The 60948-nt window shown below is 39.8% G+C and overlaps 3 protein-coding genes and 1 long non-coding RNA gene across 11 annotated transcripts; 2 read left to right on the top strand and 2 right to left on the bottom strand.

The window, feature by feature from the left end:
* Positions 1-2181: 2181 nt before the first annotated feature.
* On the top strand, positions 2182-7202 carry LOC110604449 (SH3 domain-containing protein 3). The gene is made up of 11 exons (XM_021742607.2): positions 2182-2295; positions 2379-2480; positions 3183-3305; positions 3967-4036; positions 4143-4288; positions 4682-4783; positions 4917-5114; positions 5201-5263; positions 5342-5446; positions 5916-5990; positions 6788-7202. The coding sequence occupies exons 2-11, from the start codon at positions 2421-2423 to the stop codon at positions 6905-6907; spliced, it is 1062 nt and encodes a 353-aa protein (XP_021598299.1). The 5' UTR covers positions 2182-2295; positions 2379-2420; the 3' UTR covers positions 6908-7202.
* A 533-nt stretch (positions 7203-7735) lies between these two features.
* On the bottom strand, positions 7736-14556 carry LOC110604651 (ABC transporter B family member 9). Of its 2 annotated transcripts, XM_021742910.2 has the most exons (12): positions 14191-14555; positions 13419-13473; positions 12156-12331; positions 11850-12071; positions 11514-11752; positions 10904-11429; positions 10508-10781; positions 9756-10416; positions 9443-9671; positions 9095-9361; positions 8753-9016; positions 7736-8610 (listed from the first exon to the last, which is right to left on the bottom strand). In XM_021742910.2, the coding sequence occupies exons 1-12, from the start codon at positions 14443-14445 to the stop codon at positions 7966-7968; spliced, it is 3813 nt and encodes a 1270-aa protein (XP_021598602.1). In that variant the 5' UTR covers positions 14446-14555; the 3' UTR covers positions 7736-7965. The 2 variants fall into 2 exon arrangements, with proteins under 2 accessions (XP_021598602.1, XP_043808706.1); XM_043952771.1 differs by having other exon boundaries at positions 8753-9361; positions 14191-14556.
* A 4200-nt stretch (positions 14557-18756) lies between these two features.
* Positions 18757-23546, top strand: LOC110604659. 7 transcript variants are annotated; one of them, XR_006349260.1, is made up of 6 exons: positions 18757-18909; positions 19027-19072; positions 19590-19687; positions 20423-21108; positions 21345-21418; positions 23255-23546. It is a non-coding gene; the product is annotated as an uncharacterized LOC110604659 (long non-coding RNA). The 7 variants fall into 7 exon arrangements; XR_006349261.1 differs by lacking the exon at positions 19590-19687 and having other exon boundaries at positions 20597-21108; XR_002486279.2 differs by lacking the exon at positions 19590-19687.
* A 1972-nt stretch (positions 23547-25518) lies between these two features.
* Positions 25519-27166, bottom strand: LOC110604652 (protein SRG1). Its single transcript, XM_021742912.2, has 4 exons — positions 26793-27166; positions 26434-26681; positions 26030-26354; positions 25519-25940 (listed from the first exon to the last, which is right to left on the bottom strand). Exons 1-4 carry the CDS (start codon positions 27087-27089, stop codon positions 25674-25676), a joined length of 1137 nt encoding a protein of 378 aa, XP_021598604.1. The 5' UTR covers positions 27090-27166; the 3' UTR covers positions 25519-25673.
* Positions 27167-60948: the final 33782 nt, after the last annotated feature.

The following is a 60948-nucleotide window of genomic DNA, read 5'->3' as shown; positions in this document are numbered from 1 at the left end:
GAAAATTAAAATTTCAATACCAAAATTTAGTTGGGTATTACAAAGGAGCCCACATAATCTCCTTGTGGTACTGTATAAATTCCCATTTTGAAGGGATAAGTTGCAGATTTAATACCGAAAATGGACCCTATGCTCATTAATTGGTTAACATGATTTGGATTATGCGCACCTTTAAAATGAAGATAAATAAATGGTTAAAAAAATCTAATTTGTTGTGAGCCATATTAAATATTGAATTTTAATTTAATTTATTTTTAAATTATTATTAAATAACTATTACTTATTAGAATTTCATGGCAATGTATGATATATGTTCTACTCAGTTGATTTAACTTTTTATTTATTTATTCATACTTTAATTATAAAGCTATGAATAAAATTAAATTAAAATATAAAATTTTAATATTTTTAATCCCATTATAAGCCTTATTTATTGAATAATTGTTCATCTAATTTAATTACATTTTTTAAAAAAAAAACATTTGTAATTTTATTATTACATTAAAGAAATCGTAATAAAAAGAGGTGGATTAACATATCAAACTCTCAAACCTGATTCAGAATGAAATTCGTTGTTACTAAATGAATAATCAGATTCGCTATTAACGATCCCATTTAAAAAATTTTACAATTATTAATAATCAAATTAAAAAATTATCTAACAGTAAAATCTGATAAATTAATTATTTGAACAATTTCTCGTATTGAGCTATGGAGGTGGTTATTTTATGCCGGCAATGCTTCATCGGCAAGGAAATAAAATATGGTGTCGGCAACTTGTGTGTAAAACATTAACACCCAAATGAGTTTGACCACTAATTGAATCGCCACACATGGTTTGATATTGAATTTTGAAGGCGAAGGCCACATTGAGCATTGTTTGAAGGAAATGGTAAAGGTCATTATCCACATATTTCATTTTCACAAGTTTGAATTCTTGGAACCAGATCAAACAAAATAGGGAAAAGTAAAAATAAAATATATGTGATTTGATGGATTTTTTTAATTTCAGATTTTGTGATTCATTATTGGTTTAATTGAATTTAAAATAAGATAAAATTATATTTTATATTATTAATTAGTTAAATATATAAATAAAATAATTTTTATTTATAAAAATAATGACTAGGACTTATTTTATTAAACTTATGATTACAAATTTAACATTGTTAATAAAACTATAGAAACAATAACTATAAATAACATTTTTTTAACAAAATTACAATAAATATATTAATTAATAATAATTTTATTATTCAGTTTCTGCAATTATCAAATAAAAACTTATTGAATTAATAACTAAAAATCAAGTTTTTTTTAAAATTATTAATAATAATTAGACCAATCTGAATATACATATGTTAAAGATAATTAAATTTTATCAGTTTAATTTAATTATTAATTTGAGAAATTTATATTTTAGTCTTTGAATATTATTATTATTAATAAGTTAGTCCCTATATTTTCAGAATTCTATTAAAATATTTTTAATTTTTATTTCCGTCAATAAAATAATACTTGTCATATTTTTCGTTAAAAATAGATAAAAAATAAGGAAAAAAATTTTTAAAATTCAAATTTATCTTCAAATAAAATACCTTATTTAGTAATTTGAATATTACTATCAGTTATTATATTTTTAAAAATTTATTAAAATATTTTTATCTTTTTTTATATGTATTAAAATATTTTTATTATTTTTTTCGTCAACGAAATAGTTTCTTTTTCTCTTTCTCCTTGAAAAAGAAAAAAAAAAAAGATAATGATGAAGGAGAAAAAAATGAAGAAGAAAAAAAGAAGAAAGAGAAGAATAAGAAGACGATGATGAAAAAGAAGAAAAAGAAAAAGAAAAAAATGAAGAAAAATCTCTTTCTCTTCAAAAGAAAACTTGAAAAAAAATAATAAAAAAAAACAGAAGAGGAAAAAGAATTAATGAAGGAAAAGAGGAAGAGGAAAAGGAAAAGGGAAAAAAAGAGTAATTTAACTTTTTGCTATATTTTTAACGAGAAATTATAAATCTTTCAATTAATTATAATAGAATAATGCATATATTTTTTGGGTATTTTTGTTTTAAAATTTTGAAAAAAAATTATTGTTCTTTTTCGGTTCGTCGGTTTAGGCCTCTATTCGATTAGCCCAATCAAAAACCACAACATGGGCCCATATCAAATAGCACATAAAGAAATTAAAAGGTTAAAAAAAAAAAAGAAAAAAAAATTATGACAAGGTCCGCTTTGCAATTGTAAGAGGAAGACGAGAAGCAGAGCTGCAGAAGAGCGGCTTCAGCTGGAGAATGTGAGTAGCCTCTGGATCTTATTTATATACACATCTCAGATCTAACCCTTCTCTGATTCAATGCATATGAAATCTACTTGAAGGTCCTAAATTTTGTTATCTTGGAGAGAGAACGAATCAGAAAAATGGATGCATTAAGGAGACAAGCCAGCAAGCTAAGAGAACAAGTAGCCAAGCAACAGCAAGTAAATTATATTTCTTACCCTTTTCTTTTCACTCTTTGATTTGCTTGTTTTGGCCTGTGCTTTTTGGATTATGTTTTGGTTCCTGGGAAAATGTGAGGAAAACGAGAGAAATTAGTGGAAAATTTTATTTTTCGCATGCTTTGGTTTTTGCTATTTTGGGTTTTCCAGTAATTGGATTCAACTTACATGTGTTACAAAATGGTTAAAACTTTTAAAGGAGAGTAGTTTAATTGTGATTTTGTACGCTTTTGGCCAAATATGGTAGCTCTACGTGGATCGAATTATCGAAACATGAACGTGGGCTGATGTTCTTTTAAAGTGCTGATACTTGTAATTTTTTTTCTATCTCAGAGGTATCAAATGTGAGATCCATTTCAGTGGCCTCACTCACTCTGTCTCTGTTGGAAATGGAATTTTACTGATTTTATCTTATTGACCGTATTCATTTCATGAATTAATACTGATTCCATGTTACTTGGATTCAGCATGCAGCATGTGAATCCACAAGTCAAAACACATACATTGCAAGTTTATCATTTAGAAGCTTAATATAATATGTTTAAGAGTTTAAAATATGTTTTGAGAGTGTTGAATGAATTGGTAACATCAGATACCATAATTTCTATATTATTTTTGCATACTTTTATATATTTTCATTGTAAAAAATACTAGCCTTTATTTAATTTAATAGTTTGGTTTCAGGCTGTGATAAAACAGTTCAGTGGGACTGGTTACGAAAGCTCAGATGTTATGGTTATTGATGAGGTTGAGTTGCAGAGACATCAACAGCTGGAGAAACTGTATAGGTTGACTCGTGCAGGGAAGGTAGGATAGTTTTGCTTTGTTGAAATTAAAGTTATTTGCCGTTATCAATTCCCAAACTAGCAGCTGTTTCTGCTTCAGACTTTATTATTTCACATGCTTTAATCACGTGTTATTAGAAATAAAGCTGATATTTCATTAGTAAAAATTAATATAAGGGGAAATACTTAGCTTTTGATAATTTTTCTTAAAAGAATGGAAACGCGGGTGACATTTGATGTTAATCATAAGTCATAATCTTTAAACATGCAGCTGATAAATCAATGCATATAGGAAATGCTTATCTTTGATAGTTTTGCTCAGAAGAATGGGAACACAGATGAGAGGATGCTTTGAGAAGGCTAACTGACCCCATTCCTAAACTTAACAATTGAGGTTGATGTTACTATTAAGATGGAGGGTGCATTGTGTTGCTTTTGTTGATTGAATTAGCTTTTACAAAAAAAAAAAGTATCTTAGAGAAAGGGGTAATCAGCTCTACATTTACAAGAATGATACCTTATTCTGCAGAATTTTGTCCAGTTGTCCTATCCTTGGTTCGCCATTTCCATGAAGTTCTTTTCTTCGCTTTCTAGGATATTGAATGCGTGTTAAGTTATTTCCTTTTTTTGCAAATTCTTACACTTGTGACCACTTTCTAATTTTATGATATTCTTTATTTCAGGATTTTCAGAAGGATATTGTTAAAGCAGCGGAAACATTTACAGCCATTGGGTACAAACATATTGAAGCAGGTGAGTATCAGTCAATATGTTGACCTTAGTTTATTACCATAAGGGAATATAAACTTGAGTATAATAAATTTGATGTGGGCTTCTTACGTACTCATTTTGGTGATAGGAACCAAATTGTCTGAGGATTGCTGCAGATATGGCACTGAGAATGTTAATGATAACATGCTAGCCAAGGCTGTGGCCATCTATGGTGATGCTCGGAAGCATGTGGAGAAAGAGCAAGAGGATTTGAATCGATTGTTATCTTCACAGGTTGACTTTTCCAACTGTACATAAATGGAAAGAATTTTGTCTCCTTAAGAGACAACTACTCTGCCACATTTAATCATTGTTTTCCAGTGGTTATGTTTTGGACATGTTTTCTCGACTCAATTGAGTCTGTCGCACACTGATCTGGCTTAGCACTAAGGATTGGTTTCCTTTGTTCAGCTTCCTCTTCTTCTCCTCCTCCTCCTTTTTTTTAAGTGGGAAAAGATGATGTAATGCCTCAATTAGGCTCATCTTCAAGCCTAGATAATAGCTTTGATCCTTAATTCTACTTTTGTTCGAGATTTTCTGTTGTGGTATAGAAACTACTTGTCATGACATTTGTTTGAACTTCAATCAAAGACAAGCCACAAAATCTTTTTAATTGTTGTCACCCAGGTTCTAGATCCCCTGCGAGCAATGATTACTGGTGCTCCTCTGGAAGATGCACGCCATCTTGCTCAACGTTATAGTCGGATGAGACAGGAAGCAGAGACACAGGTAATTAGAAAACTTGGCATCTCATATATTGGTACTATGCTATGTCATAAAATCCTTGTTCACTTTATGCTCGGTAGCTTTAGCATTTACCTAAGTAAACTCATAACTTTTATGGACTACTAAAAGCAAACAGGCAGCAGAGGTTTCCAGAAGACAAGCAAGAGTAAAGGAAATGCCAATTCCGGAAAATGTTGCAAAGCTGCAGGCAGCAGAAGCAAAGATGCGAGAACTAAAAGCAAACATGGCTGTTCTTGGTAAAGAAGCTGCAGCTGCTTTGGCTGCTGTTGAAGCACAACAGCAAAGATTGACTTTCCAGAGGCTTGTTGCAATGGTTTGGCATGCAGCTAGGATTTTCTAGTTCTGAAGCTTTTTAACTATTTTGGAAATTGATATTCATTTAAGTTCACATTTGTGAAGGTTGAAGGAGAAAAGAATTACCATCTGAGAATTGCTGCCATTCTCAGTGAGGTTGAAGCTGAGGTTAGTTTGATTTTCAGAGAAACTGTCATCCGTATGGAGAATATACTAGCTTATGTCTTAGGCTGGAATTTGTGACAGATGGTCTCAGAGAAACAGCGGAAAGAGTCTGCTCCTCCAGTGATTTCATCCCCTGTAATTCCATTGGAGAATGTCTCGGAGAAAACCATGTACTTCTTGGCTGAAGTAAGCTTCCAAGATCCAACAGCTAACTTTCAACTTTGAAGAATGGGTTTGCAAGTCTCTTCAGATGAAATTAGTTATTCTGCAACTTCTATATCAAAATACATGTAGCTTTAATCATATCGTCATGGGTCCCAGCTTGGGGTTGAGCTTTTGGAGTTCTAGCTTAAAATCTTGATCTAATGAGCTGTTTAACTAATGTAAAAGTCCCTGTGTATGGCAAATATCGGTATCACTGTGCTTATTGTTATTGAATGTTCAATCCCATTCTGACTACCGACCATGTTTATTGAACTGTTCATGACACAGATTTTCATAGGACAGGTTGGACATTTCTATGATTTCTGCTTTTGCAATGGGATTAATGCATGATTCTGGAATTTGTGAAGCTCTTTAAATAGTGAAATAATTTAGACTCTAAAATTTTTCAGCCACAGAACATAAATTGTAAAATCTTTGTTATCTCTTGCAGGCAACACATCCTTTCAATGCAGAAACGGAGAAGGAGCTGAGCTTGGCAGTGGGTGATTATGTTGTTGTGCGAAAGGTATTCTCTTTCACTTTTAGGTGCAAAATTTCGGATAGATAGACAGCATTTTCTTAACAAGTAGGTAGTTCTAGCTTAGGCAGTTGGCAATTGATATCTGGAAAAAATTTCAAATAGGCCCCTATACTTTTTATCAAAAGACCAAATAAACCAATTTTAATTTTTTGGCCATAGAAATCTACAATCTTTTCTTTTAAGTTCAAGCCTCCTTTGAACTTTTTATTTGATCTTTTTTCCATCTACTCTTGCAATAGGAGAAAGGCACAGTAAAATGGTGATATAGAATGATATTCCAAGAGTTAAGTGTCCCTTCGATGGTGGTTTGGCTTACAGCTCGTCATTGAAATATCCACACTTGTCCTTGGTTGGATCTTGTTTTCCACATTTGTCCCTGGCTTCCCTCACTTTCATGCTCATCCTTTACTGCTGATACTCGAGTCTGTCAACCATAACAGTCATCGAAACAACCCACCTTACCGCAAGAAACTCAACCAGCTTTATGACAAGAAACTCAACCAGACATAAGATTTGGTACTCGTGTGGCTCAGAACCACCTAAACAGAATAACAGATCACTACCCCTTTGTCTGGAAGAAAGTAGGGTGGCAAGAAAAGGAAGAAAAAAAATGGAGTAGAAAGTGAATTGAGAGATAAGTTTCTCCCTTGTTCGGGAATGAAGGAGTTGGGGTGGGGTTGGGGGGGGGGGGAGAGGAGAAATCATTAGGCATAATTGAAATTGACTTTACCGACATTTTAGTTGCTTATGGAATGTTTCTGAGACTTGATATATAATTCCAGGTGAGCCCAACTGGATGGTCAGAAGGAGAATGCAAAGGAAAATCTGGGTGGTTCCCTTCAGCATATGTGGAAAAGCGTGAGAGAATTCCCACCAGTAATGGGTCTTCTCAACTTTATTAATACCACTCGAGTTCTCAAGTAGTACTACACAACACTCTGGAACTTGAATATGCAAAAGAAAAAAGAAAGTATGAAGCTTGTTGCATTTTGTAACACCCTTGTGTTTCTGGCGCCTGTTACCTAATTTGAATGTATATCACTTCACTGAATGTTGGAATCCGAGTAAATTTTTTTTTTCTTTTAGAATCATACAGAATATGTTGTTCAGTAAAAGTTTTTCCATATTTATCATCAAATGTATTCTCTCTCAAGACATTTATTTATCCAAGGATAGGAAGTATTATTATTGTTGAAACTTTGCTGGACTTGTTTTCCTGGTTTGATGAACTTGCTATAAAAAGGTAGAAATGAGGTATCTTGTAGTGGGAACTTTGAAATTAAGAATTTTATAAAAATTTAATTTAATTTAATTTAATTTTTTTTTATTATTATTTTTTTTTATCATGGACGCACAAGAGATCCATCACGGGAAATCAAAAGCGATGGCAACATCAAACCAATAAGATAACAAACCCAAAGATTATGCTACTTTTACTTTTGGCGAACGATCAAATCTGACCTGTTTTAATAGCGGATGCAGATTGGATTGGATAGTATGATGATAGGTAAGCTTGTTAAACTTTAATGGGTTTTGGATTTTTTTAAGAAAAAACTCGGCTTCAGTTTGGATATCCAAAACCCAGATATTAATTGTATTTATAAGCATATTTATCAATTTGATTGGAAAATTATTAAAGGCATTTAAATATACATGTGAATTTATATAGAAAACTAAAATTTTATATTAATATATGGGCTTATAATATTGTGGATAATATTTTTTTTAATTTCAGATAATGTGTCGGTACAACATGTGCATGCAAGAATTTTTCCACAGTGCATAACTCTCTTTCATTTCTGTTTTCTCTCAAAATTTAGACTGTAAAATTTTTCAGCCACAGGACATAAAATGTAAAATCTTGGTTATCTCTTGGAGGCAACACATCCTTTCAGTGCAGAAACGGAGAAGGAGCTGAGCTTGGAAGCGGCTGATTTTGTCGTGCGAAAACTATTCTCTTTCACGTTGAGCTCATGTGAAGTGCAACCAAGGAAGCATAAGCTCCATTGGCGATATGCATTAAAGCTTCATGCTTCCCTTTCTCAGCAATCACCCCATTCTTCACCACAGCTATAATATCAGCCCCTTTAATGGTGGTGAGCCGATGAGCAACAACTACAGTGGTTCTGCTCACCATAACTTTATCTAATGCATCCTGTACTACACGCTCTGATTCTGCGTCTAATGCGCTTGTTGCCTCATCAAGCAAAAGAATTTTTGGATTCTTCACTATTGCCCTTGCAATTGCTATCCTCTGCTTTTGCCCACCAGATAATTGCGTTCCTCGTTCACCCACGGAGGTTTCATAGCCCTGTGGTAATGAACTAATGAAGTTGTGAGCATTTGCTGCTTTTGTTGCAGCAATTATCTCTTCCTCAGTAGTATCTCCTTGCTTGCCGTAAGCAATATTTGCTCGGATGGTTTCATTGAAGAGTATTGGTTCTTGGCCTACTAATCCCATTTGTTGTCTCAGCCAGCTTAGTTTGAATTGCTTGATTTCCACATTGTCTATAAATACACGACCAGAATCAGGATCATAAAATCTCTCTAGTAGGCCAATTACTGTTGATTTTCCACTGCCGCTCTCCCCCACCAAAGCAACTGTCTGCAGACGGATTCAAGCTGAGTCAATGAATCATAAGAGCAAACATCTTGCAGGCACAAAATGTTTCAGGTTTATGATATGGATTCCTTCATATTCATTATATGATTACGTAGATGTTCTGGTTTGAGTTAGTGACAAGTACCTTTCCAGAGGGGATACTAAGTGATAAGTCTCTGAAAATTTCAACATGGGGTCTCAATGGATATTTGAAACTGATATGTTCAAGCTCAATATCACCCCTTATATGTGCAAGTGTGGTGCCTGCATCACTACTCGAGTCAATTTTGGACTTTCTGTCAATAATGGAAAATATTGAAGCTGCTGAATCCTTGGCTTTGCTACTGTCTGGACTCATTGCACTGGATTGTGAAACCCCGACTGCTGCAATTGTCAACGAGAAGAAAACCTGGAGAAATTTTGAAGGTAAGTTGAAAACAAGGGAAAAAAAACCAGGAAAACAGTAAGAGGCCAATTCATATCTTACTTTGAAAACTTCTACAAATGTTGCTTTCCCATTTTGTACAAGAATAGATCCAATGTAGAAACAGAATGCATTTGTGCAATAGAGTATAAAGAACGAGAAGCCAAAACCTGCACCACTGACAAGTCCGAGCCGAACTCCTTTTTTTACAGGACCATCACATTTCTTTTGGTATAACTCCATCACTTTCTTCTCAGCACAAAATGATGCAACAGTTCTAATGCTTCCAACTGCATCATTTGCCACCTGACTTGCTTCTTCATACATCAGCTACAAAATTTTTACATTACCATTAGCAAACACAACATAAGTTCTTCTCAGATACTATAAAGTGCGCCAAGCAACACTAACATTAGCATCCGCGCTGAACCCCTTCATAAACTTTGCCTGAATGAACCCTTGAATCAGTAGCAAGGGTGAGATAGCAAGAATTATAAGTGCCAGAATCCAGTTAGCTGTGAAGGCTATAATCAATGCTGCTAGGATTGTTGTTACATTTTGGACGACTAGGGCCAAGGCATCACCAACAATACTCCTAACTGTTGAAGCATCGGTTGACAATCTTGCCCCAACTGCTCCACTGGAAAATGGTAAGGGATACAAAATTAAGCGTCTCAGAATTTGGAGAATATGATTGTGATTATTTCTTTTAATGCATACAAACCTGGAATTTGCAGGATCATCAAACCAGCTGATTTCTTGATGTACAACTCTTTCAAATGTCATGGAACGAATTCGTTGAATCAATTTAGCCCCTGCAATTCCAAAGAAGTAGTTCTGCACAGATAGAGATATTAAAGCAACGAATCCGATGCAAATATAGATCACTGCCCAGAACTTGGAATCTCTTTTCAGCTTCACTGGAGGCTCATAGAACACTTTAATGGCAGTTGATAGCACAATACCAAATACTGGGAAAATTGTCCCATGTACAGCTGCAGCAATAGTTCCAACCAAGAGAATTGGCAATTCAGGCTTGTTCAGGTAGGCAAGACGTTTCATGGGAACTTGAATTGTCTGCTGCTGCTTCTCTTCTGCAATGTTCTCCTCCTGCTCTTCTGTCTCGTGGATATTAACATCAGTAAGCAAACCTAAGCCTAAGGTATTAATAGTGAAAGAATGTCTGCTTCCTGATGAAGCTCTACTCAGAGATCTACTCAAAGATCTCCTCATTTTCTGGCTTCCTGACCTAGACATTGACTTCTCTATTTCTGAAGCTTCAGCATCTACTTGTTGAGAATGTTCTGATTCCTTGGCTCCTTCTTGCAGGTGAACTAGTTGAGAGTATGCTCCCTCCTGGTTTTGTATCAACTCCTCATGAGTTCCTATTGGAATTTGTACAAAGATAAGTGGAGTTGAAAGATTATCAAGTCATGTATTTATATATATATTTAGTAAGCTATATATATACATTACCTTTCTCCACGAGTTTGCCCAAATGCACTACGGCAATAATATCAGCATTCCGAACTGTGGTTAAACGGTGTGCAACGACGACAGTTGTCCTGTTGGTCATAACATTATCTAGTGCATTTTGGACAATTCTTTCAGACTCAGCATCTAATGCACTTGTTGCTTCATCAAGGAGGAGAATCTTTGGATTCTTCAAAATTGCCCTTGCTATAGCAATTCTTTGCTTTTGGCCTCCTGATAATTGAGTACCATGTTCTCCTACCATAGTCTTTAGCCCCTGGATATACAAATGCAGCCATCCTAGTTAAGCTCTTGAAGCACAAGAATGGTACATGGGACGTTCCTCCAAGAAGAAATATAGAGGAAAATGCACAAGAAACAAAAATTAAATGGGTATACCTCAGGCATTTGATTGATGAATTTGGAAGCATTAGCGAGTTCAATTGCAGTTTTAATCTCCTGATCAGTTGCATTTTCTTTGCCATATGCTATGTTCTCTTTTATGCTGGTTGCAAATAATATAGGTTCCTGACTCACTAGTCCTATCTGCTCTCTTATCCAACTAAGCCTCAACCTCTTCAAATCAACACCATCTATAAGCACTTCACCAGAATCAGGATCATAAAATCTCTCAACAAGGCTAATAACTGTTGACTTCCCACTTCCACTATGACCAACTAAAGCTGCAGTTTTGCCACTTGGAATATGCAGTGAAAATCCATTGAATATCTGAATATCAGGCCTAGCAGGGTATCTGAAGTACACATCCCTTAGTTCAATCTCCCCATTGATGTTCTCCAATACTGTCCCACTCGTGTCGTAGGAATCGATTGTGGGTACTCGATTGATGGTCTCAAACATCTTGTATGCTGCAGCTTGCCCTGCTGCGAATGCATTCAAGCATGGAGAAGTCTGACCCAGTGACCTATTCCAAGCAAGTGCATACAAATAAGATTTTGCAGTCTAAACAACAGTGAGTTTAAAAATTAGTTGGAAGGCAAGTTCTTACATTCCTCCTGTCATAATTGACATAATAACAGTGATAACTTGTCCACCATTGTAATTTTTACTCATGATTAATTTGGATCCATACCATACGGCCAAGGCATAAGTGCAGAATATAACAAGCAACATTGTTCCAATCCCTAAGCCTGAGGCCACTGCTTGTTGAACAGTTGCTTTATATGCTATCTCTATTTTTTCATTATAGTTCTTAATTGCATGTTTCTCCCCTGTGAAGGATGCAACCTTGCAGAAACACAAGACCATGTTATAGAACAGATAATGTCTGAAAGAAAATTTCCATATGAATTTGGTTTGAAAATCAGTCGTCTTTAAGACTTACTGTTCTAATGGCTCCAATGGTCTGTTCTACTACATTTCCTGCTTTTGCATAAGCAATTTGTCCACGGCTTGACATTTTTGACATGAGTATTGCCATGAATCCTCCAACAAGTACAAGAAGAGGAATGCAACTTAGTAGAACTAAAGCAAGAAGCCATCCTCTTGCAAAAGCAATTACAAATCCCCCTAAAAATGTTGACGCTAGTTGTATGAACTTCCCAACCTGTCGGAATGAGTTTGATTAAGAACGTAGACAGTGAAATGAATACCCTTGTGTTAAAAAACAAAGCCTGAGACGACACATTACCTTTTCACCCATTGCATCTTGAATGAGAACAGTGTCACCCGACATTCTTCCAATGACTTCGCCTGTCGTTGTTTCAGTATCAAAGAAGGCAATGTCCTGTCTCAGTATTGTTTTTAAGTAGAGACTTCGGATGCGAGCTGATTGTCTTTCTCCTGTTACCATCCAACTTGACACCTCTGCAACCATTTGATGGTTCAAAATTTTACATTCTACAATGTCTGAACGTACTGAGAACACTCACTGGCTACCAAATCCAAGCATCCGTGAAAAACTAGTGTTGGATGTCCCACAAAAATAAACAAAGAAAAACAACACATGCACCTTGTTAATAACCCATCTAAGGAAAAGCAAGGGTTAGCCATTCTGGTAGAGGTAACCCAAACCTCAATACATGCACCTTGTTAATATCATACACTCCCCGTCTCAAAAAATTTGAGCTTATTTCGGGATCAAAAAAGTATAGTGGGCACTGGGCAGTGCCCCAATGAGCCAAATTTAGATGGGTCTATGGATGCCTCGTAGAGCCAAGCCGAAAGGTCCAGGCTAGATACTAGATGGGCTACACATGCAAGTAAGAGACCACTGGACCTGTAAACTTAAGTTCGGTCTAGTTGCACTTAAGGAGGCAATTCCAAGATATCTGGTCAAGGCTAACTTCCGACTCTGAATCAAACTAGAATGAAATATGATCAAATTCAAAATCTGACTGGTCAAATGGTTCTGATTCATAAACTGAACTGTAATAGAACTAGGACTTGAACTAGTTTGCAATTTGCCTGATTTTAAGAAAATATTAATATTATGCATTTTAATGTATAAAATATTAATATTATTATAGTTTAAAAGATGTTGAACTGCTTTAGAACTCAAACCAAAGCTGAAGGAAAAATCAAATCCGGACTTAAATCATTTTGAACAATCACCTTTCCAACTGTAATTATTTTTGAACTAAAATTGTTTCGGACCAGGACTGTTTTGAACGGAAACCAATTCAAATGGTCAAGCCCTGAACCTGCAATTCCGACACAAAATCAGACCCATGGGCAGGTCTAGTTCCACGGTCTCTCTGATGAGAGAATTTAACAACAGGTTACTAAAACTATGCACAAATAGGAACTTTCACATTGTAAGATTACATATGGAGAGCATGCAGAATAGTATATTTTCACAATCTTAGCATTTGCCATGTTCATCCCAATGAGCTAAAATCATTGGTATCAGCTAACGACATTTACGAAAGAAGGAAAGGGAAATCTGCCTTACGTAGCAAGGAAGCGACGCCTGAACCAATGGCTAAGAAAACCATCCTTAGTGATATCTGCAGAATTGCACACAAGGTTAAGCTTAGCCATATTAATTACGTTTGTTTTGTTTTCCAACAACATGTAAATATAATTATTTATTGTCTTGAAAATTGAAAAGTAACGACACGACATTTCCCTATGAACTTTCAAGTTAATCAGTTACAAGTTACAATAAACATTCAATGAGATTATTAATGCTGAAACTGAATTGCAACGTAAGTTGCTGTCTTCTTTGACCAATCAATGCAAAAATGTCCAACGTCACGTATGCATGGCATTCATTAAGACCTTGAATGCGCCATTATTGGCAAAAAATTAAAAAAAAAAGTAACCTAATTGACTAATTAATTCTTCACTTCTCCTCATATTCTTCCAATAAATTTTTATAAAATAATTTATTTTTTTTTTAATTTCCAATATTGCATTTTTAGGTTTTATTTGAAACAAAGAAAAAAAACATCACCCTCACATGGATTCATTCTTTTCTTCCACTAAATTTACAAAAACAGAAACAGAAACCTTCAATGAAAGAAAAGGAAAAAAAAGAGAGAGACTTTAAATGAAGATATATGTTTATTTGATGATGATGAGCTTGACGTTTGAGTCTTGGTTGAAATTCAAGATCAGCATCAATCCTTTGTTGATCTCATAAGTTCTTGCAGAAAAATTCTTTAAAAATGACAAGAAGCAGCAAGAAATCAAGATTTAAACATGGCAATGAATGAGCAAACCTTTGAAATATGATGCACAACACTGGATTGATCAGCAGAGCCAAAAGAGTTAATAAGTTGTCCAAAAATGAGAGCCATGAGAGGCTGAGACAGTCCATTGGCAGTGGCAGCTACTGTCCCTACAATCATCAAAACGACATCGATCTTGTCTGCAAAACTGAACAGCTTGTACAGTGGCACCTTCTGATCCTCCCCTTTCGATTCTGTTGCACCACCACTTTGGCTGGTCGTCGCTGTTTCTTCATCTCTTTCCATGCCAATCTCCACTCAGATCAACTGATTCCTTTGGCTCAATTTTGATGAAAAATCGACAAAATCCAAAGCCAAATAATAATAATATTCACAGAGGAAATTAAATTCCTCAGAAGATAAAAATTATTATAACGTAAGAACAAATGTGGCCTTTGTATATATAGTCTTTGTGTGAAATACGATGTACAGTTGGGTTTTTGTATAATCTATTTTTGGGATTTATTTTGTTTTATATTTTTATATTTTGATTAAAAAAACTCAAACCAAATCTTTCTAGAAGTTTATTTCCACATCATTCCTTAAGTTTTGGATCATCACAATTTTATTACTGATATTTAATATTTTCTTCTTCTTAATTATGAATTATTACACTTACATTTTTTTTCTTGCTTGAAATATTCTGAAATATTTCAACGTCTCACTAAAACTCTAGCTATTAATCTCTCTCTTCTTACTTCTCTTTTTCTTAAAAATAAAAAAAAAGTTTTATTTTTTTAAATGTATTTATTTAAAATTAAAATAATTAAAATTATTCTGACATTAAAAGCACTAAAACTCTAAACAATAACACTTACTAAATTAATTAGACAGTAATGGTTTTTGTTGAAATTAAGGATATTTAATGTGGCTTAATGAGTTTCACTAGAACTCATTTCTACACTTGTTTAATTTTGGAGATAAAATTTTCTCTTTTAACAAGTTATTTCCTTAATAAGATTTTTTTCTCTCTTTTGTTTTATTAAAATACGTAACATTAGACAAATAAATATTTATTGAGCATATAAGTTAATTAATGTTTTCCATTTTCAACTGGTATCTTCGAGAAAAAGAAATGGTGAAACTACTTTCATACTGTGTTTTGATTTGCCATCGTGAATCTCAGTGGATTTGGATTTTGTAAGAAAGGAACTCCGGTGATGAGAAAATCTCCTTCGTCCTCACAGATGGCGCCAATTGGTATTCTAAAATCCAGCGAAAATAGGGTTTACAATAGTTGGATAAGTTTAGTCCCAGAGGAGGGTATCCTCCTTCCTCCTTTTATTCCTTTTTTTGCTTACGAGAGACGTTTAATGGTTTTTCTGCTACAGTGACACATATCTCTGTCAGGCAGATTCGTACATACAATAGTATTAGTCTCCTCACCTATGTCAGGATGCCATTTAATTTTTTCCAGTGCGTGTGCGAATAGGACTGCGAAAAGACTGGACTTGCGGCTCCTCTTAAAGTCCCATCATCAGGCAGGCTTTCTTCTTACTGGGTCTGGACTTGCCCCGCCAGGCCTGCCACGCGTTCCGGGGTCCAAATCTAAGCTGCAGAGCAGGCCTGCCAAAGAGTGCCCCAAATTCTGGGCCTATTCTACTTTCGCGAATCCTGACCCTTCCCAGAGATAATGAAATCCAACTATTATCACATACTTTATATTTCCATAATAAAGAGTTATAATTAGAAAGGTAAATTTAATTAAGATAAATGCAAACACTATATATATATATATATATATATATATATATATATTTCAACAAAAATTTATTATAAATAATATTTAAATACTAGATAAGTTATTATTTAATATACATGATATATTAGGACACATTATTAAATTATGCTTTTTAATAAAAAATTATCTATTCAATTCATACCCTAATATACCGTTACCGTGATATTTAATGATTTTTAATTTAATAGTAATTTAGGACAATTATAAATAGATTATTAGTTAATTATACATTATATATTATAACACATTGCTAAATTATGTCTTTTACATAGAAATTATCCATTCAATCTATGCCCAAATATATCATGATATTTGATAATCTTTAATTTAATAGTAATGTAGGGTAATTATTGATATATTATTAGTTAATTACAGTTAGAACACGTCACTAGATTATACCTTTATATAAATCTTATTCATTCGATTCATGCTATAATATATCGTAATATTTAATTATCTCTAATTTAATAGCATGAATTTAGAATAATTATAAATTAATATGTTATTAATTAATTACACATAATAATATATTAGGACAAATCATTAGATTATGCCCTTCATATAAAAATTATTTATTCAATCCATATTCTAATATATTCTAATCTCTATAGACATTATATTTTGTCTGAATAATTTTGTGAAAATATTTTTAAAAAATAAAAACATCATTTCAAACTTTTATTTTAATTTTTCTTGCCAAATATTAATTAATTTCATTTACATTCACCTTTTAATTCTAACATTTTGATTATTTCTTTTATCTTAATTTTTATTAAATTAATATTTTAATTTTAAATTTTAATTTTAATTTATAAATTATAAAAGGACAAACTAATTGTAATTTTATTTTCAATCTCTCTTTTTCTATAAAAGACAAAAATAGTACTTTTAAATCCCAATCTTTAATTTTTGATATCTTTTATTTCTATCCATTAAATTAAAATTTATTAAAAAATAATAAAAATAAATTAGTATAAATTAACCTTAGCTTTTTTTTTTTCCTCTTTAATTTTGAGCTTTGGATTTAGGGCTTTGTAACTCTAATAAACAATATTTTCTTTTACTATTCAAGGTGGGAGAGGATTTTGAGCTTCGGATTTAGGGCTTTGTAACTCTAATGAACAATATTTTCTTTTACTGATCAAGGAGAAATAGTAAAAATTTTGAGAGAACTAAAAATTTTGAGGGAGCATTCTGTAGGTATACTCAAGAGAAATCCCTTTTGTTTTTTTTCTTTCTCATTTCACAAAACGTTGTTGTTTCATCTTCTTCCTCTACCACTGAACCCATTTCCTACTGCTAAATGCGTTTACTCTTAGATTAAGATTTTCGGGCTTACAACAAATCCAGCTTATCATTAGCTTCCCTTTGCCATCATCCCCTTTCCTCCTCTCACAAGCTCAGATCGAGAACCAACTCCTCCTTCTCTTCCTCCATTGAACCAGCCCCGATAGACCCGTCTCCCTCCCTCCATTGGTTTATCCTTCGACCATCACCATTGAACTCAACTTTAGCTACCTCTCAGTAAATTCAACTCTCAAAACCAATGACTCACACCTTTCTTCCCTTCGATTTTGCATCCCAACTGATGGCCACTATCGATCTCAGAAGAAAGCAAGCACAAGCAGAGTCAAAGGTCCCAATAGTTTGAATACACTCGATGAATAGAACCCAGCTTGCTCCCATGTTTCAATGCCTCCTTCATAAACTATGCATCACCCATCAATGCTACCATCACATTTCACATTTGAAGCTAGTTAGCTCGACATTAGTCTTTGAATTGTCCTACAACATCATCCCATTGCAGGTCAACTTCTTCTTATAACGCTCAATTGCTCTGTTCAAACTTTGAAAGTGGGTATAGTCCATCTTCCCTGTGTTACACCTTGCAAAGGTTTTTAAGATTGTGTTCATCATTTGCTTAATCTTAATGCATCTTCTTGTTTCTTCTGTTGATGATGAATATTTTCAATTTAATTTTAGAAACTTTATCGCTGTTTGATGATTACCGGGCCTTGTATACCCGGGTTATAGTCGAGCCTGTGGAGAAAGGCCAGGCATATCAAAATCCAATACATACAAAGCTCAGAATTCGCTCGTATGGTTCGGACATAGCTTAGATCCATTTGTGGGAGGTCTAACCCAATTGTCTTATAGACCTACAAGGCAATAGACCCTTGAACATATGAAATTGAGTCCACATGATAATTAAATGATCATCTAACAATGAAATAGACTTAGTAGGTTCGTAGATATGATTCAGCGTGATAATGACGAAAAATACACGCGTAAAGACGGTGGGTATACGTCACTAGAAAACAAAAATAAAAGAGAATAAAGAAAGCAAATGAGAGATAAACCATATTAAACTTATCAAAATATACTTGAATCTGTCATGAATTTCAGAATGTCAATTCGCACCGCGTTTGTGAGAACGAATGAAATTTTTTTATTATCGAAATTCTCATCCTCATTTTATCCACTGAAATTCACATGACTAACCTCGCACAAATCATACCGAAAATATTTCAAACGACTTGAGTTCGGACGTCAATTCTCATTTTCTAATCCATTACCACCTTAAACCAATCACTTATATTGTTTAACCATTCATCGAGCTCGGCTGGAATCATGTACCGAATTAATTTATCTGACTAAGAGCTGTAGAATATTACTCGCTCACTAATTAGGCCAAATGTAGCTTAGCACCTGATGAAAGCACCCCTCTATTGTTTCATAGCCCAGCCCAATTGAACTATCAAGCTCCTCGACAAAGCAACCCTAATTGAACTATTAAGCCTCTCAACAAAGCAACCCCAATTGAACTATCAATCCCATCAACAAAGCAATCAAAGAAGCTTAAACACCATTATTGATCTTCATGAGCAAATCATATGGCTTCCCTACTCAGCAGTCACTCCATCCTTCACAGCAGCAATAAGATCAGCTCCTTTGATGGTGTTAAGTCGGTGAGCAACAACAAAATTGAAGCGTCCAGTGTACTTGTTGCCTCATCGAGCAAAAGAATTTTTGGATTGTTTATAGTATTGCTCTGACAATGGCTATTCTCTGTTTCTGCTCACCAGATATCTTGAACCCCTCGTTCGTCGACCGAAGTTTTGTAGCCTTGGGGTAATGAACTAATGAAATTATGCGCATTTGCTGCTGCAATTATCTCTACTTCAGTGACATCTGCTTGCTGTTTGCCATAAGCTATATTTGCACAAATGGTTTCATCGAAGAGTATTGGTTCTTGGCAAACTAGTCCTATTTGTTGTCTGAACCAGCTGAGTTTTAACCTTTTTATTTCCACACTATCCAAAAATATATGACCAGAATCAGGATCATAAAATCTGTTAGAATATACCTCTTCTGTTGTTTAATTGAGATTTATGATAAAACTTAGATTATCAATGATTTTATCTATATTTGATTTGGTAGATATAGCAATTAACACCTATATTTTGTTTAGATTTTCTGTTAAATATCTCCAACATTCATCTTCTTCCTTTCCTCCCAAAAACCAACAAAATCTTTGTATGAGGCTGATTATTGTTGACTTCTTACTGCCACTCTTACCCACCAATGCATAAGTCTGCAAATAGAATTTCAAGTTGAGTATTTAAGATGCATCAAATTTGTTTTGTAGATCATGCTTAAGTAGAGGAATGAATGGCTGAAGCAATAGTTCCAACAAACAAAACTGGCAGCTCAGGCTTGTTTAGATGGCTGAAGCAATATTCTATTGTAATTAGAATTCTACAAATAAGTGTTTGATGTGATTTAAACTTCTGAAGATATTATGGTGTCCTAGGCGTAGAGGAACCACACCAATCCATCCCGAACTTGGTGGTTAGGTCGTAATTGTGAGAATTGAATAAGTTGTGATAATTGAATAAAGAATTCATAAGATTGATTGTATTCATGCGGGATAATGATAAGGAACGGGAAGACCTAGGATGTAGAAGAGCATAATATGAGTGGTCGGACTCGTAGTCTCTGAAGGATGAGAACCAACTATGAAGCATATTTAATATATTTTAATATATTAATATAAATTAATACCACTTTAATATTATAATTTTGAGATAATTTGAATTATTATAATTCAAATTTAATATATTTTAATATTAATCTATGTCGCTATTTAATTTTATAGAGTATTATACATGGTATATGAGCCGTATTTTTTATTAATTTCAATTTTTTTGGATTTTTTACTTAGATTTAAAATGTATAAAATTAAATAAATGAAATTATTTATAAATAATAATTAAAGTTCCATTTTTTATTTGTTTTGAATTTAGTTACACCTTCTAGTAAAAATTGAAAAAGAAAGAGTTTATCAATGATATAAAAATCATTTTTAAAATTGTGCAGTTTTGCTTTTGCAAATTGAAATAACTAAAAAAAGAAGGTGAACTCAATATATACTAGAAGTAGAAACGACTTTTATTCTTTGCTTGATGCTTACAATTGCAGATTAAGACCAAGAACTTTTGATATGATGAAAATGGAGTTGTCTTCTAAAGTGATGGCTCCCACCATTAACACAATGTTGACAAAATTCCCATGCATGAGGAATATTTGCATGAGTTATGGCCCATATTTTCAAATGATTAGTCCTAAGAGAGGATCCTTTTTGTCACTAACAAGGACATCCATGAAAGAGAAAGGCAACTGTACTCTTGTTACCTGTCAACTTAAAGCAGCGTTCCCTGTTGCTTTGTTTCATCAAACATTCTGCTATGCTTTTGAAAGTAATATGAAGCCAATTAGCCGAACGAACCATGCAGTTTTCTCTACTTCTTCACCAACGTTTTCAATTCTTCATTACTGTAAGTCCATGATTCATGTGAAGCTATGAGTTCTTTGTCCTTTGATTTATTACAAGTTTTCTTGCTGTTAGATTTGCTACCTTTAGTAAAGAAAAAGTGTGTTCTTTTTTCCATGGGGAAGGTTTCTTTTCTTTTCTTTTCTTTTTTGTTTCAGTGCTTTCTTTCAAGGATGTTTAACGGAGTGAAGATGGTGGTGGTAAAAAAGATGATATGTGCAGTGCAGTAGAAGAAAATGGAGAAAGGTTTCCGTGAGGTAGACGCGCGAGGAAGATAACGAGAAATAGAGAGGCGGGGGTGGTTCATATTCAGACAGACAACGAAAGACATCGGGTACGCAAAAAAGCCCCCACCATTACTCAATTGTCCCAAAAACTCTTTGGCTTCCTCGGATTTCGTGCAATTTTTAAACCTCGCCCCACACACACTCTGCGCTAAAACCACCCTCCGCATCACTTTCATTCAACCCAAATAGCCTCTCTTCGAGATTGAAGACTCCCTTTGTTATTTTTTCTCTTTAAAGGATTCTAGGGTTTATGCACTTATCAAAGATGTTTGCTTTGATTCAGCTCCAAGCTACTGCTTCTCATGGTCTTCCTCTGATGCTCGTGGAGTTCCCTGAAAGCTGGTTGCTCCCGAAAAGGTTGATTCTTTTCCTTTTAGGTTCCATTTATTCATATATGATTATCCTTGTGGCAATTTTGTAAGGATTTTTTGAAAGTGCAGAACTGGAGGGCTTTTCTTCCACCTTTTGTTATTTAACTTTCGTCTTGTTTTCTGTTTCCCCCTCTTGGGCTTCTGCTATTTTTGTTCATTATCAAATGTTAAAATTTTCGGGTTTGTTAATTTTTGAAAAGAAGCTGTTGATTTTGTTTGAATTGTTCATCTTTCTGTTGATGAATCTTGAATGTGGGGATTTTTCTGTTCATGGCAATTTGGGTTCATTTCTCTGCTCTATAAGTTAAATGAAATCTATCTCCATATTCTCTTTTCGGGGCTGGTTGGGGGTGGGAGATTTATTTTAGATAAAGAATTTACTTGATTCCACGGAAGAAAGGAGATGATCTAGGCTTGCCATGTGGCACTTTGAAAAGACATGGGGATGTATGGTGTTTGTTTGTGCTATTGGCTCTACCAGTTCACAATTCCTGTCAATTTTAGGTATCCTAGATATCCTTTGTTTATACAGAGAAGAAACTATATATGAGTTTATATAATCTGCACTTTTTCCGTTTTAGTGAATATGGAGAAGAACTCCCTTACAAGTCATATAGAATCGGAGAATGAGTGAATGATGTTCTATAAAAAGATTAAAATTTGTCAATGCAGAGGAAGATTCTTCACTGGGGCTACATTTTCTGGCAATTCCCAATATTCTGGTTTAGGGTATCAGTGAAAAACTAGGACCAATAGTGACAATCCAGTTGTGCGCAAGCTTTTGAGAACAGCATGTTGAAGCCAGTTATGCAGTTATTGAGCAACAACTGTTAAGAATAAAATTTGTAATATTAAAGAGAGCAGGCCACAAAATGAGCATCTTCAGTAACAACTGTTAAATACTATGCTTGTAGATGTAAAGACTAAAACAGCACCCCTCCCGGACCTGTCCCCATCTGCAATGTGTATTCGGTGTGCTTTGTTGTGAAGATTAGAGAGTAGTATGCATTGGGAATCATAAAGGCTTTATAATGCAAAATAATGTAGAGTTGCTGGTTGTTGTTTAATTTCATTTACAGTCAAATTGGCCTTCTAGCTAGGCATGGCCAATGTGATTGGATTTTTTGCATTCTTGTATGTGCTTTTCGTGTATGGCGTGAACTGGGACTAAATTTCTTGGGAAGATAATGTTTTTCAGTATTAGAAATATTATATCCCTTAAGCATGGGTTGAACTAGATGTGCTACTGCTGAGAGGTTTTCCTGCTAATTGCCGAATAGAATGTGCACTTCTTGTTTAACAAATTGTGTGAAGTTCTTACTCTTTTTGACAAACTTTTGGTGAAATGCCTTCTTGCTAGTTGCCATCTATATCATCAAGCTCTCTGATGGTGTAATGTTATCCAAAGAAGTATTTTCAGTGTCTTCCTTGTGTATTTTTCTGTAGTCACGGAGCTAGATTAACAAAATACAGAGCAGGGTGGGGAGGGGGCTTGAGCCCTGTCTTGCTTCCAACCTCACCACTGTTTGTCTTTCTACAGTGGGTTGATGGGTGGGGGTAGTGGCATATTGGTTAGAAGCTGCTAAAGAAATGTGCTTTTTAAGACATTTTCTTCATCTAATGTTGCATGCATTTCATTATGTCTTTGTAGGATGCAGTTCCATCTACTGGTCTAAATGGCTGCTAGAGAGGATTTGCTTCTCGAATTTTTGTGCCATTTGGTTGCTTGTGATAGTAATTTTGATTGGGCACTTAATAGTTTTTGCTCAAAAAAGATTCCTGAAGGTTTGGATTGTAACTCTTTTTGTTTCATCTTTGCTAGGTTCAAAGACAGTTAGTGATGCAGTTGAAGATTAATCACCTTCCTGAACATTCAACATGATATTTACTTACTTTAAGGTCTGCAGAATTTATGAGTTGATATAGTTAAGATGTGGAATAGGGAATGAAGCCATCGGTCCGTGTAGCATAGGGTAAATGTATAATATTTGACAGTTGCTGTAAATTATTTTGTGTTTTCTGAAATGTTTAGCTGATGTAAACAATGTCTTAATCATACTTTTGTTCCCTGATTTTTTGTCATTATCTATTAAAACGTCCGCCTTCTCTCTCTCCGTCTCTCTCTCTTGTGAAGATTTCCATCTTTAACTTCACTGAAGGCGTCCCATGATCTAATCTTGGTTCAGAGACCTGCCAAGTGGAAGGAAATGGTTAGAGAATGGTTTTAAATAACGGGCCATTACATAACGGGTTTTGGGATCTGTTATCCGTTATATAATATAATTTCCCCTCCTCATTTGTAAGCATAACGCAGATACGTATTTAACTTCGATACTCTATTTTTATTTTCATTAATTTTTATATTTTAACAATTTTAAAAATTATATTTTTTAAATTTTCTCTTTTTTCTCTTTATTTAAATTTTAATATTTTCTATATATTTCTCATATAAATTTAAATTTATTATAAATTATTCTGTTTCTAAATTTATTTTTTAAAAAAAATTAGTTAAATTTTATCTATTTTAATTTTTAATTATTATTATTTTTTAAGTTTTTTAAATTAAAATATTAATTTTAAATTAAAATTATATTTTAAACTATTAATTTATTCGATTTATAAAATTATATTGATTTTTTTATTTTAAATTATATAATATTTAATTTAAATTAAATAATTTATGTTTTATATATTTATTTTTATTATGTATTTATATATATTATTTTAAATTAAATTTAATAATATTATTTTTTTATAAATTTTATAAATTTTTAAAAAAAATTTAACATAACGCCAGACCGTTATCGATGTATTACGGTCATTACAAATCTATTTTCATTATCCGCAATCATGACTGCAAACATGGCTGGCTATAATTAGGAGTCTAATGGTGAGGTCCTAGTAAGGATTCTGACCATTTTCATCCATTTTGCAGGTCCCGCCAAGATAGAGCGTTTTTAGTGAAGCTAATGATGGAAATCTTCTTCACTGCTCCCTACTTTGCCTATATTTAGCAGTTGTGAACTATAGTTTGATCATGTCATGACAGAGAAATATTTTGAGTCCTCAAATCTGTCTGTGGACCCTAAGGAAAAGGACGATACTTTGTGTTTGTTGAATTATAATTGATAAATAATTTTGAAATTGAGATACAATTTTGGAAGAGACAATTTTGGAAGAGATGGAGAATCTGTGGCTTCTAGAGGTAGAGATCAAAGCTTTGGCTAGATGGCAGCGAAGCAAAGGTTGATACTTGTTGAAGCTGAGATTTTCTTATTGTCTCGTTGTTTGATCTTCTTGTTGTGGATCAGTACACGAAAGGATGATGGAAATAGACTAGTGGCTGCCCAAGAAGACAATATTATCTATGGTTCCCTGTCACACTCAGGTTCAGTGTTGAGCCAAAAGACCATGTGCACGTGTTGGAGCCTTTCGTACCGATCAGAAAACTACTGTTTTTACTTTTTATCACACATCGTTGTACTGCCGCAACTTCTACTCAAAGCTCCAAGTTCAACGAATCACAAGGTTTTCGTGTTCAGGACAATTGGATTAGCATGTAATCTTTTACTGAAATATCAATTTCCACTGCCTACCAGGTCTGCCCATTGATTTTTCTTGGCGGCTTTTCGACGAATATATATTAATTATATTAATTATAAAAGTATAATATATATATATATATATATATATATATATACATTAATTATAAAAGATGATTTGGTTAAAGTCTCAAGATTGTGAGATTATATTAATTATAAAAGATGATTTGGTTAAAGTCTCAAGATTGTGAGATTATATTAATTATAAAAGCATAATATATATATATATATATATATATATATATCATCACGAAGTTACTTAACAAAAATAACTACTACTCATTTTGTCCTTTTTTTTCCTTTTTTCATATATATATAATATATATATCAACATTCAACGAAGTAAAGTTTTTTAACAAAAAATTCCTACTACTTATTTTTTCTTTTTTTTTTCCCCTTTTTTTCATATATATACACTTACAATATATATATATATATATATATATATATATATATATAAATAATATTTTTGTTGATTATTATATCATTAAAAAATTATATATTAATTATTATATGATTTGAACCAAAGACCTCAGTACAGTTTAGACCACATCAGAGGGAATGGAGGAACTCCACTTATTACATCATTTATTGGTTCCTGTGAAAATGTAAAAGAAAATTGGTACTTGGTATTACCAATCAGTTGTTTTTGGTTGCTTCATTCTGGATCCTGACGACATCCAGGTATGATTTTCCAACCAGTGCTCGTGAAAATAATCCCCTGAAGAAATCAGCAACACCGATTCTTTTAAAAGCGGCTGGTCTCTCTGGGGTTACAAGGCTCGCTGCTGGACCCATTTCTCCATCTAAACTCGGGCTATAAAAAGTGGCAATGGAGATCCTTTCTTTCACAGAGTTCACTGTTGCTCTATGCTCAGTGCTCTTGTAAATTCCATTGGTAACAATCTGCAAATGAAATAGGCTAAGCTCATGATTCGACCCTTTTTTTTCCAAAAGAAGAAAAAAAATCCCAACTACCAACGATTATCAAGTACCTCCAAAATGTCACCAACATTGATGATAAAGGCATCTGGTTGTGGCTTAACAGGAACCCATTTCCCATCTTTCTTAATTTGCAAACCTTCTACGTCGTTGACTTGAAGTAGGATTGTGAGTCCTATTGCGTCAGTGTGGGAGTTGAGGCCCATGACCAGCTCAGGTTGTGGGCATGGAGGATAGTAGTTCATTCTCATTTTCTGGCACCCCACTCCAAATATTTTTCTCATTTCTTCAGCTTCCATTCCTGCAGCTTTTCCGATGAGATTGAGGATTTTCACGGCAAGATTTTCCATTTCTTCAGAGTAAGTCTCCAAGGTTTCCCTGAACACAAAATCATATTTGGTTGTAAGATGAAATGTTTTAGATTTTTGAGAGGCAGAGAGAGAGAGAGAAGAGGTGCCTGAATGGGAGAGGGAGCTTGGGGAATAAGTGAGGCTTTCTCAGATTATGTGGCAGAGTGATCAGGTAGAAAATATCTCCCCAGTCAAGCTTCTGCTCTTCAGACACAACAAAAGCCTGTCCAAATCCTTCCATGTCTCCTGGTTTTTGCCAATACTTCTTCTTCTCTTCCATTGCTAGATTGAAGAATTCTTGAATTTCCACCTTCACTTTTTCCACCAATGATGTGCTCACTCCATGATTTACAAGCTGCAAAAACAAAAGCAAAAAGTTTACACTATCCTGAATTCTTTCAGATACAAGTCAATTAAACAAGGGATACGATTATTCTGATGAAATCTGTTCAATACATGTGAATACCTGGAAGAAACCCCAGTTTTTGCATGCAAGATGGAGCTTATCCAGCTCTGAATCCATGAATTCTTGGGAAATTAACTTTTGCATGTCAACTGCAGGAATTTGGGGGAGAGGAGAAGCGTCAGATATGATCGGACAGTCTTCATCAGGACGCAAATATCGTGATGGAACTTTGGTCAGTGGTTCCTTCGCCAGCTCCTGCACACAAGGCACCGAGAGAGAGCTTCCAAGCTGTGAAAGTTCAGGTCCCATGGCGTTGTCTTCTAGTTTTCTGATGCTATAACCTTTCAGGATTTCCATCACTCTGAAGAATATATAAAGCTCGAGATGAGGACTTTTCGTAGATTTAGATTTATAAAAATATTTATTTGTAAAATTGAAGTTAGGTGAAAGAAAATTGAAAATTTGAGGTTGTGCCGGCAGCGGGGAGCCTGTCCCCTGTTAAATAGGGGCTAGACTTAGGGGGTAAATATTCGGTAAGTTAGGTTTAAAACTGAATCCAACTGAATAAATCGAAAATTGAGATTTTAGTATTTATAAAAATCGAATCGAATTGATTTTGATTAAAAACCGAATTAAATTGAATCGATTTGATTCGGTTCGATTTAATCGATTTCGATTTTTAATAATTTTTTTTATTTTTTACATTTTATTTTTAATATTTTAAAATTTAATTAAAATATTTTAATCTTAATATAATTTAATTTATCTATATTATTGAAAAAATATATTATTATCACTAATCGGTTTGGTTTAATTTTTTCGATTTTTTTTATCAAAATCAAATCGAATCGAAATAATTGAAATTTCTGAAATTAAAAACCAAACCGAATCGAAATATATAAAAAACCGAACTAAATTTTTAATTCGATTCGATTTGATCGATTTTTTCAATTTGAATTAAATACGGCTCACCCATAATTAGACCGGAGCCTTTTTCTTTTTGAAATTTTATTTAATATTTTTTAGTATTTTATTAATATTAAAATTTTTTAATTTTTTAGTATTTTTTTATATTAAAATTTTTTATTTTCAATTGAATTATTAAAAATTTTTTTAGTATTAAATTTTTTGTCAGTATTGAATTATTTTTTTCAGTATTAAAAACAGTCATTCAATATTAATTTTACAAATAAAATTAAAATATTTTATATATAATTATTATTTCAATATATTTAATTGTTATTAAATATAAAATTTATTAAAATTTTATAAATTTTAATATATCAGTAGTCATACATTTTTATTATAAATAATTTATATATTAAAATTTATTAAATATTTCATAACTTTTTATTCACGTGTAGGTGAAATTAATAATTTATAATCAAATGATAATAAAAATAATGATATGAATAAATTTAATTTAATAAATAAGAATGATATTAATAACAATTAAATTTAATTATATAAAATTTATAATAATAATATTCTGAATGATGTCTAATGATGACTATGTAGATACTGTTCATGCCACAGTATTGTGGTCTTCTGTAACGATCCGAAAACCGGACCGCTACCGGCGCTAGGATCCAGATCGGCTTAAGGCCGCCGGGATCCGTAGCAAGTCTAACATACATCCTGTATACCTGTTTAATATAATACATGATCACCATATACATAAAAATTTTGAACTTTCTCATTCATTTACCAAACTTAAACTGTGCATGCACAACTTATGATCATAAGCATCAAACCCCACACTGGAGTCCTCAACAAATACTCCAATGGGGTAACATAGCATATAATGAGTTTGGTCTACATAAAACATCATTAAACCATTACATTTGAAAGATCATGTAACAAAAGGAATTAACATACATACTAGAGTCAAGTACAACTCTAATCCTCAATAACATCATTATATTACATAACTGTTCAATACTATACTTTACATTACATCATTCTCATGTCCACTTCTAACTATTACATAGACATGACTTTACTCTAACTGAACTCCTGGTCTATCCCGTACCTGCAAACCTGGGGAAATTAGGGAGTGGGGTGAGCTACTAGAGCCCAGTGAGCAGAACAATAAAACATTGTATTTAAAACATATGATATCATGGAATGCATCACAGCACAAACAAATCACATCAAGGATGAACTTGTCACCATTTAGCCCTCCATACAGTCTAATCATGTTAGGGGCGTAGTGCAGGCATGCCTGGACTTCCATATCATAACATACATATCCAATCGTGCCGGGGGCGTAGTGTAGGCACGCTCGGACTTTCTCTTACATAGTGCCAGGGGCGTAGAGCAGGCACGCCTGGACTTCCATATCATATCATCATGTCATAACATATGAGGGCTAATGGATCATTCAACATTCATCCACATCAACAACATAATATGCAATGCAACATATTCGTGAATTCTAATGCAAGCACCCTAATATATCCCATGGCATTCATGATGCGTGAATCATGTTAAAACTTTCATTATTTGCTTTGAAACATAAAGAGTTATTCCACTCACCTCTGGCTAGCTCTGACAAGACACTGAAGCAGCTGTCTCACTACTCGGGTCCTCGGTTCCTCGGGTCCGAACCTACATAGGTGGACTCAAATGAGGGACCAAACATTCATGAACATGACTCTAAAATACTCCCCAAAAATCCCCTAAGACACCTTAAAACAATCATAGAAATCATGCAAAGGAAGGCTGGACAGGGCACTTTCGGCGGCAGGTTCGGCGGCCGAAAGTCTCTCCAGAGACGAAAGTCGTGCACCTTCAGCGGCACTTTCGGCGGCCGAAGGTTCCTTCCAGAGACAAAACTCATGCATGTTCGGCGGCACCTTCGGCGGTTGAAAGTCCCTTCCAGAGCCGAAAGTCCACTTTCGGGGGCAGGGTTCGGCAGCCAAAAGGCTTGCCTCCACAGGCAGGTTCGGCGGCCGAAAGTCCCTTCGGCTGCCGAACCTGAGTTCTTTCAAATGGCAGAACTCAGCCTCCAACATGCACACTTACCTCCCAAACCATTCAATCATGCATGTAATACCCGGCTAGACTCCGGTATCGGGATTCCTACCATCGCCTATATTCTTTCTAACCCCTTTGCAAAGAACATCTCTCCCAACTAGTAAACTCTTTCATATCCACGAGAGGAGAAAGACGACCTCCTTGCATGAGTCTTTAGAATGGAGAAAAAGGAGAAGTAGGTGCCCCATTAATCAGAATAGAAAACTTACTAGTCGTAACACACAACATAACTAAATATACCCAATGTACAACAAAACACATTCATAGTAATGCTAATCTTAAAAACCACCAAGTCAACCTAGTTATAGGGTTTATGCATATCCAATTTTACTACCATACTATAATAGCGGCTATTAGAAGCCTTTAAAAAATGGAACACCTTATGTGCAACAGCAAGATAAATATTTTTTTATTAAATTTTTCATAAACACTTAAAATTTATATATTATATTAATTCTTATAAATATATTTTATAATTTTATTACGAATATTTAAATTCTATCCTTCTTAATTAATTTTAAGCCATAAAAATGCTGACTTTTTTGTAGTTTATTATGGTGGTTGAGTCGTCACTTTCAATACAAAAGGAAACTAGATGATGACAGTTGGGTTCCCAGCACTCGGGCCTTAGCAAAGTCCAAGTTAGAAGGATTGGGGCTAAGCTTCAGGAGGGCTCAATGCGCGGCTCTAAGTCTCGTACAGGATCAGGGCCAGTCTAGACAATCGGGCTAGATAGGAATCTATCTCTAGGATTCTGATTCCAAATAACCATTCCCCCTCATGGTAAAACAGACCCCGTAAGGCTCGAGATTGTGTCTACGTGGCATAGAGGGAATTAAATACATGCTTGACGAAAGAGAAAAGGACGCCATATGTCCGTACGTATGTACTGCCAGCATAATGGTTGTAGGAGAGTACAAGTACGAGACGACAGTTACACATAACTAAAAGATAAAAGAGAAAGGGAATAAAAGAATATGCAAGGAAAATAGGAATTGATCTTACCAAAAAATACTTCGAGTCTAGACCCATTATTGAATTTCAGACATCAATTGGCGCTGTCTGTAGGAACGAAGAGATCTTATCGTCACTAAAGTTCTCATCCTCATTCACCCACTGAGATCCACATGGCCAATCATGGTGAAAATCATACGGGAATCACCCCAAACGACCTGAGCTCGACTCAAGAAGGTCCGCAGTTCTAATTCTCTAGCCTAACAGCCCTAATAAATTAGCCACTTATATTGCTTAACCCTTCACCAAGCTCAACTGAGACCATACCTCGAACTTTCCTGTCTAACCAAGAACTTCAAAGCATGGCTCTCCAGTTATAGAACGCTGCCCACTGGCTAAGCCAGATGTTATAGCAGAGAGAGCTCAGTACCCCTGTTGAGCAAACCACCCGTAGCCGAAAGGCTCAATCTCAATGAGCCCCAACCCACATTGAACTATCAAATCCCTCAACAAGACAATAGGAGGACAGAAGATGGAGACGGAGAAGCAAGTCGGAGAAATGAGCCAGCAGCCCGAGCAAGAGGTAGGTGAGTAAGGGAACTCATTGAAAATGATAGGACCAAGAGCTACTCTTTCGAGCTCGCAGAAAGGTCAGAGAGGAAAGAGTTAGAAAGAAGCTACTGTCTAGAGAAGAGGCTTAGAAGGGAAGTGCTGATGTAGATCAAAAGTTAGAGAATTTGAAAGAGCAACTATTGACAGAGCTTGGGGTACGAGATAACAACAGTCCCCTGTTGCCAACCTCATCACTGTTTATGAAATGGATTCAGCAAGAAAAAATATCGAAGAAGTTCATGATGTCAACCTTGGCAGTCTATGACATGATAGAAAACCCCTGTAACGACCCCAAAATGGACCGTCACCGGCGCTAGGATTCAGGTCGGCTTAAGGCCGCCAGAACCCGTAGCAAGCCTGCTATACTCTCTGTGGACCTGTAAATCTCATACATGATCATACATTTTCTGTGAAAATAAAAACTCTTTTCTGAACCAAGGCTTAACCTGTGCATGCACTATCTCTGTACTCTATACTCTGTACTCTGTATTCTGTATTCTGTACTCTGTACTCTGTATTCTGTACTCTGTACCCCTGACTAGAGCTTGCTCTAGATGGGTTAACTCATACCTGTTAAGCCTGGTTTTTCACATACAGTAAAACATATATACATATACAGATCATGTACATAACAAACATCACTAAGTCAAGCACAGTTCTAACTTTATACACAATTATTACATCTCTTTACTATTACATGTCCACTCTAAGCTATTACACATCTCTTTACTCTTTCTGTACTCTGTGGATCTCCTCTGTATACTGTATACTGAACCTGCAAAACTGGGGTTAAGGGAGTGGGATGAGCTCTATAGCCTAGTGAGTAGAACAGTAAAACATCTCATTAAAATATGATCTCATGGAATGCACCATATCACAGACAATCCACATCAAGGGTAAACCTGTCACCACATAGTCCCGGTAACTCTGCCGTGCCAGGGCGTAGAATCGAGCACCTGGTCTTCCTGTTATATATGTATATGTGTATATAACACCTCTGTACTTAACATTGCCAGAGCGTAGTCAAAGGCTCTTGGACTTTACTATATACCTGCCAGGGCGTAGTCAAAGGCTCCTGGACTTCTCTCAGAGACTATTGGATCATTCAGCATTCACCCACATCAACAAATAACTATGCAATGCAACATATTCGTGGATTCTAATGTAATCAACCTACTGGATAACCATGATGCATGATAAATGCTAAAAACATTCCATTTTTCAATTAAAAGAGTTAAGTTTAGTTCCACTCACCTCTGGCTATCTGGACTGACTCTGCAGGCTCGGAAAACTCTGGAGCAGTACTCACTGCTGCTCTCTCTGGTTCCTCTGGTCTGTGTAAGCACAGATAAACTCAAATGAGGGACCAAACTAGCTTATGACCAACTCTATGAAACTCCCCAAGAATCCCCTTAAACTCACTCTAACATCCATGCAAAGCATGCAAAGGAAAGCTAGACAGGACACTTTCGGCGGCAGGTTCGGCAGCCGAAAGTCCTCTCCAGAGACGAAACTCAAGCACCTTCGGCGGCCGAATCTCTACTTTCGGCAGCCGAACCCTTTCGGGGGCAAGTTTCGGAGGCTGAAAGGCACTCTAGAGACGAAAGTCTCTAACCTTCGGCGGCACCTTTGGCCGAACTCCCCTCCAGAGCCGAAAGTCCAAAAGCTCGGGGGCAAGCTTGGGCAGCCGAAGCCACCTCCTCATGGGTTCGGCGGCCGAATGTACCTTCGGCGGCCGAACCTGAGTTCATCCGCAAGGCAGAAACTTGCTCTGCCTCTCGCCAAAAGCACCAAAACTCTCTCAATCTCAACCACCTCAATTCCTCAACTTGCATATACCCAAGTATATGCTCAAAGGGGTCAGAAACTACCTTAAAACCCCAAACACACAACACAAACAACACAGAAACAAGCTCTACGCACAAAATCATCAAAACCTCACAAAGAACCCTATTCATGCAACTCTCCCCCAAAACCACATAAAACCTTTAGAAAACATAAAAACAAGCTCAGGATCTTCACTTACCTCTTGAAACCAAGAAGCTGAACGATCCTAATGTGGAGTTTTGGAGTAACTCTCCTTCAAACTCTCCAAACTTCACAACTTTGAGTTTTTAGCTTAAAACCTTCAAAATAACATAAAAACTAATCAAATCTTTGCAAGATTGGATGAAAACATGAAAGAATACTCACAAAGGATAGGGTCTCACCTCAGAACGTGAAAGAAACGGCGAAGCTTATCCTTTCAACCGACTGAGGGCCGTTTTATAGGTGGCTGGCCAGACCACCTTCGGCGGCCACACGTGAAATCGAAAGCCATGCATGTTCGGCGGCCGAACCTCAACTTCGGTGGCCGAACCTGGCTTTTCTGCCTTGGCCGAACCTCAACTTCGGTGGCCGAACCTGGCTTTTCTGCCTTGGTTCATTTCACTCAAAAACTCATTTCCTTATGCTTTAAAACTATGTAACATACCAAAACATGTTAGAAAAACATCACTCTAACCCTTCTAGAGACTTTCGGCATCCTGGACTCCACCGAAAAGTAGAATTCTGATGCCGGACTCTAGCCGGGTATTACATTCTCCCCCCCTTAAGAACATTCGTCCTTGAATGTTCCTAAAACCAACAACTAACACATAAAAAAGAGGAAACTAACCTCAAAACAAATATGGATATTGCTGAAGCATAGACTCCCGCGTCTCCCAGGTGCAGTCTTCTAGATTATGGTGGTTCCACAGAACTTTCACCATTGGGATCTCTTTGTTCCTTAGCTGTCTGATCTGTGTGTCCAGAATCCGCACTGGCTGCTCTATATAGGTGAGATCTGTAAGAATCTCCACCTCAGGCTCACTCAGAACCTGATTCGGATCTGACACAAACTACCGTAGCATAGAAACATGAAATACCGGGTGAATTCTCTCCATAGAAGCAGGTAAATCCAGCTTATACGACACATTTCCGATCCTCTGCAAAACCTCAAAGGGTCCAATGTACCGTGGAGCTAATTTACCCTTCTTCCCAAAACGAACCACTCCCTTCATTGGAGACACTTTAAGCAATACCCAATTACCCTCCTGGAACTCTAACTGCTTTCTGTGAACGTCTGCATAACTTTTCTGTCTGCTCTGAGCTGTTCTGATTCTCTCTCTGATCATGGGCACCATTCTACTAGTAATCTCTACTAACTCTGGCCCTGCAAGAGCCTTCTCTCCTATTTCTTCCCAACAAACAGGTGATCTGCACTTCCTCCCATACAAAGCTTCATAAGGAGCCATCCCTATGCTAGCATGATGGCTGTTATTGTAGGCAAACTCCACCAAAGGTAGATGCTGCCTCCAAGAACCGCCAAAGTCTAACACACACAGTCGAAGCATATCCTCTATGGTCTGGATGGTCCTCTCTGACTGTCCATCAGTCTGTGGGTGGAAAGCAGTGCTAAAATCCAATCTCGTGCCCATCGCACGCTGCAGACTTCGCCAAAATCTGGAGATAAACTGAGGTCCTCTGTCTGAGACTATAGACACTGGAACTCCATGTAATCTCACTATCTCATCCAGATAGACCTGTGCTAACTTATCCATAGAATAGTTACTCCGAACTGGAAGAAAATGAGCAGATTTCGTGAGTCTGTCCACAATCACCCATATAGAGTCTATCCTGTTGGACGCTGCTGGTAAACCCACTACAAAATCCATAGCTATGTTCTCCCATTTCCATTCTGGAATCGGCAATGGGTTAAGCATTCCAGCTGGTTTCTGATGCTCTAGTTTCACCCTCTGGCAAACCTCACAGGCTGTCACAAATTGCGCCACTTCTTTCTTCATGGCTGGCCACTAATAAACCCTTTTCAGATCCTGATACATCTTGGTGGCTCCTGGGTGAACACTATACCTCGCATTATGAGCTTCCCTCATAATGTCTTCCTTCACACTGTTACTATCTGGTACACAAAGTCGACTCCCATAACGGAGGATCCCTTTGCTGTCAAATCTGAACTCTGCACTGTTGCCTGACTGAACAGTCCTGGCAATTTTCATCAACTCTGGGTCCTCGTGTTGTTTCTGAGCTATCTGCTCCAGAAACACAGGTGTCACTCTCATCTGTGCGATCAATGCACCTGTACCAGACAACTCTAATTGTAACCCTTCCTCTATGAGCTTATAAAGCTCCATCACTACTGGTCTCCACTCTGCTGCTATATGGGATAAACTGCCTAGTGACTTCCGGCTTAGGGCGTCTGCCACAACATTCGCCTTACCCGGATGATACTGGATTTTACAATCATAATCACTGAGCAATTCTACCCATCTTCTCTGCCTCAAATTCAGCTCTCTCTGACTCAAGATGTACTGTAAACTCTTATGATTGGTGAAGATCTCACATTTAACCCCATAGAGGTAATGCCGCCACATCTTGAGTGCAAAAATAACTGCTGCCATCTCTAGGTCATGGGTGGGGTAATTCAACTCGTGCTTCTTCAACTGTCTAGAAGCATAAGCTATCACCCTATCCTGATGCATCAAAACACAGCCCAATCCCACTCGAGATGCATAACAGAACACTGTGAAATCCTCATTACTGACAGGCAGAGCTAACACTGGTGCTGTTGTCAATCTCCTCTTGAGCTCCTCAAAGCTCTCTTCACACTGGTCTGACCAGACAAACTTCTGGTTCTTCTGAGTCAGTTTGGTCATAGGAGCAGCTATCTTTGAGAAGTTCTGAACGAACCTCCTATAGTAACCTGCCAGTCCCAGAAAGCTTTTAATCTCAGTCACTGTAGTGGGTCTGGGCCAGTTAGCTACAGCCTCTATCTTCTTGGGATCTACCTCAATACCCTCTGCTGATACCACATGTCCCAAGAAGGAAATGCTCCTCAACCAAAACTCACACTTCGAGAACTTGGCATACAAACCATGCTCTCTCAGTGTCTGCAGAACTATCCTCAGATGCTGGGCATGCTCCTCTGCATCTCTGGAATACACTAAAATATCATCGATAAAAACAATGACAAAGTGATCCAAAAATTCACTGAAAACTCTGTTCATGAGATCCATGAATGCTGCAGGGGCATTAGTCAACCCGAACGGCATCACTAAGAACTCATAATGCCCATATCTGGTCCTGAAAGCTGTCTTTGACACATCTGCCTCTCTAACCCTCAACTGATGATATCCGGATCTCAGATCTATTTTAGAGAAACAACCTGCTCCAGCTAGCTGGTCAAACAGATCATCAATCCGAGGTAAAGGATACCTATTCTTGGTAGTGACCTTGTTCAACTGTCTGTAGTCGATACAAAGTCTGAGGGATCCATCCTTCTTTCTGACAAAGAGCACTGGAGCACCCCAAGGTGAGGTACTAGGGCGGATGAAACCCTTATCTACCAAATCCTGCAACTGCTCTTTTAACTCTTTTAACTCTGCTGGCGCCATTCTGTAGGGAGGAATAGAGATAGGTCTGGTATCAGGCAGCAATTCTATTTCAAACTCTGTCTCCCTACCAGGTGGTAGTCCTGGAAGTTCATCGGGGAACACATCTAGAAACTCTCGGACTACTGGTACTGTGGCTGGTTCCCTAACCTGACTGTCTAGCTCTCTCACATGAGCTAGAAAACCCTGACAACCCCTCCTAAGCAAACGACGAGCCTGAAGGGCTGAAATCAAACCTCTGGGTATACCTCTCCTGTCTCCTCTGAAGACACACTCTGATCCATCCTGGTCTCTGAGACTAACTATCTTCTCTCTACAATCCAAAGTAGCACTATATGCAGATAGCCAATCCATCCCTAGAATGACATCAAAATCTGTCAAGTCTAGAACCACAAGGTCAGCTGGAAGGCATCTACCCTCTATGAACACTGGACTGAAACGACAGACTGACACTGCCACTGATGGGTCACATTTGGGTCCACTGACCCAGAGAGGATACTCTATCTCAGAACTGATCAAACCCAATCTCTCTATGGCTCTCTGATAGGCGGTTGTCGAAGCCGTCAAAAATAAACCTATTAAACAATCAACAATAAACTTGTAGATAGTGGCAATAGGGTCGAACCACAGGGAATTGACACTAAAGATCTTCCTAATAATAACCAAGATGAGTAAATAACAAATAATTAAAAGAGGGGGGTTTGAGTTGATGAATTAAAACTAAATAGCAAAAGAAAGCAATAATTTAAAGATGAGTAAATCAATAAGAGAAAAGGTTCTAGTTGAAGTATGGATCTTATTTCAGATTGTTTAGAATTGATCATTGATTCTTTAACTCTCCTATTTATTCCAATAAATTAGTTTTGGATGTGGAAGACGCTTCTCACAATCCAAATTCCTCCTTAGTTCTAGTTTGATTAGGAAACGTTCGCTAATCAAACACTAGTTAACAAGTTGCCAAGGAACGTCCTTGGGGCATTATAGCATCGAACAACTGTTAACTGCATTAAAACTTAGAGAAACCTAATTCTAACCTTGCCAACCGCGTGGTCAAGTTTAGATCATGCAATTTGATTAAATGTGAGTTTAAACAATTTAAACAATTACGGACCTAAATCATTCAAACAATTTATCACTTAAGCAATTTAAAAGCAATGGGCCCTTATTGATTCTAAAAGCAAAGTAATAATTATGGAAAAGATCAGATTGCATAAATATTGAAATAAACAAGAGTTCAACAATGGAGTATTAAATCTCCCAATTCATCACAAAATCTGAAATTCACCAACTTCAACTAGAAAGGAAGGAAATTAGCCACTCATGGTGGACTAAGTACACAAAAGATGAAAAGAAAGGAAAAAGGAAGATGCTGGAGAGTTTCTGGCGTGAGGAAGAGGAAGCTCAATAGCTGATCAGAAGATGTTTTTGCTGGTTTGGAGGCTCTCCCTTTTATAGCTGAAGAATTCTATCTACCTAGGGTTTTGAAATCCCTTTTTGATTTGGTGTTTGACTCCTCTTTTGATGTTGAATTTGATTGCAATTGGAATTCCTTGGAAGAGAAACTCTTTCGTGGCTCTTGGAATTGTTTTGGTAGTGATTGAGTTGGATTTGGACTTCTGAAAACTTGAAATTCGGTTTCCTGAACAATTTCCCGCTCTGCTGTATTTTCTGCTGTCAAAGTGATTTGCCCGGTGATTTGAGCGAGCAGTGGGCAAATCACTGGGCAAATCACTGCCTCTGTGAGTCAGTCCTCTATGTCTCTGCGAGTGATTTGGCCAGTGATCTTCGAGTTTCTTGGGCAAATCACTGCCCATATCACTGCTGTCTGTTGCCTCCGGGTTTCTGCTTTAGCTTGATCTGGGCAGTGATTGGAGCAGTTTAGCTGGTGATCTTGGGCAAATCACTGGGCAAATCATCCTTCTGTACTTTTTCTGCACTTTTTCTCCCATTTTCTAATTTCTTCCTTTTCTGTAAAAATAAGATAAAAACCATAAATTAAACTAAAAAATGTGTAAATAAGCAACAATAATTATGATAAAAATGTGGCTAAATTATGCTTGATCACTCTCGAAGCAATAAAGGAATGAGAAGCATAGGGGTCCATCAAAGCATACACATCGGAACACCCAATGATGAGATTACCTGACACCACTGTGTTCGACATGTTAGCCTCCTCCTGTGTCACAGTGAAAATCCGTGCTGGGGCTACCGGATTTCCACCTCGGGAACTTGCTGCTGAAGTAGAGGCTGCCCCTCTCCCTCTACCTCTGCCACTACTCTGAGGCATGACTGGAGCTGCTGGCTGTACAATTGGCTGTACCACACTGCCTGAACTCATCTGCTGGGATGGTGCAAAAGTCACCTAAGGACAATCCCGAGCAATATGCCCTTCCTGTCCACATCTAAAACAAGCTGTAGATCCCAACCGACAAGCTCCTCCATGTGGTCTTCTGCATTTTCTGCATACTGGATAAGCTGTGCCCGAGCTTGAGCCACTACCTATTCCCAGACCTGACTTGACTTTATTCCAGAACTTACTCTTTGTTCCTTTTGCTCTATCCCATCTCTTGCTGCTGCCTGAAGTGCCTGAACTGGGGGCCTTAGAACCCGAAGCCTGTGCTTTTGACTGTTTATGAATATTGGCACTAGCTTCCATTTTCCTGGCTGCGTCCACTATAGTGTGGAAACTCTCCTTCTCTGCTGGAAGAATCAAGGAAGAATACCTGGGATGCAGTCTCATAGTATATCTCTTTGCCTTCTTCTGATCAGTATCATAGGCTTGACCCACGTACTGAAGCAAATCTAGGAACTTATCTGTGAATTCATCAACACTCATTTCATCTGTTTGTCACAACTGTTCGAACTCTATGACTTTCATCTCCCTGGAACTGTCAGGAAAAGCCCACCCTGCAAATTCATTGGCGAACTCTCCCCACGACATACTGTTCATCCTGGGTTCCACATAATTCTTGAACCATTCTCTGACTTTCTTGCATTTGAGTGTAAACCCTGCCATCTCAATGGCTCTACTATCATCAGCTCCCAACTCACTGGTTATCATCCTAACGGATCTGAGGTATTCAAATGGATCATCTCTCGTGTTGTATTTAGGAGCATCCAATTTCAAGTACTCTGTCATTTGCACTTTACCTCCAGATGAGCTAGGTTGATGTCTGTCAACAACAGGGACTACTGGTTCTGGTTGTGGTGGTGGAGGTATGGGGTCATTTAGCTCTGGGTGTGCTGCACTTGGATGGGTAGGGGAAGGTGGATACATAGGATATGATGGGTAATAATGAGGATAAGGCATATATGGCATGTAAGGAGGATATGGGACAAAACTAGAGTACTCCGACATACCTCCCATCGGATACTCTGGGTCCTGCGGAAAGGCTGGATAGCCAAAACCTGAGGCCTGAGCGCCTCCCTGTGACTCTCCCATACCTTCCTCAAATCTGCCTACACCCATGCTAGCATCTCTAGACTGGTCAATCTCCATAGCCTCCCTCATTTCCTCTTATCTTTCTCCTCTCGCTGTACCTCTTCTGCTCTCGTCTACAAACCTTCTAGGATCTATTGACGTACCTTCCCTGCTAGATCTCTGAGACCTTGCCCTTGGCAATGCAGGAGGACGAGCAGTTGGTCTCTCACTATCTGGTGGGACTCCAGTCAATCGAGCTGATCGACGGGTTCCTCTCATCTTTACTCTCTCTGGACAACAACACAGAATATAACACTTTAGCACATAAACACATATCAATAAGGCACATCCTGCAAACTCGTTTGCAAACTCCTCCCAAGACATGCTGTCTACTCTGGGGTTCACATAATTCTTGAACCACTCTCGTGCCTTCTTGCACTTAAGTATGAACCCAGCCATCTAAATGGCTCTACTGTCATCAGCCCCAATCTCATCTTTGATCACCTTAACCCTTTCAAGATACACAAATGGGTCATCCCCTTTTTCATACTGAGGAGCACCCAGTTTCATGTAGTCGGTCATCTTGACCTTGCTCCCACTGGCTGAGCTAGGTCTAGGAGGTTGAGTAACTGGGGCTGCTGGTTCTGTAGGTGGTGGAGGTGGTGCAACATTTTCTGAGGTAGGGTTTGCTGGATTTGGATAGTAAGGTGGGGGTGGATACATTGGGTATTGTGAATATGGTGGGTAGTAGGGTGGGTATGGCATCTGTGGGGGATAAGGGGTGAAGCTAGGGTAATCCGATGTACCTCCCATCGAATACCCGGGATTTTGTGAGAAGTGTGGGTAGTGGGGTGGTTGAACAAATCCCGAGGCCTGAGTGCCTCCTTGGGACTCTCCCATTCCCTCTTCTGACATGCTAACTCCCAGACTGCCATCCCTCCTCTGCTCTACATCCATATCATCCCCCATGTCTTCTGACATTGCTCCCTGAACTGTTCCCCTCACTGATCTGCTCCTACCCAGATCCAGAGACCTTCTAGGGTCTCTTACTGCTCTTTCTCTGTTAGACCTACTAGATATTGCCCTAAGCAATGCAGGAGGATGGGCGCTCGTGCCCTCATCCTCAGGTGGCACTCCAGTCAATCGTGCAGATCGACGAGTTCCCCTCATCCTGTTTTCTGAAAGGCAGCACACAACAAGCAAACATTAGCATCATATGGTTCATGTGGGCACACATGAACCCTCATCACATACATCACATATCATTAATGCACATGCATATAATCATGGCATTTCACATCATCAAACAAGACAGGACTCCACATCCTATCCTAGTGGACATGATCTTCCTATTGTGCTTGACCTTCTAAAACATCTATGAGCCCGACACTCTAGGTCCGACCATATGAACCTAGGGCTCTGATACCATTCTGTAACAACCTGAAAATCGGACCGCTACCGGCGCTAGGATCCAGATCGGCTTAAGGCCGTCGGGACCCGTAGCAAGCCTAACATGTAACCTGTAAACCTGTTTAATCCCATACATGATCAACAACATACATAAAAATTTAAAACTTTTCTTTCATACATTCTATCATACATCAAACTCAACCTGTGCATGCACTAAACATAGTCATAATCATAAACTTGACCCCTCTGTGGGATCTCATCAATGCCCTCAATGGGTGGCATAACATGTGTTGAGTTGGTTTACATCTACATCATAAAATATCTAAGATCATGTACTAAAAGGGATAACAACATCCATAGGGTCAAGCACAACTTCTAATCCTCAATATCATTATACATAACATGACTATTCAAACTTTACATCATCTTACAATTTATCATGTCCACTTTCTACCTATTACAAACACATGACTTTACTCTTCTTGACTTCTTTGTCTAGCCCGTACCTGCAATCCTGGGGGATTAGGGAAAAGGGGTGAGCTACTAGAGTCCAGTGAGCAGAATAATAGAAAAACAACATTTAAAATCTCATGCCATCATGTAATGCAACACATCACAACAAATCACATCTCGGATGGTATTGTCACCAATAGTCCTCTACATTCCAAAGTGCCGGGACGTAGAATGGGTACAACCGGTCTTTCTCTTGACATAACATATCATAACATTCCAAAGTGCCAGGGACGTAGAATGGGTACAACCTGGACTTTCTCTTACATAGTGCCAGGGACGTAGAATGGGTACAACCTGGACTTCCATACCATATCATGCCGTAACATCATCATCATATCATATGAGGACTAAAGGGTCATCCAATAACCAATCCACATCAACATCATAAATGCAATGCAACATATTCGTGATTTCTAATGCAAACAACCTAATTCATCACATGGCATTCATGATGCATGAACATGCTAGAAACTTTATCATTTATTTGCTTTAAATCGTAAAGGTTTATTCTACTCACCTCTGGCTGAAGCTCTACTGACTCAGAAGCAGCTGAACTCACTGCTGGGGTCCTCGGTTCCTCGGGTCCGAACCTACACAGGTGGACTCAAATGAGGGACCAAACAACTAGAACATAACTCTAAAAACATCCCCCAAAAACCCCCTAAAATGCCTCAAAACAATCATGAAAAAACATGCAAAGGAAGGCTGAACAGGGCAGGTTCGGCGGCACCTTCGGCGGCCGAAAGTCCCTCCAGAGCCGAAATCCAGGTAGGTTCGACGGTACCTTCGGCGGCCGAAAGTCCCAGACAGAGACGAAAGTCTCTTTTCGGGGGCAACTTCGGCAGCCGAAAGGCTTGCCTCCCCAGCCATGTTCGGTGGCCGAAAGTCCTTCGGCTGCCGAACCTGGTTTCTGCCAAAGGGCAGAAACTTGGCTCCTCTATGTACATTTGCCTCCCAAAACTTCCAATCATGCATAATCCTATTCTACAACACACATACTCAAACATACAAGCTCCTAAGGGCTTCAAACTACCTCAAACCCTAACTACAACACATCAAACAACACAAACCCATCATACATTGTCCATAAACCAACATAAACCCATAAACTCATAAAACCCTACACATGCATTCTACCCCATAGATCTTACATAAAACTTACTTAAAATATGCAATGAGTTTAAGATCGGCTCTTACCTCTTGAAGATCGAGAGAGAGACGACCTAAACTCGGAGATGGGAGAGATTTGAGTTCTTGAACCTCAAAGCTCCAAAACTTGCTCAAAACTTGAAAATCTTCAAAACAAGATGAAAACTTGTGAAAATCGTGAAAGATTTGAAGGAAAGAACTCAAGGTTGCTGAGGAACGGCGGAAGGGCTCACTTTGGCCGAAAATGGGGAGAAAGCTCGCCCATTTCGGCTAAGGGGCTCTTTTATAGTGGCTGGCCAGGCCACATTCGGGAGCCGAACGTGCCTCCACATGCATGCCATGTTCGGCGGCCGAACTTGAGGTTCGGCGGCCGAACTTGAGGTTCGGCGGCCGAACCTGGGCTTCCCTCACTTATGCCTTTGGGAGCCTAAGGCTCACCCGAAATGCATGCATGTTCGGCGGCCGAACTTTGAGTTTCGGCGGCCGAGCCTGAGTTTTCCTCCAAGGTTGTTTTTATTCAAAAACTCATTTCCTCTTTACTTAAAATCATCAAAAACATTAAAACATTTCATGAAAACATGGTTTTACCCTTCTAGAGGTCTCCGACACCCGAGATTCCACCGGACGGTAGGAATTCCGATACCGGAGTCTAGCCGGGTATTACATTCTCCCCCCCTTAAGAACATTCGTCCCCGAATGTTCCTCAACTAGCACATAGCATGGCATACACATAACACTCACAAGAGACTAACCTCAGAAAAGATAAGGGTACTGCTAGAGCATAGACTCCCGTGTCTCCCAAGTGCATTCTTCAATATTGTGGTGGTTCCAAAGGACTTTCACCATCGGGATTTCCTTGTTTCTCAGCTTTCTGATCTGGGTGTCTATGATCCGCACTGGCTGCTTAACATAGGTGAGATCCTCTTGGATCTTCACATCAGGCTCACTAAGAACCTTGCCCGGATCTGACACAAACTTCCTCAACATGGAAACATGGAAAACCGGATGGATTCTTTTCATTGAAGTAGGCAAGTCTAGCTTGTACGACACATTCCCAATCTTCTGCAACATTTCAAAGGGTCTGATGTATCGCGGGGCTAGTTTACCTTTCTTCCCAAAACGAACCACTCCTTTCATAGGAGACACCTTGAGCAATACCAGATCCCCCTCCTGAAACTCTACTTGCCGTCTGCGGATGTCTGCATAACTCTTCTGTCTGCTTGCAGCAGTCTTGATCCTCTCTCTGATTACGGGTACCACCCTGCTGGTAATCTCTACTAGCTCAGGCCCTGCCAAAGCCTTTTCTCCAACTTCTTCCCAGCAAACAGGTGACCTGCACTTCCTTCCATATAAAGCTTCATATGGAGCCATCCCGAAGCTAGCATGATGGCTGTTATTGTAGGCAAACTCCACCAAAGGTAGATGCTGCCTCCAAGAACCGCCAAAGTCCAGCACACACATTCTAAGCATATCCTCGATAGTCTGGATGGTCCTTTCGGACTGTCCGTCCGTCTGGGGGTGGAAGGCAGTACTGAAATCCAACCTGGTACCCATGGCATTCTGCAGACTCCGCCAAAACCTGGAGGTGAACTGGGGCCCTCTATCATACACTATTGAAACAGGAACCCCATACAGCCTGACGATCTCATCAACATATACTTGCGCCAACTTGTCCACAGAGTAGCCACTCCTGACAGGGATGAAGTGAGCAGATTTGGTGAGTCTGTCCACAATCACCCATATGGAGTCCAATCTGTTGGACGCTGCCGGTAACCCCACTACGAAGTCCATAGCTATATTCTCCCATTTCCACTCTGGAATAGGTAGCAGGTTAAGCATTCCAGCCGGCTTCTGATGTTCCAACTTCACCCTCTGACACACTTCGCAGGCTGACACAAACTGTGCCACTTCTTTCTTCATCGCTGGCGACCAATAAACTTTCCTCAGATCTTGATACATCTTGGTGGCTCCGAGGTGAACGCTGTATCTTGCATTATGAGCTTCCCTCATAATGTCTCCTTTTAGCCCTATGTCATCTGGTACACACAATCGACTCTCATAGCGGAGGATCCCCTTACTGTCAAATCTGAACTCACTGTCCTTGCCTGACTGAACAGTCCTGGCAATCTTTACTAACTCTGGGTCCTCATGCTGTTTCTGAGCCACTTGCTCCAGAAACACATGTGTCACTCTCATCTGGGCCACTAAAGCACCTGTACCAGACAACTCCAACTGTAGACCTTCATCAATGAGCTTGTAAAACTCCTTCACCACTAGTCTCCTCTCTGTCGTAATGTGGGATAGACTGCCTAGTGACTTCTGGCTTAGGGCGTCTGCCACAACATTCGCCTTACCCGGATGATACTGAATCTTGCAATCATAGTCACTCAGCAGCTCTACCCATCTCCTCTGTCTCAAATTCAAATCTCTTTGACTCAGGATGTACTGCAGGCTTTTATGATCTGTAAAGATCTCACATTTTACCCCATAGAGGTAGTGCCTCCACATCTTGAGTGCAAAGATTACTGCTGCCATCTCTAGGTCATGCGTGGGGTAATTTAACTCGTGCTTCTTCAGCTGTCTAGAAGCATAAGCAATCACCCTCTCATTCTGCATTAGTACACAACCCAGTCCCACACGGGACGCATCACAAAAGACTGTAAAGTCTTCCTCACTAGATGGCAGAGCTAACACTGGTGCTGAAGTCAATCTCTTCTTAAGCTCTTCAAAACTATCTTCGCATTGGTCGGTCCACACAAACTTCTGATTCTTCCTGGTCAACCTGGTCAGAGGAGCTGCTATTTTTGAGAAGTCCTGAATGAACCTCCTGTAGTAACTTGCCAAACCCAAGAAACTCCTGATTTCTGTCACTGAAGTGGGTCTAGGCCAGTTAGCCACAATTTCTACCTTCTTGGGGTCCACCTCTATCCCATTCTCTGACACTACATGCCCCAAGAACGAAATGCTCCTCAGCCAGAACTCACACTTAGAGAACTTGGCATACAAGCCATGTTCCCTCAAAGTCTGCAGAACCAACCTCAGATGATGGGCATGCTTCTCTGCATTCCTGGAATACACCAAGATATCATCTATGAAGACAATAACAAAGTGATCCAGGTATTGACTAAACACTCTGTTCATGAGATCCATGAATGCTGCAGGGGCGTTGGTTAACCCGAACGGCATTACAAGGAACTCATAATGCCCATATCTGGTCCTGAAAGCTGTCTTTGGGACATCTTCTTCCCTTATCCTTAGCTGATGGTACCCCGATCTCAGATCTATTTTGGAGAAACAACCTGCTCCGGCTAGCTGGTCAAATAGATCGTTGATCCTAGGCAACGGGTACTTATTCTTGGTAGTGACTTTATTCAACTGCCTGTAGTCGATACAAAGCCTAAGGAATCCATCCTTCTTTCTCACAAACAAAACTGGTGCACCCCAAGGTGAGGTACTCGGTCGGATGAAGCCCTTTTCTACAAGCTCTTGCAACTGTTCTTTCAATTCTTTCAACTCAGCTGAAGCCATCCTGTAGGGAGGAATAGAGATCGGTCGGGTTCCAGGCATCAATTCTTTCTCAAACTCTATCTCCCTTGTAACGACCCGAAAATCGGACCGCTACCGGCGCTAGGATCCGGGTCGACTTAAGGCCGCCGGGACCCGTAGCAAGCCTGACATATAACCTGTAAACCTGTTTAATCCCATACATGATCAACAATCATACATAAAAATTAAAACTTTTCTTTTCCTCATACACCAAACTCAACCTGTGCATGCACTAAACATAGCATAACTTAAACATTAATCCCTCTGTGGGATCTCATCAATGCCCCAATGGGCGATACATCATAAGTTGAGTTGGTTAAACATAAACATCAATAGACATTAAGATCATGTATCAACAAGGGATTACAAAGAACTATGGTCAAGCACACTTCTAAACCTCAATATCATTATACATAACTATTTAACTTTACATCATTTTACAATTTATCATGTCCACTATCTATCTATTACAACATAAGACTTCATTACTCTTGCTGACCTCCTAGACTACCCTGTACCTGCAAGCCTGGGGGTTAAGGGAGAGGGGTGAGCTACAAGAGCCCAGTGAGCAGAATAGTAAAACATTTAAAACATATGATAACATGGAATGCATCACAACACAGCTAATCACATCAAGGATGAATTTGTCACCAATAGTCCCCTACATGGACCAACTGTGCCAGGGGCGTAGAATGGGCCTCACTGGTCTTTCTCTTACATAACATAACATAACATGGTCCAACTGTGCCAGGGGCGTAGAATGGGCCTCACTGGTCTTTCTCTTACATAGTGCCAGGGGCGTAGAATGGGCCTCACTGGTCTTCCGTACCGTATCATCATCATCATAGTATAGGGGGACTAATGGATCATTCAACATCCATCCACATCATCAAACATAATATGCAATGCAACATATTCGTGAGTCTAATGCAACACCCTATTATCTCATGGCATTCATGATGCGTGAATCATGCTAAAACTGATTTATTTATTTAAAAGCATAAGAGTTATTCCACTCACCTCTGGCTGAAGCTCTACTGACTCTGAAGTGACTGACTCACTGCTGGGGTCCTCGGTTCCTCGAGTCCGAACCTACACAGGTGGACTCAAATGAGGGACCAAACAACTAGAACATAACTCTAAAAATATCCCCCAAAAACCTCCTAAAACACCTCAAAACAATCATGCAAAAACATGCAAGGGAAGGCAGAACAGGGCAGGTTCGGCGGCACCTTCGATGGCCGAAAGTCCCTCCAGAGCCGAAACTCAGGCAGGTTCGGCGGCACCTTCGGCGGCCGAAAGTCCCAGACAGAGACGAAAGTCTCTTTTCGGGGGCAACTTGGGCAGCCGAAAGGCCTGCCTCCCCAGCCATGTTCGGCGGCCGAAATTTCCTTCGGCTGCCGAACCTGGTTTCTGCCAAAGGGCAGAAACTTGGCTCCTTTATGCACATTTGCCTCCCAACTCTTTCAACATGCATATAACTCATTCAAATCATGCAAATATACATACATTGGCTCCTAGGGGCCTCAAGCTAACTTAAACCCTAACTACAACACACAACATACATTGATCAAAACATAACATTAACTCAAAAACCTAACTATGAGCTAAACATGCATTCTACCCCATAGATCTTGCATAAAACTTACTTTAAACATAAAATGAGCTTAAGATCGGCTCTTACCTCTTGAAGATCGAGAGAGAGACGTCCTAAACTCGAAGGTGGGAGATTTTGAGTTCTTGAACCTCAAAGCTCCAAAACTTGCTTTAAAACTCGAAAATCTTCAAAACAATGTAAAAGCTTGTGAAAATCTTGAAAGATTTAAAGGAAAGAACTCAAGGATGGTGAGGAATGGCGGAAAAGCTCACCTTGGCCGAAAATGGGGAAAAAGCTCGCCCGTTTTCGGCTAAGGGACCCTTTTATAGTGGCTGGCCAGGCCACGTTCGGGGGCCGAAAGTGCCTCCGCATGCATGCCATGTTCGGCGGCCGAACCTGGACTTTCCTCACTTATGCCTTCGGGGGCCTAAAGCACTCCCGAAGTGCATGCATGTTCGGCGGCCGAACTTTGAGTTTCGGCGGCCGAACCTGAGTTTCCTCCAAGGGTGTTTTCATTCAAAAACTCATTTCCTCTTTACTTAAAATCATTAAAAACATTAAAACATTTCATGAAAACATGGTTTTACCCTTCTAGAGGTCTCCGACATCCGAAATTCCACCGGACGGTAGGAATTCCGATACCGGAGTCTAGCCGGGTATTACATTCTCCCCCCCTTAAGAACATTCGTCCTCGAATGTTCCTCAACTAGCACATAGCATGGCATACACATAACATACACATGAAACACACAAGAACTAACCTTAGAAAAGATAAGGGTATTGCTGGAGCATGGACTCCCGTGTCTCCCAGGTGCATTCTTCCATATTGTGGTGGTTCCAAAGGACTTTCACCATCGGGATTTCCTTGTTTCTTAGCTTTCTGATCTGGGTGTCAATGATCCGCACTGGCTACTCAACATAGGTGATATCCTCTTGGATCTCCACATCAGGCTCACTAAGAACCTTGCCCGGATCTGACACAAACTTCCTCAACATAGAAACATGGAAAACTGGATGGATTATTGCCATGGAAGCAGACAAATCTAGCTTGTACGACACATTCCCAATCTTCTGCAAGATTTCAAAGGGTCCGACGTATCGTGGGGCTAGTTTACCTTTCCTCCCAAAGCGAACCACTCCTTTCATTGGAGACACCTTGAGCAATACCAGATCCCCCTCCTGAAACTCTACCTGCCGTCTGCGGATGTCTGCATAACTCTTCTGTCTGCTTGCAGCAGTCTTGATTCTTTCTCTGATTATGGGTACCACCCTGCTGGTAATCTCTACTAACTCAGGCCCTGCCAAGGCCTTCTCTCCAACTTCCTCCCAGCAAACAGGTGATCTGCACTTCCTTCCATATAAAGCTTCATATGGAGCCATCCCGACGCTAGCATGATGGCTGTTATTGTAGGCAAACTCCACCAAAGGTAGATGCTGCCTCCAAGAACCGCCAAAGTCCAGCACACACATTCTAAGCATATCCTCGATTGTCTGGATGGTCCTCTCCGACTGTCCGTCTGTCTGGGGGTGGAAGGCAGTGCTGAAATCCAACCTAGTACCCATGGCAGGTGAACTGGGGCCCTCTATCTGACACTATCGAAATAGGGACCCCATGCAGCCTGACGATCTCATCGACATACACCTGCGCCAACTTGTCCACAGAATAGCCACTCCTGACAGGGATGAAGTGAGCAGATTTGGTGAGTCTGTCCACAATCACCCATATGGAGTCCAATCTGTTGGACGCTGCCGGTAACCCCACTACGAAATCCATAGCTACGTTCTCCTATTTCCATTCTGGAATAGGTAGCGGGTTAAGCATTCCAGCCGGCTTCTGATGTTCCAGCTTCACCCTCTGACACACTTCGCAGGCTGACACGAACTGTGCCACTTCTTTCTTCATTGCTGGCCACCAATAAACTTTCTTCATATCTTGGTACATCTTGGTGGCTCCGGGGTGAACGCTGTATCTCGCATTATGAGCCTCCCTCATAATGTCTCCTTTTAGCCCTATGTCATCTGGTACACACAATCGACTCCCATAGCGGAGGATCCCCTTACTGTCAAATCTGAACTCACTGTCTTTGCCTGACTGAACAGTCCTGGCAATCTTCACTAACTCTGGGTCCTCATGCTGTTTCTGAGCCACTTGCTCTAGAAACACAGGTGTCACTCTCATATGGGCCACTAAAGCACCTGTACCAGACAACTCCATCTGTAGACCTTCATCAATGAGCTTGTAAAACTCCTTCACCACTGGTCTCCTCTCTGCCATGATGTGGGATAGATTGCCTAGTGACTTCCGGCTTAGGGCGTCTGCCACGACATTCGCCTTACCCGGATGATACTGAATCTTGCAATCATAGTCACTCAGCAGCTCTACCCATCTCCTCTGTCTCAAATTCAGATCTCTTTGACTCCGGATGTACTGCAGGCTCTTATGATCTGTGAAGATCTCACATTTTACCCTATAGAGGTAGTGCCTCCACATCTTGAGTGCAAAGATTACTGCTGCCATCTCAAGGTCATGCGTGGGGTAATTCAACTCATGCTTCTTTAGCTGTCTAGAAGCATAAGCAATCACCCTCTCATTCTGCATTAGTACACAACCCAGTCCCACACAGGACGCATCACAAAAGACTGTAAAGTCCTCATCACTAGATGGCAGAGCTAAAACTGGTGCTGAAGTCAACCTCTTCTTAAGCTCTTCAAAACTCTCTTCGCATTGGTCGGTCCATAGAAACTTCTGATTCTTCCTGGTTAGTCTGGTCAGAGGAGCTGCAATCTTTGAGAAGTCCTGAACGAACCTCCTGTAGTAACCTGCCAAACCCAAGAAACTCCTGATCTCCGTCACTGAAGTGGGTCTAGGCCAGTTAGCCACAGTTTCTGTCTTCTTGGGGTCCACCTCAATCCCATTCTCTGACACTACATGCCCCAAGATGGAAATGCTCCTCAGCCAGAACTCACACTTGGAGAACTTGGCATACAAGCCATGTTCCCTCAAGGTCTACAGAACCAACCTCAGATGATGGGCATGCTCCTCTGCATTCCTGGAATACACTAAGATATCATCTATGAAGACAATAACAAAGTGATCCAGGCATTGGCTAAACACTCTGTTCATGAGATCCATAAATGCTGCAGGGGCGTTGGTTAACCCGAACGGCATTACAAGGAACTCAAAATGCCCATATCTGGTCCGAAAAGCTGTCTTTGGCACATCTTCCTCCCTTATCCTTAACTGATGGTACCCCGATCTCAGATCTATTTTGGAGAAACAACCTGCTCCGGCTAGCTGGTCAAATAGATCGTCGATCCTTGGCAGAGGGTACTTATTCTTGGTAGTGACTTTGTTCAACTGCCTGTAGTCGATACAAAGTCTAAGGGATCCATCCTTCTTTCTGACAAATAAGACTGGAGCACCCCAAGGTGAGGTACTCGGTCGGATGAAGCCCTTGTCTACCAGCTCTTGCAACTGCTCTTTCAATTCCTTCAACTTGGCTGGAGCCATCCTGTAGGGAGGGATAGAGATCGGTCGGGTTCCAGGCATCAATTCTATCTCGAACTCTATCTCCCTAGCAGGTGGTAAACCTGGTAGCTCGTCTGGGAAAACGTCTAGAAACTCTCTAACCACTGGCTCCGAGGCGGGCTCTCTAACCTAACTGCTAAGCTCTCTCACATGAGCCAAATACCCCTGACATCCCTTCCTAAGCAACCTACGAGCCTGAAGAGCTGATATCAGACCTCTAGGTGTACCCCTCCTGTCTCCCCTGAAGACAACCTCTGATCCATCCTGAACTCTGAACCTGACTACCTTGTCCCTGCAGTCCAAGGTAGCACCATGGGTAGATAACCAGTCCATCCCTAGAATGACGTCAAAATCTGTCAAATCTAGAACCACAAGGTCGGCGGAAAGGCATCTTCCCTCAACAAAGACTGGACTGCACTAGCAGACTGACTCTGCCACTGAGGGGTCACACTTGGGTCCACTGACCCAGAGAGGACACTCTAACTCAGAGATCATCAACCCCAACCTCTGAACGGCTCTCGGAGCAATAAAAGAATGAGATACACCAGGGTCCATCAAGGCATACACATCTGAACAACCAATGACTAAATTACCTGCCACCATGGTGTTAGATGCATCTGCCTCCTGCTGAGTCATCGTGAAGATCCGTGCTGGAGCTGATGGACCTTCACCTCTGAAACCCGCTGAAGAAGAGGCTGCCCCTCTCCCTCTGCCTCTGCCACTGGCCTGAGTCATGGCTGGAGCTGCTGGCTGAGCTACACTACCTGAAGCTGTCTGCTGAGACTGTACTCCAAAAGCTGCCCTAGGACACTCCCGAGCCATGTGTCCCTCTTGCCCGCATCTGAAGCAGGCTGCTGTCCCAGCCCGACAAACTCCCCTGTGTAGCCTACCACACTTTGCACAAACTGCATTATCCGCGCCAGAGCTTGAGCCACTCCCTAGTCCCAGACTGGACTTGACCTTATTCCAAAACTTGTTCTTCTTCTGCTTCTTGGTAGTACTGCTCCACCTCTTGCTGCCTGAAGCTGCTGCACTAAAAGAAGAAGAGCCTGGGGTCTTAGAACCAGAAGGCTGTGCCACTGACTGTTTAACTGTTCCCTGAACGATGGCACTGGCCTCCATTTTTCGGGCCATATCCACTATGGCATGGAAGCTCTCCTTATCTGCTGACTGGATCAAGGAGGAATATCTGGAGTGGAGTTTCATGATATACCTCCTTGACTTCTTCTGGTCTGTGTCAAGGTTTTGCCCTGCAAATGGCAACAGCTCCAAGAATTTGTCTGTGAACTCTTCTACACTCATCTCATCGGTCTGTCTCAACTGCTCAAACTCTATCATCTTTAGCTCCCTCGAGCTATCGGGGAAAGCCCATCCCGCAAACTCGTTTGCAAACTCCTCCCATGTCATGCTATCCACCCTCGGGTTCACATAATTCTTAAACCACTCACGGGCCTTCTTGCATTTGAGTGTGAACCCGGCCATTTGAATGGCTCTACTATCATCTGCCCCAATCTCATCTGTGATCACTTTCACCCTCTCAAGGTACACAAACGGGTCATCTCCTTTTTCATACTGAGGAGCACCCAACTTCATGTAGTCGGTCATCTTGACCTTGCTCCCACTGGCTGAGCTAGGTCTAGAAGGTTGAGTAACTGGGGCTGCTGGTTCTGTAGGTGGTGGAGGTGGGACAACATTTTCTGAGGTAGGGTTTGGATAGTAAGGTGGGGGTGGATACATTGGGTATTGTGGATATGGTGGGTAGTAGGATGGGTATGGCATCTGTGTGGGATAAGGGGTGAAGCTAGGGTAATCCGATGTACCTCCCATCGAATACCCGGGATTTTGTGAGAAATGTGGGTAGTGGGGTGGCTGAACAAATCCCGAGGCCTGAGTGCCTCATTGGGACTCTCCCATACCTTCCTCTGACATGCTAACTCCCAGACTGCCATCCCTCCTCTGCTCTACATCCATCTCATCCCCCATGTCCTCAGACGCTCCTCCCTGAACTGTTCCCCTCACTGATCTGCTCCTACCCAGATCCAGAGACCTTCTAGGGTCTCTTACTGCTCTTTCTCTGCTAGTCCTACTAGACATTGCCCTAGGCAATGCTGGAGGACGGGCGCTCGTGCCCTCATCCTCAGGTGGCACTCCAGTCAATCGTGCAGATCGACGAGTTCCTCTCATCCTGTTTCTGAAAAACAGCACACATCAAGCAAGCATTAGCATCATATGGTTCATGTGGGCACACATGAACCCTCATCACATGCATATCATTCATATCATAGCATTAATGCACATGTATAAAATCATGGCATTTCACATCATCAAACAAGACAGGACTCCACATCCTATCCTAGTGGACATGATCTTCCTATTGTGCTTGACCTTCTATAACATCTATGAGCCCGACACTCTAGGTCCGACCATATGAACCTAGGGCTCTGATACCACTCTGTAACGACCCGAAAATCGGACCGCTACCGGCGCTAGGATCCGGGTTGACTTAAGGCCGCCGGGACCCGGAGCAAGCCTGACATATAACCTGTAAACCTGTTTAATCCCATACATGATCAACAATCATACATAAAAATTAAAACTTTTCTTTTCCTCATACACCAAACTCAATCTGTGCATGCACTAAACATAGCATAACTTAAACATTAATCCCTCTGTGGGATCTCATCAATGCCCCAATGGGCGATACATCATAAGTTGAGTTGGTTAAACATAAACATCAATAGACATTAAGATCATGTATCAACAAGGGATTACAAAGAACTATGGTCAAGCACACTTCTAAACCTCTATATCATTATACATAACTATTTAACTTTACATCATTTTACAATTTATCATGTCCACTATCTATCTATTACAACATAAGACTTCATTACTCTTGCTGACCTCCTGGACTACCCTGTACCTGCAAGCCTGGGAGTTAAGGGAGAGGGGTGAGCTACAAGAGCCCAGTGAGCAGAATAGTAAAACATTTAAAACATATGATAACATGGAATGCATCACAACACAGCTAATCACATCAAGGATGAATTTGTCACCAATAGTCCCCTACATGGACCAACTGTGCCAGGGGCGTAGAATGGGCCTCACTGGTCTTTCTCTTACATAACATAACATAACATGGTCCAACTGTGCCAGGGGCGTAGAATGGGCCTCACTGGTCTTTCTCTTACATAGTGCCAGGGGCGTAGAATGGGCCTCACTGGTCTTCCGTACCGTATCATCATCATCATAGTATAGGGGGACTAATGGATCATTCAACATCCATCCACATCATCAAACATAATATGCAATGCAACATATTCGTGAGTCTAATGCAACACCCTATTATCTCATGGCATTCATGATGCGTGAATCATGCTAAAACTGATTTATTTATTTAAAAGCATAAGAGTTATTCCACTCACCTCTGGCTGAAGCTCTACTGACTCTGAAGTGACTGACTCACTGCTGGGGTCCTCGGTTCCTCGGGTCTGAACCTACACAGGTGGACTCAAATGAGGGACCAAACAACTAGAACATAACTCTAAAAATATCCCCCAAAAACCCGCTAAAACACCTCAAAACAATCATGCAAAAACATGCAAGGGAAGGCAGAACAGGGCAGGTTCGGCGGCACCTTCGACTGCCGAAAGTCCCTCCAGAGCCGAAACTCAGGTAGGTTCGGCGGCACCTTCGGCGGCCGAAAGTCCCAGACAGAGACGAAAGTCTCTTTTCGGGGGCAACTTCGGCAGCCGAAAGGCCTGCCTCCCCAGCCATGTTCGGCGGCCGAAAGTTCCTTCGGCTGCTGAACCTGGTTTCTGCCAAAGGGCAGAAACTTGGCTCCTTTATGCACATTTGCCTCCCAACTCTTCCAACATGCATATAACTCATTCAAATCATGCAAATATACATACATTGGCTCCTAGGGGCCTCAAGCTAACTTAAACCCCAACTACAACACACAACATACATTGATCAAAACATAACATTAACTCAAAAACCTAACTATGAGCTAAACATGCATTCTACCCCATAGATCTTGCATAAAACTTACTTTAAACATAAAATGAGCTTAAGATCGGCTCTTACCTCTTGAAGATCGAGAGAGAGACGTCCTAAACTCGAAGGTGGGAGATTTTGAGTTCTTAAACCTCAAAGCTCCAAAACTTGCTTTAAAACTCGAAAATCTTCAAAACAATGTAAAAGCTTGTGAAAATCTTGAAAGATTTAAAGGAAAGAACTCAAGGATGGTGAGGAATGGCGGAAAAGCTCACCTTGGCCGAAAATGGGGAAAAAGCTCGCCCGTTTTTGGCTAAGGGACCCTTTTATAGTGGCTGGCCAGGCCACGTTCGGGGGCCGAAAGTACCTCCGCATGCATGACATGTTCGGCGGCAGAACTTGAGGTTCGGCGGCCGAACCTGGACTTTCCTCACTTATGCCTTCGGGGGCCTAAAGCACTCCCGAAGTGCATGCATGTTCGGCGGCCGAACTTTGAGTTTCGGCGGCCGAACCTGAGTTTCCTCCAAGGGTGTTTTCATTCAAAAACTCATTTCCTCTTTACTTAAAATCATTAAAAACATTAAAACATTTCATGAAAACATGGTTTTACCCTTCTAGAGGTCTCCGACATTCGAAATTCCACCGGATGGTAGGAATTCCGATACCGGAGTCTAGCCGGGTATTACATCCCTAGCAGGTGGTAAACCTGGCAGTTCGTCTGGGAAGACTTCTAGAAACTCTATAACCACTGGCACCAAGGCTGTAACGACCCGAAAATCGGACCGCTACCGGCGCTAGGATCCAGATCGGCTTAAGGCCGCCGGGACCCGTAGCAAGCCTGACATGATACTTGTAAACCTGTTTAATCCCATACATGATCAACAACATACATAAAAATTTAAAACTTTTCTTTCATACATTCTATCATACACCAAACTCAACCTGTGCATGCACTGAACATATACATAATCATAAACTTGACCCCTCTGTGGGATCTCATCAATGCCCCCAATGGGTGGCATAACAAGTGTTCAGTTGGCTAAACATGGACATCAATAACATTAAGATCATGTTTCAAAAAGGGATTACATCATACTATGGTCAAGCACACTTCTAACCTCAATATCGTTACATTACATATCTATACATCATAATACAATCTGTCATATCCACATTCTAACTATTACATACATGTGACTTCATTACTCTTCTTGACTTCTCTGTCTAACCCGTACCTGCAAATCCTAGGGAAATTGGGAGAGGGGTGAGCTACTAGAGCCCAGTGAGCAGAATCATAAAGCATTTAAAACACATGCTATCATGGAATGCATCACATCACAACTAATCATATCAAGGATGAACTTGTCACCATTTAGCCCTCTACATAATCCAAACATGCCAGGGGCGTAGTGCAGGCCACACCTGGTCTTTCCTTTATACATAACATAACATAACATACATATTCCATGGTGCCGGGGGCGTAGTGCAGGCCACGTCCGGTCTTTCTCTTACATAGTGCCAGGGGCGTAGTGCAGGCCACATCTGGACTTCCATATCATATCATCATGTCATAACATATGAGGGCTAATGGATCATTCAACATTCATCCGCATCAACAACATTTTATGCAATGCAACATATTCGTGATTTCTAATGCAAACAGCCTAAAATATCACATGGCATCCGTGATGCATGAACATGCTCAAAACTGATTTATTTATTTAAAAGCATAAGAGTTATTCCACTCACCTCTGGCTAGCTCTGACACTGACTGAAGCAGCTGACTCACTGTTGAGGTCCTCGGTTCCTCGGGTCCGAACCTACACAGGTGGACTCAAATGAGGGACCAAACAACTAGAACATAACTCTAAAAACATCTCCCAAAAACCCCCTAAAACATCATGACACAACCATAGAAGAACATGCAAAGGAGGCCTGGACAGGGCACTTTCGGCGGCAGGCTGGCGGCCGAAAGTCCCTCCAGAGCCGAAGGTCAGGCAGGTTCGGCGGCACCTTCGGCGGCCGAAACTCCCAGACAGAGACGAAACTCATGCATGTTCGGCGACCGAAACTCCCAGACAGAGGCGAAAGTCCTCTTTCGGGGGCAGCTTCGGCAGCCGAAGGCTGCTTCCACAAGAGGGTTCGGAGGCCGAAAGTCCCTTCGGCTGCCGAACCTGGTTTCTCCCGAAGGGCAGAAACTTGGTTCAAACATGCACAACCGCCTCCAATTCCTACCATCATGCATTTAGCTCAACCAAAACATGCACACAAGCTCCTAGGGGTCTCAAACTAACTTAAACCCCAACTACAACACACATACACAAGCATTTGCAAGCCACATTGTCCATAAACTCAAAAATCATCAAAACTCACTAAAAACCTACACATGCATTTCTACCCCATAGATCTTGCATAAAACTTATTTAAAACATACAATGAGCTTAAGATCGGCTCTTACCTCTTGAAGATCGAGAGAGAGACGACCTAAAACTCGAAGGTGGGAGAGGTTGGGTTCTTGAACCTCCAAGCTCCAAAACTTTGCTCAAAAGCTCAAATCTTTAAAACAAAGTTAAAACAAATGAAAAACTTGAAAGATCTAGAGGAAAAACATCAAAGATCGGTGAGGGACGGCAGAGAGCTCACCTTGGCCGAAAATGGGGAAATAGCTCGCCCGTTTTCGCCTAAGGGACCCTTTTATAGTGGCTGGCCAGGCCACGTTCGGGGGCCGAATGTGCCTCCACATGCATGCCATGTTCGGCGGCCGAACTTGAGGTTCGGCGGCTGAACTTGAGCTTTCCTCCAAGGTTGTTTTTATTCAAAAACTCATTTTCTTTTCATTCAAAATCATCAAAAACATTAAAACATTTCATGAAAACATAGTTTTACCCTTCTAGAGGTCTCCGACATCCGAGATTTCACCGGACGGTAGGAATTCCGATACCGGAGTCTAGCCGGGTATTACATTCTCCCCCCCTTAAGAACATTCGTCGCCGAATGTTCCTCAACTAACACATAGCATGGCATACACATAACATACATGCAAAGCACATAAAACTCACAGGGAACTAACCTCAGAAAAGATAAGGGTATTGCTGGAGCATGGACTTCCGTGTCTCCCAGGTGCACTCTTCCATATTGTGGTGGTTCCATAGGACTTTCACCATCGGGATTTTCTTGTTTCTCAGCTTTCTGATCTGGGTGTCTATGATCCGCACTGGCTGCTCAACATAGGTGAGATCCTCTTGGATCTCCACATTAGGCTCACTAAGAACCTTGCCCGGATCTGACACAAACTTCCTCAACATTGAAACATGGAAAACCGGATGGATTCTTGCCATTGAAGCAGGCAAATCTAGCTTGTACGACACATTCCCAATCTTCTGCAAGATTTCAAAGGGTCCGATGTATCGTGGGGCAAGTTTACCTTTCTTCCCAAAGCGAACCACTCCTTTCATTGGAGACACCCTGAGCAATACCAGATCCCCCTCCTGAAACTCTACCTGTCTTCTGCAGATGTCTGCATAACTCTTCTGTCTGCTTACAGCAGTCTTGATTCTCTCTCTGATAAGGGGTACCACCCTGCTGGTGATCTCTACTAGCTCAGGCCCTGCCAAGGCCTTTTCTCCAACTTCTTCCCAGCAAACAGGTGACCTGCACTTCCTCCCATATAAAGCTTCATATGGAGCCATCCCGATGCTAGCATGATGGCTGTTATTGTAGGCAAACTCCACCAAAGGTAGATGCTGCCTCCAAGAACCGCCAAAGTCCAGCACACACATTCTAAGCATATCCTCGATAGTCTAGATGGTCCTTTCGGACTGTCCGTCCGTCTAGGGGTGGAAGGCAGTACTGAAATCCAATCTAGTACCCATGACATTCTGCAGACTCTGCCAAAACCTGGAGGTGAACTGGGGCCCTCGATCCGATACTATCGAAATAGGAACCCCATGTAGCCTGACGATTTCATCCACATATACCTGCGCCAACTTGTCCACAGAGTAGCCACTCCTGACAGGGATGAAGTGAGCAGATTTGGTGAGTCTGTCCACAATCACCCATATGGAGTCCAATCTGTTGGACGCCGCTGGTAACTCCACTACGAAGTCCATAGCTATATTCTCCCATTTCCACTCTGGAATAGGTAGCGGGTTAAGCATTCCAGCCGGCTTCTGATGTTCCAGCTTCACCCTCTGACACACTTCGCAGGCTGACACAAACTGTGCCACTTCTTTCTTCATCGCTGGCCACTAATAAACTTTCTTCAAATCTTGATACATCTTGGTGGCTCCGGGGTGAACACTGTATCTTGCATTATGAGCCTCCCTCATAATGTCTCCTTTTAGCCCTATGTCATCTGGTACACACAATCGACTCCCATAGCGGAGGATCCCCTTACTGTCAAATCTGAACTCACTGTCTTTGCCTGACTGAACAGTCCTGGCAATCTTTACTAACTCTGGATCCTCATGCTGTTTCTGAGCCACTTGCTCCAGAAACACAGGTGTCACTCTCATCTGGGCCACTAAAGCACCGGTACCAGACAACTCCAACTGTAGACCTTCATCAATGAGCTTGTAAAACTCCTTCACCACTGGTCTCCTCTCTGCCGTGATGTGGGATAGACTGCCTAGTGACTTCCGGCTTAGGGCGTCTGCCATGACATTCGCCTTACCCGGATGATACTGAATCTTGCAATCATAGTCACTCAGCAACTCTACCCATCTCCTCTGTCTCAAGTTCAAATCTCTTTGACTCAGGATGTACTGCAGGCTTTTATGATCTGTGAAGATCTCACATTTTACCCCATAGAGGTAGTGCCTCCACATCTTGAGTGCAAAGATTACTGCTGCCATCTCAAGGTCATGTGTGGGGTAATTCAACTCATGCTTCTTTAGCTGCCTAGAAGCATAAGCAATCACCCTCTCATTCTGCATCAGTACACAACCCAGTCCCACACGGGACGCATCACAAAAGACTGTAAAGTCCTCATCACTAGATGGCAGAGCTAAAACTGGTGC

This window comes from Manihot esculenta, chromosome 17 (genome assembly GCF_001659605.2).
Source record: "Manihot esculenta cultivar AM560-2 chromosome 17, M.esculenta_v8, whole genome shotgun sequence".
Classification (NCBI taxonomy): domain Eukaryota; kingdom Viridiplantae; phylum Streptophyta; class Magnoliopsida; order Malpighiales; family Euphorbiaceae; genus Manihot; species Manihot esculenta.
This window is presented reverse-complemented; position numbering and strand designations above follow the sequence as displayed.

Excerpts from the sequence above, each read along its gene's own strand:
- LOC110604651 (XM_043952771.1), bottom strand. The coding sequence starts at position 14,445 with ATGGAAAGAGATGAAGAAACAGCGACGACCAGCCAAAGTGGTGGTGCA. Across the intron at positions 13,474-14,190 it reads TTGTGCATCATATTTCAAAG|ATATCACTAAGGATGGTTTT; the intron begins GTTTGCTCATTC and ends GCAATTCTGCAG. Across the intron at positions 11,753-11,849 it reads CCATTGGAGCCATTAGAACA|GTTGCATCCTTCACAGGGGA; the intron begins GTAAGTCTTAAA and ends TGTTTCTGCAAG.
- LOC110604652 (XM_021742912.2), bottom strand. The coding sequence starts at position 27,089 with ATGGAAATCCTGAAAGGTTATAGCATCAGAAAACTAGAAGACAACGCC. Across the intron at positions 26,355-26,433 it reads AAGCTCCCTCTCCCATTCAG|GGAAACCTTGGAGACTTACT; the intron begins GCACCTCTTCTC and ends TTTTGTGTTCAG. Across the intron at positions 25,941-26,029 it reads ATGTTGGTGACATTTTGGAG|ATTGTTACCAATGGAATTTA; the intron begins GTACTTGATAAT and ends TTTCATTTGCAG.
- LOC110604449 (XM_021742607.2), top strand. The coding sequence starts at position 2,421 with ATGGATGCATTAAGGAGACAAGCCAGCAAGCTAAGAGAACAAGTAGCC. Across the intron at positions 3,306-3,966 it reads GGTTGACTCGTGCAGGGAAG|GATTTTCAGAAGGATATTGT; the intron begins GTAGGATAGTTT and ends TCTTTATTTCAG. Across the intron at positions 5,447-5,915 it reads CCATGTACTTCTTGGCTGAA|GCAACACATCCTTTCAATGC; the intron begins GTAAGCTTCCAA and ends TATCTCTTGCAG.